General features: G+C 32.6%; 6 protein-coding genes and 1 pseudogene across 7 annotated transcripts; 6 read left to right on the top strand and 1 right to left on the bottom strand.

Moving 5' to 3' along the window:
- The first annotated feature begins 2,587 nt into the window (after positions 1 to 2,587).
- On the top strand, positions 2,588 to 6,587 carry HSL2 (HAESA-like 2). Its single transcript, XM_028059082.2, has 2 exons — positions 2,588 to 5,786; positions 5,864 to 6,587. Exons 1-2 carry the CDS (start codon positions 3,224 to 3,226, stop codon positions 6,226 to 6,228), a joined length of 2,928 nt encoding a protein of 975 aa, XP_027914883.2. The 5' UTR covers positions 2,588 to 3,223; the 3' UTR covers positions 6,229 to 6,587.
- Positions 6,588 to 8,817: 2,230 nt separating this feature from the next.
- On the top strand, positions 8,818 to 11,080 carry LOC114169430 (tubulin alpha-2 chain-like). Its single transcript, XM_028054573.2, has 4 exons — positions 8,818 to 9,092; positions 9,434 to 9,668; positions 9,782 to 10,152; positions 10,240 to 11,080. The coding sequence occupies exons 1-4, from the start codon at positions 9,000 to 9,002 to the stop codon at positions 10,894 to 10,896; spliced, it is 1,356 nt and encodes a 451-aa protein (XP_027910374.1). The 5' UTR covers positions 8,818 to 8,999; the 3' UTR covers positions 10,897 to 11,080.
- A 1,265-nt stretch (positions 11,081 to 12,345) lies between these two features.
- LOC114174117 (uncharacterized) lies at positions 12,346 to 15,310 on the top strand (annotated as a pseudogene). Its single transcript, XR_014992919.1, has 4 exons — positions 12,346 to 12,586; positions 13,023 to 13,446; positions 13,902 to 14,107; positions 14,207 to 15,310. The product of XR_014992919.1 is annotated as an uncharacterized LOC114174117 (transcript).
- A 2,438-nt stretch (positions 15,311 to 17,748) lies between these two features.
- Positions 17,749 to 19,192, top strand: LOC114171528 (uncharacterized). The gene has a single exon (XM_028056488.2). It carries the CDS (start codon positions 18,005 to 18,007, stop codon positions 18,971 to 18,973), a length of 969 nt encoding a protein of 322 aa, XP_027912289.1. The 5' UTR covers positions 17,749 to 18,004; the 3' UTR covers positions 18,974 to 19,192.
- Positions 19,193 to 27,077: 7,885 nt separating this feature from the next.
- NFS1 (nitrogen fixation S (NIFS)-like 1) lies at positions 27,078 to 29,174 on the top strand. Its single transcript, XM_028057919.2, has 2 exons — positions 27,078 to 28,653; positions 28,913 to 29,174. The coding sequence occupies exon 1, from the start codon at positions 27,254 to 27,256 to the stop codon at positions 28,619 to 28,621; it is 1,368 nt and encodes a 455-aa protein (XP_027913720.1). The 5' UTR covers positions 27,078 to 27,253; the 3' UTR covers positions 28,622 to 28,653; positions 28,913 to 29,174.
- A 7,536-nt stretch (positions 29,175 to 36,710) lies between these two features.
- Positions 36,711 to 37,793, bottom strand: LOC114174545 (EPIDERMAL PATTERNING FACTOR-like protein 2). Its single transcript, XM_028059381.2, has 3 exons — positions 37,290 to 37,793; positions 37,165 to 37,199; positions 36,711 to 37,064 (listed from the first exon to the last, which is right to left on the bottom strand). Exons 1-3 carry the CDS (start codon positions 37,399 to 37,401, stop codon positions 36,819 to 36,821), a joined length of 393 nt encoding a protein of 130 aa, XP_027915182.1. The 5' UTR covers positions 37,402 to 37,793; the 3' UTR covers positions 36,711 to 36,818.
- An 8,442-nt stretch (positions 37,794 to 46,235) lies between these two features.
- On the top strand, positions 46,236 to 47,936 carry XTH6 (xyloglucan endotransglucosylase/hydrolase 6). Its single transcript, XM_028055767.2, has 4 exons — positions 46,236 to 46,504; positions 46,605 to 46,705; positions 46,802 to 46,998; positions 47,082 to 47,936. Exons 1-4 carry the CDS (start codon positions 46,306 to 46,308, stop codon positions 47,470 to 47,472), a joined length of 888 nt encoding a protein of 295 aa, XP_027911568.1. The 5' UTR covers positions 46,236 to 46,305; the 3' UTR covers positions 47,473 to 47,936.
- The last annotated feature ends 13,012 nt before the right edge of the window (positions 47,937 to 60,948 follow it).

Here is a 60,948-nt window from a genome sequence, read left to right as displayed (position 1 = left end):
CTCGATCTGTAGCAAATTTATCAAAGCAAATCTTGCTGAAGCTTCCCTCGTGCTGCACAGATACTAACAAATATTTGAATAGCAGAACATAAATGCTTCAATAAAAGATCATTTCTTTTTTTAATTTGATTGTCGTTAATCTTAAAAGTTAACTCCAACCTTACGTTTTTATGTTCTTGTTAGAAATAAAAATCATTCTTGGGTTATTTCATCATGGTGTATGAGACATTCATAGCATCTTCAATGTTCACTTTGAAATGTTGAGCATCATAGAATACTTCATCTCAAATATCTTATGTATATCTTGAATAACGAGTGTATATCATCATAACAAATATGAATGAAGCGAATAATACTAGTGGTATGCCAAACGCGGTTTTCTTTATGCTTTATTTTATTTTCAAACCTGAAAATAATTTCCCTATGGTGTTCCTGTACAGTCAAAAGGTGCGGCATTTCCCTCTTTCAATATCCAACTTTTATTTTCGAAATAATATAATATACTCCATTGTAAAATCAATGAGAATGCAGTTTTGGTTAGAATTACGATAAAGTTTTGTTGTACATACGAGTACCTTATTTAATTACTTAGGATGTGAATTAATGCAGTTCACATGTTTTTTTTTTAACCTTCTCCGGCATCCAATTTGGGTTATGTAGTCCATCAAAATTGGTGTACCCGAGTGAGAAAACATTTTCAGTGAATATAGTTTGAAACGAATATTTAAGATTTGGGTATTTATGCGATTGAACAGAAGTCATTACAGGTCAACATGTGTAGCATTTGTTTCAACGTCGAAACATGACACACACAACACAGCTCTAGAAAAAGTTCAAGAGCTAAAAACCATTTCCAATTGGAGAGGTTAATTAAGGAACCCAATCCAATGACTAAGTGACAACAATATTCCCAATCTTCTTTAACCAAGTCAAAAAAGCTATACCATAAACACAAGATTAGCATGTCTTCTCTTGTCGCTTATGTGCATGATTCTATGTGGCAACAGGGAATCTCATAGCCAATGTCTCTAATTATAAACCACAATATGCTGAAGTAGCTCAACTAATTTGACCTTTTGTTTCGATTACAAGTTATTTTATACACAATTTAACATTAAATATGTCATTTGCTTACAAATGCAATTGCTAGTGCCTCCCTTCCATAGCCAGTAACTAAGAAGTCCATGACATTATGATATATGGCCATGAAACTACAGCTTCATGACGCGTAAATAGAGGTATCTTCTTTTTTTTTTCTAGTTCAATGACCAAATGATGTTTTATCACGACTCACAACTAATTCTTTTGCCAACTTGCAAAGGTCACTTTCACCTTATCAAGATTAATAGGGAATTGCACTGACAAGGTGACAATATTCAGCAGTACAACTGTGGAGTCAGCAAATGCATTTATTATACGGTTCATTATTTTGTGATGCTGTATTTGGTGCCAAAGGAACGAACCATCACGAGAACTGGTTAAGTTCTTATACATGCTTGTAGTAATTTATTGGCTAACAACAAGTAAACCGTGCCACATTTTGTTTGGATGAGACTATTAGTCATTACTTTTTTTTTGTCAGCACATTAGCCATTACGTTAAGTATAACTCGTCTAACTTAATTTAATTGATGCTATAAAAGCATAAAATAGTGCTATAATTCGAACTACTAATGAAGTGGAATGGGAAGAAGTGAGGTTCATTAAGTAGTAGTATTTCTTTATTTACAATGACTCTCGGGAATAATATTGTAAGGGGGAAGAAGGTGGGAGACAACTCCTGTCTTGTACCAAATAGCTGATTCTTCACGGCGACGCGGAGCCAGGAGCTACACATTCTTCCCAAACATTAACTTCTGTGTTTTAAAATTCCATTTTCAAATCTGTAATAGATCTTATGATGTTTCGAAATTTAACTACAATGCTTAATGTTTATAGTGTCATTTTCCCATCTCAGCATTGAGGCTTTACTTACTCTCACACCCAAGCCTGTGGTACTGTAGCTACCTACGTGCCAGATTATCAAGCAGTTCTATTCTTAATTAATTTGACTTGTTTGAGTGAAAGGTTATAGTGTTTTATTTCGTAACGTTTTGGTTGCTTCTAGTTTTTTTTTTTTATGTGACTGAGAACATACCTCAGAGGTTCAATGAACTAACTACTGATACATTCACGGCTCACAGTGATATCTTTATAGGTAAATAGATAGTTTATATCCTGGCTGTGTGGATGATTTTTTACATAGATTAAAACTTAATACGTTATCAAAGTCTGAGCATTTAAATAAATATGGTTTTCTAAAATGATAAATTGAGAATCGACTTGTAACAAAATAAATCAGAAGGAATTATTAATTAGTTTATCGTTTCCTTTGTTATCACTTTCTTCTGCGTACCTACTTCACCCCAATGAGGTGGATGTGTATAATTATTATTCCTGTTTCACTCACATTCGATTCTTTCCAAAGTAGTAGTTGTTCTTACAGTAGAATATAGGTGCCGGGTGGAACAAATTCAATTTCTGAATTTTGGAATGTCTGAGTTCTAGGATCAGAAACTCTTATAATTCGTATGGTGCCTTTTTAGTTGCAGTATTCCTGTAGAAGAAAGAGAAAAGAGAATAGGTGTCAAATTGAAATGATGTGATCCACACCAAACTAGTCCAAATAAAATCCAAAGTCTTAAAACACAGTTCTCTTTGGTGATACCAGGAACCTACAACAGTATCATTTATCTGGCTGGTGTCAAAGTGTCATCCACCAGAAAGCGATCCCAAAAGTGATTCTTCTTTCTGGAAGTATGGCTCTGTCCATTGGCAGTGTCCCATGTTCTCCGCTTCAGGTTCGGCGTGCACAGTAAAAGTAGTTCCTTTTTGCCACTTCTCTCACAACTTTGAAAATACGCCAACACGAATCACGTCTCTCATACACAAACGTCCCTTTCCCACTCCACATCCCCTTTCCCTCTCATAATCCTAAAAGATGATACCCTTTTAAATACTTCAACAAAGACACCCGCGTGAGCTCCCTTCAGTCATGTCCGCTTCCCACTTGTCACCATTTGCACGCATGCATGAAGAAGAAGATGAGCTATCACGGGGGGAGGAACCGGTGTGAGACTCGTACCCAACAACAAGGTCGCAAGGTTCCATCAAAAGTTAAGCATTTTCATTTGCTCAGAGCAAATTAAACTCTTCCTTGCTTCGCTCTCTTTGTATTGTTCAACATGCCTCAGCCATTGTTTCTGTTTTTACTTTTATGTACATTGTTCTCAAATGGTTTATCCCAAACGGTTTCCCTCCAAAGAGAGACTCGCATTTTACTTCGGGTTAAGAACACCCAGCTTGAAGACAACAACAAGAGTCTCCATGACTGGGTTCCAAACGCAGACCACAACCCCTGCAACTGGACCGGCATTACCTGCGACGCACAAAACCAATCACTTGTCTCTATTGACCTCTCAGAAATTGGAATCTACGGCGAGTTCCCCTTCGGTTTTTGTCGCATTCACACCCTCCAAAACCTCTCTCTCGGATCCAATTTTCTCTCCAACTCTGTCTCCCTCAACTCCCTGCTCCTCTGTTCCCACCTCCGTCTCTTGAACCTCTCCGACAATGTCTTCGTTGGAGACCTGCCGGAATTCCCGCCGGAGTTTACCGAACTTAGAGTGTTAGACCTTTCGACAAACAACTTCACTGGCAACATTCCGGAGAGTTTTGGACAGATTCCACGTCTGAGAGTGCTCAATTTATGCGGAAACCTTCTGAGCGGAACGATCCCTCCCTTTTTAGGCAACCTCAGTGAGTTAACTCGTTTGGAACTAGCTTATAACACCTTCAAACCAGGACCGTTGCCTCCCCAACTAGGAAACCTCTTTAGTCTTGAAACACTGTTCCTCGCTGGTGTTAACCTCGTAGGGGAAATTCCACCCACTATCGGGAACCTCACCTCGCTCAAAAACTTAGATTTATCTAAAAACGGGTTGTCTGGTAACATCCCAAACAGCATTTCAGGCCTGAAAAACGTTGAACAAATTGAACTATTTGAAAACCAGCTTTCCGGTGAATTACCCCAAGGTTTAGGAAACCTCAGTAGTTTAATGCTCTTGGACCTCTCTCAGAACGCTCTCACCGGGAAACTACCACATGCAATAGCATCTTTGCGTCTCTATTCTCTCAACCTGAATGACAACCTTCTTGGGGGGGAAATTCCTGAAAGTTTAGCTTCAAACCCCAACCTGCAAGAGCTGAAACTCTTCAACAACAGCTTCACCGGGAAACTTCCACAAGATCTGGGACAAAACTCCGACATACAGGAATTCGATGTCTCGACGAATGACTTCGTGGGAGAGTTGCCAAAGTACCTCTGCAAGAGAAACAAACTCGAGCGTCTCATCACGTTCGCGAATCGCTTCTCAGGAACGCTCCCTGAGCAATACGGGGAGTGCGATTCTCTTTATTATGTCAGAATCCAGAACAACCAGTTATCAGGCCAGGTGCCTCCCGCTTTTTGGACCCTTACTGGCCTTCAGTTTCTTGAAATGTCCAACAACAGGTTTGAAGGCTCTGTCTCTGCTTCCATCTCTACGGCACTCACCAAACTCATTTTGTCTGGTAACGATTTTTCTGGCAAATTCCCAACGCGAATATGTCAACTCCCTAACCTTCTGGAGATTGACGTCAGCAAGAACCGCTTCACCGGTGAAGTTCCCACGTGCATAACTGGGTTGAAAAAGTTACAGAAACTTAAGATGCAGGAGAACATGTTCACCGGGGAGATACCCAGTAACGTGGCCCTCTGGAACGACATGACAGAGTTGAACCTTTCGTTTAACCGATTCTCCGGTTCAATCCCGCGAGAACTTGGCAGTTTACAGGATTTGACAAACCTTGATCTCGCCAGTAATTCTTTAACGGGGGAGATTCCGGTGGAGTTGACGAACCTCAGATTCAACCAGTTCAACGTTTCTGACAACAATCTTTACGGGGAGGTTCCTTCAGGTTTCAACCGCCAAATGTACTTTTCCAGTCTAGAGGGAAACCCGGGTCTGTGCAGCGGCGTTATCAAAACCCTACCTCCTTGTTCGAAACGCAGGCCGTTTTCTCTGCTTGCGATTGTCGTTTTAGTTGCCTGCGCTTCGCTCCTGGTGGGGTCCATGTTGTGGTACCTGAAGAGCAAGACGCGCGGTAAATCCAAGCAATCGTATATGTCAACCTCGTTTCAGAGGGTTGGGTTCAACGAAGAAGAAATTATTTCAAACTTAACCCGGGAGAACGTGATTGGAGCAGGGAGTTCGGGTCGGGTATATAGGGTGAGGCTGAAGACGGGGCAGACGGTGGCAGTGAAGAAGCTGTTCGGCGGTGTGCATAAGTCTGACACCGAATTGGTGTTCAGGGCGGAGATTGAGACGTTGGGTAGGATTCGGCATGCCAATATCGTGAAACTGTTGTTTAGTTGCAGTGGTGATGAGTTTAGGGTATTGGTGTATGAGTACATGGAGAAGGGGAGCTTAGGGGATGCGTTGCATGGTGAGGAAATGTGTGGGGAGTTGAAGGAGTGGTCGAGAAGGTTTGCAATTGCGGTGGGTGCGGCTAAGGGGTTGGCTTATTTGCACCATGATTGTGTGCCGCCAATTGTTCACAGGGACGTGAAGAGTAATAACATTTTGCTGGACCACGAGTTTGTGCCAAGAGTCGCAGACTTTGGCCTCGCTAAGACATTGCAGCTTGAGACAACCCAGGATGCTGTTATGTCCAAGGTTGCTGGATCATATGGCTACATTGCTCCAGGTCAGTGTTATTTTGTTTTTCCCTATATGAACACAAGGTTTAAGAAACTATATCTCTAACTATCTGATCTTTTTTAGAGTATGGTTATACAATGAAAGTGAACGAGAAGAGCGATGTGTATAGTTTTGGCGTTGTGCTGATGGAATTGATCACCGGGAAGAGGCCAAATGACTGTTCATTTGGTGAGAACAAGGACCTAGTGAAATGGATGACTGAGATTGTTTTGTCACCGTCTTCTGAAAGAGGAAGTGGCAATGTGGGAGGTGGTAAAGATGCTATTATGACCAAGATTGTGGACCCAAGATTGAATCCAAGCACTTGTGACTATGGAGAGGTCGAGAAGGTTTTAAATGTGGCCCTACTCTGCACCTCGGCGTTTCCCATTAATAGACCGTCGATGAGAAGGGTGGTTGAATTGCTGAAGGACCATAAACTGCCATGATAGTGTGTTGAGCTTCACAGGCTCTGTCCACAAAAGGTCCTAACTTTTGCATTGGGTTTTGTCAATTGTCACCACAAGAATGAAAGCGATTGATGTCTCTGTATGCATGAAGTCTTATTTAGGAGGAAATTTTGAGCATATATATTTTTTAAGATTTAATGGCTAAGGAGTAATTTTTAGTTACTCGTTGAATGAAAATGTATATATTGTATTTTTTTTTGTCAAAAGTAAATCTTTTTGTGTATACGATGGCTCTGAATCCTTTCTTTGGTCAAAGTAAGAGGATGCAGGGAATTGGAGATTCAAGTCACAACCATAATGCCCTATAAAGAAATACCTTCGTGCACTCTTTAGCATCATATATTTGCTATGATCTTACTTTTTTCTGTATGCTTTATGAAAATACATCATATATTTAGGTATTATTATCACAAATAAATTTGGATCTTCAACTGTTATTCAAACTCATCCTAAAGAAATATTTTCATAGTAGTCTGCCTCCTAAATTTATTTGTTTAAACATTATTGTTTTGTTTGACAATTCAAAAAAACTTATTTTTACTTCTTTTTTTTTATTTGAAGAATTTTTTCTTGGACAAAATTTTTCATTATTTCTTAAGTTTTACTCTTTCAATATTTACTAAAAGTGTTTTTTTTTTCATAATCTTCATTGTATATTTTTTTAAGATTTACGTTTGAATATTTGTATTTTTTTTTTGTATTTTATTCGTCGTTGTTTATTTATTAACACATGAGAATGTCTTAATTTTAAATATTCAAACTCATAAACAATTTTTTTATTAAGAAATTAAAAAAAAATCTTTATAGTTCTTTTTAGTCTTTAATTTCGTTTTTCACGAAGAATTTTTATTTAGTTACTTTTTTTTTCTTATAATTCAATTCATTTAATATTTGTCAAGTTCAGTCAAATTAAATAATTAATAATGACTTTAGTGTACATACTATAAGTAAACATTTTAACGTAAATAATAATTAATAAATTTAATATAAATATAATATATTATTAATTTGATTTAGTGTAATTTTACGTGGTTTCACACTAATAATGAATTAATCCCTAATTCAAAAAACAATAGAAACTTATTACATATTTTCAATTTCAAATGTGTCTTTGTACCTTTTCTTAATTCTCTTTCCATTTCATGTATGAAATTTAGATATCAATTAAATTTAAGGCTATTACTGATATTATTCTTTATTGTATTATTATAACATTTGTTTATATCGTTCTTTGAAACATGAATATAGATGAGGAGTCTTTGCAAGAAAGATTCATTCAAGTCATTAAGATTAATTATTGTCTTTGATACTATTGACATGGTCTTTAAGAAGAGTTTATTAAGAAAATAAACAACACTAATCAGATATTAAATTTATGAGTTTTAATTCTTATAAAGTATTTAATTTTCTTATTTCTATTTAAGACTTAAACTCATAGATAAATTCCAATACCAACTATATTATTGTAAGTTTATATAAGTATAAGTTTGGATTTGAGTTTAAAGTAACTAGTGTATTTATAGTTATGTTTTTTTTTTTTTATTGTTGAAGCTCGAACAACTTTGGTTTCATGTTTATTTAAAATATTATTTAATATATATAGATCTTGTTTTTATGATTCTATAAATCACTTATACAATAGTGTCAAAATTTTATAAATATTTTTTTTATAAAAGTAAACTTACTCCAGATATTCTCAACAATATATATTATAGAAATTTTCTTACATAATTTTTTTAAATATTCTTTTAATTTAAATTAAATTTTAATTTAAAGATTTGTGTCTCTTCTCCATGAGAAAGTTTGTAAAAGAAACAAGTTCTGGTAATTAAAATTTATGTTTGAATATTTATTGAAGATAAGTACTAGATAAAGTTGAGAGTTGGAGTAGCTTATTGTTGGTGTGTTGGCAGGAAAATGTATATTTTGTTTTATAGGGCGAAATTGTTTTCCTATTTCCCTCCCTAAAAGGCCGAATCTTTCTTCCGCTTCTTTCCCTTTCCCTCAAGAAGGCTTGGTTTTCAAGCAAGGGTGATTCCAATACAAAAAGCTGCCCATCCAATTGCCCGAAAATAAAAATAAAAAGAAACTCTTTTACACATTTCACACCCTTGTAAGCCTACACTTTGTTATGGCTTTATAAAATTCTTTATGCTATAAATATCTGTATAATTATCTTATATCTTTATGTGTATCTCTCTTAAATTATTTTATTTAAACTTTTAATTAATTTGAAAGTTGCAACACTATTTGTCCGTTGGTTTTGTATTATATAAATACAAAAACATGATTGGATTTAAAAATTGACTCTGTTACAGTGACCATTATAGGTTACAACCCATTCAAATGGTATAACCCGAAATAAATAAATAGTAATAAAAGTGAGTCTTAATTTGGAAAGAAGGATACCTTACGTTGCACAGAAGGTATCCACGTGGAGGGTGATGAGTCACGGAGCGCGTGAACAGGAAGCAGGAGGGTAAAATCGGAAACAGAAAAGTTTGAGTTCACGTTCCCCACTGGGTGGCATAAAAAGAAACAACTTAACCGTGGTTAAAGTTTAAACCTCCACTTATCCTCTTGAGTTTAATAAAGTTCTAGACTTCAACATCTATAAAAGAGAGAAAAAAAACCCAAACCAGAAAAACGGATCATTCTGCCACAAACTAGAGGGAGTGGCGTCTTCATAAACGCTAACCTCTGCATTCTTCTCCTTCTTCTCGTACCTTCCATTTTCATCTCTGAGAAAAATGAGAGAGTGCATTTCCATCCACATTGGCCAGGCTGGCATTCAGGTCGGAAATGCTTGCTGGGAGCTCTATTGCCTCGAGCATGGCATTCAGGTAATCCAACTGCTTTTATCCTGTTTCGCCTTCCTCATAAATTCAAGATCCGTTTCGGATATTTCAAATCCAACAACACATTATAAAACGTTCCTTTTTTTAGTTATTTTGTAATTCGAATTCCTTGTTTATGACCAATTGCGTGTGGATCCACTTTGATCTTAACATTTTTCCATGCACGATCAATGGCAATAGCTAAGAAATCGTCTTAAAAAAAATTGAAATCTACGCATGTTCATTGTAGCCAATGTTGAATTTGTTGAGTGTGCAATATGCGAAGAAGTTATTTGGTTGGAATGGGTGGGTGTTGAGCGTTGTTGTGTGGTGTGGTGTTTTATTAGGCTGATGGGCATATGCCGAGCGATAAGACGAAAGGTGGAGGTGACGATGCTTTCAACACCTTCTTCAGCGAGACTGGTGCAGGAAAGCACGTGCCTCGTGCAGTTTTTGTAGATCTTGAGCCCACTGTCATTGATGAAGTTAGGACCGGCGCATACCGCCAATTGTTCCACCCTGAGCAGCTTATCAGTGGAAAGGAGGATGCAGCAAACAACTTCGCTCGTGGCCACTACACCAGTACTCTTTCTTTCCCCCTTTTTCGCGCATTTCACAATATATGCTGTGCATTCTCTTCCATTTTGTAATTACTAATAACATGTTATTTTTCTTACGGTAATCTCTTGAATCAGTTGGGAAAGAGATAGTTGATCTTTGCTTGGACCGCATCAGAAAGCTTGCGGACAACTGCACTGGTCTTCAGGGTTTTCTGGTTTTCAATGCTGTGGGTGGTGGCACTGGTTCTGGTCTTGGTTCCCTTCTCTTGGAACGACTTTCTGTGGATTACGGCAAGAAATCCAAGCTGGGTTTCACTGTCTATCCTTCTCCACAAGTTTCAACCTCTGTTGTTGAGCCTTACAACAGCGTCCTTTCCACGCATTCCCTTTTGGAGCACACCGATGTTGCTGTGCTACTTGACAATGAAGCCATTTACGATATTTGCAGGCGTTCCCTTGACATTGAGAAACCCACATACACTAACCTTAACCGTTTAGTTTCTCAGGTTTGTGTGCTGTTCAACACAAACATTTCAGTGGAAGTAAAAATTCTGATTTTATATCATTTTATATCATCATGATAATGTTTTCAGGTGATATCATCACTGACTGCATCTCTGAGATTTGATGGTGCTCTTAATGTGGATGTTACCGAGTTTCAGACTAACCTGGTACCATATCCCAGGATTCACTTCATGCTTTCATCCTATGCTCCTGTGATTTCAGCGGCAAAAGCATACCATGAGCAGCTTTCAGTTGCAGAGATCACAAACAGCGCGTTTGAGCCGTCCTCTATGATGGCCAAGTGCGACCCTCGACACGGCAAGTACATGGCCTGTTGTCTGATGTACAGAGGCGATGTGGTCCCTAAAGATGTGAATGCAGCTGTAGCTACTATTAAGACCAAGCGCACTATTCAATTTGTTGATTGGTGTCCCACTGGGTTCAAGTGCGGCATCAATTATCAGCCTCCAACTGTTGTTCCAGGGGGAGATCTTGCCCAGGTGCAGAGAGCAGTGTGCATGATCTCTAACTCCACCAGTGTTGCTGAGGTTTTCTCACGCATTGATCACAAATTTGACCTTATGTATGCTAAAAGGGCGTTTGTGCACTGGTACGTTGGTGAGGGCATGGAAGAGGGTGAGTTCTCCGAGGCTCGTGAAGATCTTGCTGCCCTTGAGAAGGATTACGAGGAGGTCGGTGCAGAGCCTGGGGAAGGCGAAGAAGGCGAGGAAGGGGATGAGTATTGATTACCAACTTTGTATGTCATTACTTTTTATTTATGTTTGTTTTCGTGCTTGGTTTCTTTTATGTACTTTCCTTAGTTTTGCTTTCTAAGTTGTTTGCATATGTTGTTTCCATGTGATTGTCCTTGCTCTGGTCCACCACAAAACAACTTCAATGATATGATCGTGGCTCTGTTAGAATTGAAAACTTCATTGGTATCGACGCAATCTTTTCTTCAATATGTTTAGTTTGGTATTATGTTTGGACGTCACTCATGATACTTTCTTTATCGACAAAGTGGAGATATATGTAAAATACTAAAATTTTATACACCAATTTGATACTACTTAGATTTTAACCTACAATTATATTAATTTAACTAAAATACTATACCGACTAACCAAAATGTTGTAGTTTTGCAAATAAAAATTGTATAATGTATTTCACATAATCAAAGTGATAATTGATTTTTTATGTTATCACGAGATCAATAATAATTATGGAAGTTTCCAAAATCTTTTTAATGATTGTAATGTTTGGGTGTGTTACATATATTTATTCAGATGTGAAATTAACCAAATAGGTATACTCCACATCCACGTGAAAAGGTATATTTGTCATTTTTCTTGTTTATATGGACTAAAAAATTGAGTTTACGGGCAACATTAAATATACTTTTCAAAGTTCCATTCTCTAGTTATTTACATCAAAGATCAAATTCCTTTTATTTAATATTTAAGTTTAATTAAAGTATATATATTTTTAATTAAATAAGTATTAATTTTTTTAATTATTAATTTTTTATATTTTTAATTGAATCTGTATTATTATTTTTTGTTAATTGAGTATCGTAAATTTTTATTTTTTTTAATTTAATCTGTATCTAAATATGAGAATCTAGTTCACCCCAATTATAGTCAAATTAAGTGTATGGATATTTCAAAAATTGAATCTTCAATAATGACTAATTAAAAATTGAGTTCAAATTCTGAATTTTTCGGTATTATTTCGACGCTAAACATTAAAAATATATTATATTAATATTTAAAAAAAATTCAAAATATTTTAAAATTTTAAAATCATTGACCATCAACTTATTTTAAAAATACAGCAAAAAAAACAATAAAAAAAAATCAGCAAAGAATATAAATTTTTAAAAATTATTGATGTTGAAGAGTTTTGCATTAAATCTTAACCGTGTAGAAGTAAAGTATGATATTTTTAATGACATTTATCATCATTATTTAAACTACAATATTTATTTTAAACTCATTTAATTAGTTTTAATTATTATACTTAAACAATGTCTTGAAAATAAACAGTAGTACAAATACAAATGCAATTGTGTGACATTGCAGGCCAGAAAGGGAGACAAAATTCGATCAACCCATGTATAGTCACAGTAAATTCTCCTCTTTTTTTTTTTTTACATGGTTTGGTAAATAAAAACTAGTCTTCAGTCAACCCAAGAACTGAGAGAGAGCAGAGAGAGAAAAAGGTGTGAAAACTCATGCGGGTTCTCCCAGGTAAGTAGTTCAAGAAAACTGAAGGTTTTCGTCTCCAAATCATATTTACAGCTTTAACCTAGGAAATCCTTGCATTGCCGGTTCTAGGTTATTATTTTTTTTATTAGAGCCTATGGATAAAAGAAAGAAGAACAAGACACTAGCTTTCGTTTGTAATCAAGAATCTCACACAAATGATGAAACTCAGGTATGGAACTCTCCTATCTCTCACTTCTACCAAACTAACCAATCTTTGCCTTTACAAAATCATCTTCTTGTGAACAATGTTTTATTTTTGTTCGTTTTTTTTTCTTCCTGCTCTGTATGGCTGAGTTCTTTGTTACTGCCGCCACAGAATAACAGACAAAAAATGAATGTCAGTCATACGTAGGGAAACTAATGAATTTTTAAGTAAAGGAATTAAAGATTAATTCTTTATTTTTAAATACTCACTTGAATTTTGTATGTTTGACAAAAGAAATTGTATTATCCACTTTTCTTCCATCTTGGGTATCTTAGGGTAATCATCTAGAGAAGGAACACGAATACCTCGTATGTGAAGAAATATAACATGTATGTATTTCGATTTTGTGTTGTTGAAATACTCCTGCTGAATTTATTTAGATGAATATGATTATTAACAGACCAAGCAACAGAATGCACAACCAAATGTGAATGTTGTTCCGAATGCCAAAATTAGCAGTTCCTCAACTTCACTGGAGAACACACCTAACTCAAATCAGCAACAACAGGCTTCAATTGTTCAACAGCCCCACACTCCTCAAAGTGCCACAGAACAGTTCTTTGCAATGCACTTCGCCACCCAAGCATCAGCACCTGGTGGTGCCCCAAATCAATGGCAGCAGTTTCCACACTTATTTGCCCAGTCAACGTCACCCTTTTGGCAATCTCATCCACCCACCGCCGTGGCTGGCCCATTACTTGGAGCAAATGCCCCTACCATCTATTACCCATTCACTGATCCTGGCATTCCAGCAGCATCTTCCTCAACAACACAGACACTACCTCCTAGTATGTGTTACAATTACCCATGTCCTGTCTTTCCATGTAAGTATGCAACTTTTACTCTTCACATGGCATGTAGTACTTTACACAACAGTTATTTTAGAGTTGAAACTGACACATATGTAAGTATATGAGCATGGTGAATTTTACTACTTGATAGTACACAGTCTTCTATATTATTGTCATCTAGAAAGCAAGAATATAACAAACTTAACAGGACTATAATATAATGGCATAAAACAATATAATGAAGAGCATGGGTCAATGTATACATCTAGACATTTCAAATACTATACTATAATTTGTATAATTATTGTGGTGTTCTCATTTGATTTGGTTTACAAGTTTAAAAGCTATATGGACAATTATTGAATTGTTCAACATGGATGAGTCCGGAACATGATCAGTATTTTGCTTTTGAAGTGTCTGCTTCCTTCATTGTCAATGCCAGGAACAGAATTTAAGCAAAAACATAAAGTTTGATACGATGTTTACAGGTTATTGGGGTCCATCTTCTTACATGACTCAGTTGTACCAAATGCAGCATCCTTATGCTCACAGTTTTCCTGGTGCACTTAACTTTTCTTCAGCAACACCGAAGGTGCCAAGTTGCTCAGCTTCTGGAGAGCATTCTTCTAAAATAGGAAATATCAAACCGCCTTCAGAAATTTCTCTGAAGTACCAACAACTTTGGGAAGCTGAGGTGAGTACTTCTCCCCATGTCACACTCAAATTGTGATCATTATGACTTCTAGTGCCTTGAGTCTCTTGACTACAGACATGAACAACTTCTTTCTCACAGAAAGCGGAGAATGCCAAGCTGCGGAGAGTGACAGATAAATTGCTAGCTGAAGTTTCTGGTTACAAGGATAAGCTAAAGAATCTTCAAGAAGAAGTCTCCTCATTCAAACAGAAAGCAGAACTGACCTTTAAACAAGTTATGGGAACAGTGTCTGCAGGAGCAACTCAACCTTTGAAGAAGAGAGGGAGACCTCCTAATCGATCGTTGGCCTCAGCCGATGCATTAAACGAGTCTTACCTCCCTGCTGGTGGTAAAAGGCCTTCAACGTGTAACTCTCTGTCTCAGAATAAATCACCCTTTGAAAAAGTTAAACCCATCTTTGAAAAAGTCATTCTTAAAAAGGTGGAAAACAAAGAAATAACTACTCGTTTCACGGCTACAATGGCACAGCAGGAAAACAATGTAAACATCTTAAATAGTGTAAAAGATGTGAGCTGCAACACCCAGATTAATCAGATTTACCCAACCAAGTCTACATGTCAAGGTCATGTTCATCAGGAATCTAAGGGAGTCCAGGCATGTGGAATTCGAGTACATGTTAAATTTGGAAAGGATAAAGACTTGAGACCCTCAGAACCAGATAAAGTGTTGAACCATGACAAGAGTGTTTCATCTAAAAAATCTATTGGAAATACAGGAAACGGGAATATTGGGTTGAATTCTGGCAAACATTTGGTAGACACTACAATGGATGTATTAGATGGCATTTTCATCCAACACGGACGGAACATAGCTCCTGGATGGAGTTTGAGTCCTTTGAGATTTGCAGAGGAGGAGGATGTTTCAGAATATATTGAAGGATCAGCTAAAGATGAAAATGAGATCATGGTGGATGACGCTAGCTCCTCTGCTGAAGAAATTGGTGGAACAAAAGACTTAGGTGGTTGGTTGCCCCATGAGTAAATGCCTTTGCAACTAGTCCAAAAGCTATGTTACCTTAACAGATGGCAATAGTGTTTTGTGAAGAAATGTCTTGCTTCTACTTCCTTAACAGTAGAGTTTTTTGATTATGCGATAACTCTGATCAATTGGGATAATCATCCAGTTAGGTGAAGAGTCACCAAATTGCCCAGATTTTTTGTATGAATTACAAAGCAGTATGTAGATTTTTTTTGTTAATATTTTGCCATTTCATTTCAGGGAATTACAAGTGGTTTATCCTTAATGAATCACTTGTTTATACGATTTTGGTAAAAGAAACATTGCAGTTATATTATAATATAATATATATGAAAGTTAATACAACACCAAAACTGAAATACATATGAAATATCATGTTATTTTATTCAAATAGCACCAGTCAAGACATATGCACCGTGTAATTTTTTTATGATAATTAAATAATAAAATAAATAATATATTTATTTTGTAGGAAATTTTTTAATTAAAAAATTATTAAGTTTAAAAAAACTGTCAAATTGAGAAAAACTGTTAAATTTTTTTAAAAAAACGGACATTTGAATGGTAAAATTGATAAAATAATAATTTTAATTTAAAAAAATTTTATTCAAAAAGTAAAATTAAAAAGAAAATGTCGACACTAGCAAGGGTGCATGTCAAATTAAATTTGCTTCCACCTTCCACCCCAATAAACGAAAAAAATATAAATAGTTTCTTTTCTTAATTTTTAATATTAGTAAATTGAATACAGATAAATATATTTTCATGTAAAATCTTTTGGCTGAGTTTTATTATGAGGACTTTTAGGAAAAGACTGCAAAAATTGAAATTAGTTTTTTTATAAATTATTTTGTAGAAATTCTTATATATATATATATATATATATATATATATATATTATAAATATGCTCTTATATATTTTAAAATAATTTCGCTGTTAAATGTTTAAACTTAAGCGCAAATTAAATAAGGACTTGCAGAATAAGGTTGGATTTTTATGCAAAACCGAAAGGTCAAAATTGTACTTTACATTAGTCCTGGGTTTTCTTTATAAATAAAAGTTTAAATTAAGCTCCTGTATTTTGTAAATGCAATATTTATGAGTTTAGTCAATTCATTTAATTTTTAAACCTGAAAAAATTTGACTCAGTCGGTAATGTTATTAGTTATGTAAATTGTCACTGTGCTTATTATTATGTCTAAATTAAAATTATTTATATCTGTTTATTGACGATGTTCTTGTTAATTGGATGGTAAATGGTCAAGCGGTTATGTTTTTGAAGTTGAAGAAATTGATTGAACATTTTATTAGTGATGGAAACAAGTTTAATAAAATAAACTAAAAAAAAAAAGTAACAGCCTGTACCAAATTAACTTCTTTATTTAATCAGATGCGTTTCCACTTTTATTAACAGTCTAAGAATATCATAACGTTTTTACTTCTTTTATTTTATGTTTTCTCATGAATTATAATAAAATATTATTTTATTGGTGATTGAGAATTTTAAAAATTTTCTGAATTACATTAAATAAGGAAACGCACCGTAGATCCACAAAAACTATAGAGCTTTGCTGTTGGCACCCCTGTAATACTTTTTAAACTCCCGACCAAAGTGAAAAGATAAAAATATACTTTTGGTATTTACTTAAAAACACCTCAAAAAACATGTTTTCATTATTAAATTTAACTGAAAAGAAATCGTCTTTATGTTTTTCTTTTTTTTTTTCAAAATCCTTTGATATAATGGAAATAAGTTTTTCTATATAATTTTCCTTACAAAAATAGAAAATTTTAACACAATAGAAATGTGTTTTTCTTTTTCCTTTGTGATTAAAAATAACACAAGTTTCAATATTTTAAAGTAGAAATAAAATAACACGGGAAAAATTGTAACTTGTACGTGGTGTTAAAAGAATATAGTCATCAATTACTTCATTGAGAATATGGTTAAATTGCAGTAATTCCACGCAAACAAACACACAAAAATTTATAAATAATCTTATATAAAAGAAAACACAAAGTTTTGCAATTACTCTAATTTTCTAAAAACTTTTAATGACATTTTTGTATTTAAAATTATTTACATTCAGGGCATAAAATCCGTGATCCGAACTCTATGGTAGAATGTGGGAGGTATTCAATTAAAACTTATGACTTTATTGTTGAAATTTATATAGCAGTTAGCAGAAAATAGGGATCGTGGGTCATCATAAAAGTAATTAAGCCAAACATGTGAATTAATTTCAATGCAATTAATTTAAGCAAGATACATAAAGTACATCAAAATCTTCTCCTATGCCCCAACCATATAGATTCATTCATCATCAAGAGGAGAACAATGATTCCTCATTTAATAATAAAAAAGTCATGAATGGACATTATATTTAATGGTTTATAATCCTTTCTATATAAGAATTCTTACCTTATGGTCAAATGTAGGGTTAACTCAGAAAAGAAAAATGATAGATATAAGCTAATAAGAATACACAGCAAAAAAAGGAACGCGGAGAGAAAAAAAGAAAATAATAAGAAAATATTAAATGGCAATAGAGAATTACACGTGGGTGAGTAGCAACATAACTACGTTACAGCTCCATACATATTCTGAGTCTGAGATGGATAGAGATAGAGTTCCCAATGCATCTATTTCCTCTGTAGGTTAACAGCAAGAACATAACACCGTGTATTTTTTATTTTAATTTTATTTTCAAAAACCTATAAAAGTCAAACAAACTTTCTCTCTCTGTATATTTCTCCGTGTAAAGACTTTATTCTAGTATTGGAAACAGAAAACAGAGTTTGATGACTAGGTAAAAGGAAGTATGTAACAAAATTGGTGATCCCCATTGTGTTTTGATTCCCCAAATTCTCGAACACCGGTTTTCGTAATCCGAAGAATGGCCACAGTTGAGGAGAAGGAGGAGGATGAGAAAGCGAAGCGGAAACCGCCGAGGCCGAAACGAATATGTTTCTCATTCGCGGCGTACGCCAGCACCCTCCTTAACAACCTAAAATCCTCAAACGTTGTAATCGACGAAGGATTGTCGGACCTAGAACTCCGAAACCTAGAATCCAAATTGAAATTCTCGTTCCCACCGGACCTTCGCGCGATCCTCCAACAGGGTCTTCCCATATCACAAGGCTTCCCCAATTGGCGTTCCTCTTCAACACAACAACTCCAAATTCTCCTCAACCTCCCCACCTCCCTGATTCTCCGTCGCGTCTCCAACACGCGCTTCTGGCACCCCTCGTGGGGCCCGAAGCCGCCCGACCCGACCCAGGTGCTTCGCCGGTTGTTAAATGATGCACCGCTCCTCGTCCCGATTTACCGGCATTGCTACATTCCCTCCTCCCCTGACGCCGCCGGGAACCCTGTTTTCTACGTGGATGACAGCGGGGATGTCTGTTTGCTGAGCTTCGACTTGTCGGGGTTTTTCCGGGAGCTTCTGGCGCAGGAAATGGATGAGCCGGTGTGGGCTGCGACGGCGGCTAGGAGGGTGAGGTTTTGGTCGGAGTTGGCGGAGGCTCGGTGCGGGAGGTGGTGGTGGTTTGGCATCGCGAAGGAGGAGCTCGGGGGATGCCTGGATAGGACGGTGTGGAAATTGAGAGAGGGAGGGTGGACGGAGGAGGAGATACGCGAGATGATGACGGTGGAAGAGAAGCCGAAGAGGCACGAGTTGAAATTGAATAACAAAGAGGCCATGGCGCGGCACGTGAGAGTCCTATCATTGGTTTTACTGCGTGCGGGGTGGAGCAGGGAAGATGTTGTGTATTCGCTTGGGGTGGTTGGTGATGAAGAAAAATCCCCCCTCGATTTCCATCAAGAATCGTTAGATCAACACAACGTCAACATCAACGGCTTCTAACCTTGTCGCTTCTCATCTCTCATCACTATTAGTCAACCTGTCGCATCCTACGACGCATTTTTCTTTTTTCTCCTTTTTAATGTTTTTTTAGTTAACATGTTAGGAGTATAATTAAAAATATATATAATACATACAAAAACAAGTTAGATTCCAGAACTATTTTTTTTTGTAAACAAAATAAGGGCGATGAAATTGCAATAGCAAGACCTAGTTTTAGTTTCTGAGTTTATGTGGACTCAGTTTTATTTCACCTAAAAATGAGTTAAAGTATGATTGAAGGAACTAACTAATCCCTCGTTTTGCTGCCATTAAAAAAAGGAACGAATTCATGGGAATTTACATGGAACATGACAACTGAATTGACTCGCCCTATGCGGTAGATGTGCTTCTGTTTCAAGCTTCGTTCCTGGACCACAATTCCGCAATACATATCTGGTATGCTATTTTTTGTGAACCCAAAAGCATTACGCATTTCTCAATTGTAGCGGTTTATTTTTTATTCTTTACTTGCGTGATGATGGGATTTTTTAAATTTTGATAAAAAGGAAGATTATGTAACTGATTGTCACGGGTGTAGCCGTGTAGAGAAAGGGTCATTGAGTTTAGGACAATTGGGCACACTGAAAATGGAATTGGGGAAAAAGTCCTCTCTCTACTTGTTTCTAGAAAACAGTTAAGCTGGGTGATTGCAGTGACGCGAAAGAGGGTGTTACCACCGGCCAAAGAAAAATGTTCCGTGGTTTTTTTTATGCAAGTGGCAACCCTTTTGGAATTTTTAGTTACACATTTTGGATCATTGGAAAATTTAAGCATGGCTACCTCAATGGCCTTCTTCACAATTAGTACAAATTCTACTTGTAGCTTTTTATTTGTTTCAATCACAGGACCAAACCACTTACGCAACACTCATAACTTTCTTAAGTTTTAGTTAGTTAGTCTAATAATTACTACCAATTAAGTGAGATTTATTTTATTGAAGAGTAGCAAAAAAAATAAATAGAAGTTGTAGTATACATATCTTGTTTGAGAGAAACTTAAATGGTATTTAATAATAAATTAAATTATTATTTTTGCGTAATTTAATTATTTTTTTAATGTACACTGCAAAGTTGGTTCTTTGCTTTGATAGTGTTGACTCGTCTCATGCATCAATTAGTTTCTTTCAACATTGAAAAGAATTACTTAATTTGACTTAATTATCGTTATACCCACCCCTTATTACATTGTCCGACCCCTCACTACTCATCAATTTTGTATTAAACAACCTCTTTTATTTATTTATTACTAAATTAAATAAACATTATTTATCACTTTTATATATTTAATGAATGCATTTTTTCCCTCGTTCTATACCTTGATCTGCTACACATGGCTGTGCAATCAAGGGTACATTAAGCTGAACCATAAAGGTGAAAGAGATGGTTACTCTTGCCAACAGTGCTTTCCCTTCAAACCCACGGTTTTAGTCGTAGACGGTAAGGTTGTGTTCGCTTGGCACGATAAATTTAAGTAAGAGTGTAAAAATGTATTTGTGTTAATTTGAGTGAATAAATATGTGTTTTTTTGAATAAATTTTGTGGGTAAAAAAAGCATAAATGTATTTGTATTAATTTGAGTAAATGAATATGTGTGTTTTTTGAATGAATTTAGAGGGTAAAAAGAATGGATTTGAAGATGAATTTTGTGAAAGTTAGTGAGTAATTTAATTGATTAAATAGATTAAAAAAAAGTTTTAATGGATAAAAATTTAAAAATTACTAAAATATCCTTATGGTAAAAATAAAATTAAATGATAATTAGATGAATTAAAAATATTAAAATTTAACAATATAGTAATTATCATTAATTAGTATACATGTTTATATATTTTATTATTATTATTATTATTATTATTATTATTTGCTTTTTAAAAACAAACATGGCCCAAAAGAAGGAAAATCATACTGTTATGGATGGAATCCACTCTGCAATGGATTTGGAAGACTCATTAGTTTAATAAAAAGTGTATTTGGGACTATTATGGATCGGTTCCAGTTGCCATGGATCAAATCCACTCTCACATTTTCTCATGGATTGGTTCCACCCTCATGAGATCAGATCCCTCTCCATCAACCGCACATGCACATGAAGAAAACATATTTAATTTGAGGCTAAAAATGTATTTAAACATGTGTCCCTCTCAAATAACCTCAACTTAATCGGAACTGTAAAATCAGTGAATTTCGCAAATCGTCACCTTTTCTTACTCTTAAATCCACCTAAATGAACGCATATATCACTCCTAATCCATCGTTGCCGCTCTCTATGAATAATTTGAAGTGAGCAGATCCTAAATCATTTTCTGGATTCACTTTTCTTTCCTTCCCTCTAATATTTTCTCTCTTATCCTGCCTTTTAAGGTTTTCAATAATGTTTTATAAAAAAAAAAAAACTCTCATACTTATTACAATAAATTGAGACATCTAAAGTCTTAAAATTAAGATGTAGATCTTAATAATAAAATTAAACATTTCGAGTTATTTTCTCTTAACAATAATATACAAAATATTCTTTTGTAAAATATTGAAGTGCAGATAAAAGAAAATTGTAGGAGTGTGGTCCAAAAATAGTAAGTTGTTTAAAATAGATATTATGAAACCTATTTAAAATAGAATAAAGCTTAATGTGAAATTCTAATAAAACCCTAATATTGTATGTATTCATGGTAGTTATAATTTTATATAAAAAATTCATTCATTTGTTTAATTTTGTAATTTTATATATTTTTATGTTAACATTCCTAAAATAGTGGTTGAAAGCTTGTTATTGAATGTGAATTATATGAGTTAAAAATGTTTCTCTTAATGGTTCAATATCGTTCTTCTTCAGATTCTACATTTCTACTCTCTTGAAATTCACAGTCATCTTAGGTAGATAACACCAACTAGAGTTGTCAAAATAGATAATCCGACTCGATCCACCAGAAGTTTGTCAGTTAGTGAGTCAACCCAACCCGACTCACTTATTAGCGAGCCAAAAAAATTAAAATATATTTATGATTAAAATCTAAATAAACTTCAATAGAATCCAAATACAATTCAAAAGGATGTTAAACTCTAACTACAAAACAAAATCACAAAAAATACCAATGTGTTGGCAAAAAAAAAAACCTAATTTGATCCAAATACAAAGTCACACACAATAAAAATGCTTGTGTGACCCTTTATTTTTGGGTTGGCTCACCAACCCGACTCACCATAGGTTCAACCCGGGTGAGTCGGGTTCTAGGTGTGTCGGGTCAAAAATGAACTCGTATTAAAATTTGTAAAAAAAAATTAACCCAACTCGGGCTGAATCCGTAATGGGTCGGGTTAACTCGCGAGTTCCAACCCATTTTCACAACTCTAACACCAACACATAAGAACAAATAGAGTAAGCTAGAGATGATTTAAAACTTATAAGTTTTAAATTGAAAGAGAATATTCTAACAATTTTGAATATAATGACACATCATACAATCACACCACGAACCTCCTACCAAGGTTCATCAAGTACAAACAAACATGAAGACACTGGCGGATCTTGACCAAGAGTTCTGGAGGGGCCAAAGTAATATAATGATTTGATCATTTGATTGGATCATTAGTATAACGCTTCAAAGAATTACGCTTCTATAAAAAAATGAAGAAGTATAATTTATCTTGTTTTCATTTTTCACATATAGTTTTTTTTATCTCGTGAGCCTTTTATAACTTTTGCAAAATGAATCTATTATCTTATTGTTCATCGATATACTTTTTTTAATATATTAAAAAATAATTTACCATAATCTAATAAAAGATTGGGAGACATAATTATTAGAGGAAAATATATTATAATCAAGTCACAATTAAAGATCGATTACAAAAAACACATAATACATTGTTTTTTGCTTCTATAATCATAAAAAATGAGTATACAAAAGGCTCATGAGATAAAAAATAATTTTAATAATTATTAAACTAATATTTCATCATCAAGTCAAACAAGAAAGACTTACATTTTTTTTTCTTCGAGAAATGAAGGAAACAAATGAGAAATGAGAACAAAAATAATGACTATCTGTTTGACTTCATTTCTTCTTCAAAAAAAAAAGTGAGAGTAAGAGATGAGTACAATTTTGTAAAAAATAAGAAGGCAATGGCAGAAAAAAATAAAAAAAAATTCTTAATAAATGTTTGGTTTAATTACTTGGTTAGTGTTTCTAACAATGTCAAGTTAGCCCTCCAGTTTTTTTAGTCTCAATTTAGTTCCAATTTTTTAGTCCAAATTTGAATTTTTAGACGAAAACAGAGACCAAAAGAGTAATTAAACCTAAATATTTTTATTTTTTATTAAATTTGATTTTATGTTTTATTATTTATTAACATTAAATGTTGTATTTTATAAAAGAACTAAAAAGAGATAATTTAATTTCTATCAATTTTTAAAATATACTATCTACAATTTTAATTTCAAAATTTTTAAAAATCTCAAAATAATATATATAGTTTTAAAAAAAATTAAAAAATATTGGGGGGGTCATAGCCCCTCCCTGCTAAACTAATGCTCTGCCACTGCATGAAGAACTACATACTCGATCTTCGGAGGACCAATGTATTGACTAGTGTTATGAGATTGTGCACCTGTCAATGCTCAATCGCTCTTGACTATCAAGAGCTATATTTATATTGTGGGTAGATAGTTTTTCCAACTCGACTGACCATGACATGATAAATTCAATATCTCCTCGGAATATGACTAATGCCATCACTCTAGATACGAATTTCCCTCAACTCTTACAACTAGTAATTGTTGCCTATTTGACTTCGATCATTAATAGAATTAAAATGATCTCACCTTTGTAGCTATCATCAATACACCCCACACCAAAATCAATTCATGGTAGGATTTCCTCTCTCAAAATAACTATTTTAATATTTCGTTCATATACATATTAATTTATAATAACACTACTAAGACAGAAGCATAATCACTAAAACAAATAACAAAATATAATATATCATGCATAGTTCATTCATCACAATCTCATAAAATCTTAGACTTTTAACCAAAGATCACAATTTTCTCAAAACTACTGAGACCCCAAACCGGATAAAAAAACATTTAGCTACGGTTCAATGTCCTCACTGTTTCATCGTTAATCATTCACTACATCATTTTGCAAAGAATTAGTTAAAGATTAGTTAAGGATTCTTTAATTGCAAATATGCAAATTTGTTGTAGTGTATATCTTTCTATGGTAGAAGATTGATCCAAATCAAGATGACGATCTTTCCTTCCTAACTTAAAATTCTCATTGTTGTCTTTGCAGCTTCTCCTTCGCAATATATTGTTTTCTTATAAGAATGTTGAGTTAAATAAACTATCCAAATACAAATGGCAAGCAAAACACGTATTTGAATGACACATTTCATTATACATCTTGAATTCCTATGTATAGATGATCTAAATATGTCAATTACTTTTTTTTTAAGAAAAATGATATTTTGACAAACTTTGATAAATAATGATAAAATAAAATCCTAAAACTTTATTATTTTATTTTTTAAAATTTCATAAAAATGTAAAAAAATACTTTATCTAATAATTTTGTCAAAAATTTATTTATCAAAAAATCATTTTTGTACTTTTTTATGGACCTCACATTACTCCTTTCCCTCTACACCTGTTGAGATGAAGACTAATAATATTTGTAAGCACTACCACATTGTCACTAATTGTAAAATAAAGATGACAAAAGTAGAAAAGGGTAAAAAAAATATTACTCCAATTTAACTTAAAAAAAGCATCTAAAAGGATAAATATTTTGTTCTCACTGTTTTATCCATGGAGCATGATTAAAAATAATCTAAACATTATCATTGAAGTATGAATTACTACTCTTCAGGAAATTATGTTGGGTAATAATTTATCAACTTCTAATTCAAATGATTTGCAAATAGTAATAAAAAGAGATTTTTTTTTTTCTGACAAAAAATTAAAAAGAGAAAGATATTCGTATTTTGTTATCAAAGAAATTTGAGATAAGGAAATAGCTCATCTGTTTTTTTAGTTATTTTATAATAAACAATTTTCTATTTATCTTAAGATACATATTCTATCCATTTTTAAATATATACTTTTTAAAATTAATTATTTCGAATTAAATAATTAAATGAACAAAATAGCAATGTATAACCATGTACAATGAGCTGCACCTGCTTGATCTGATGGTCAATATTAAAGATTTATAAAATAAAATAAATTAACGAAATCTTTCTTAAATTGAAAATGATTATTTTTTATTCGGCCTACTTAATTATAATCTACACAGATTTAGAATAAATTAGTATGTAAACTTAAGTGATGATAAATTCTTTTTATAAAATACTAAATACTAAATTAGTATGTAAACTTAAGAGTATATATATAATTTAAAATTAAAATTAAATTAATTAACATATTTTTAATTTTTAAAATCTCATACTTTTTCTAAAATCAAAGATAAAATAATCCATCGAACCCACTAAGTCAATAAAAAATTATCGATTGTCATTTGACACAATTCACCCATATATAACTTGTTTATGCAAACCAAAGTAAAAATAAAATAAAATTGCAGTTGCGTTGAAATTTAGAAAGTACATAGTGGATTTACTATAACAGGATTAGTCTATTTTGTTTTTAGTACACTAAAAAAAATATTATAAATTTTAATTTTATTTAAATTTAATTAATAATTGGAATAATTAAACCTGTAATTAATATTTAATAATAAACCATACAAAAATTAAAGCTGAATTTTCAAAATTAAAATAAAAGCAGCATTTATATTTAAGAAAAAGTTTAAATTTTCAAATAAAAAATAAATGATATAACTTTTTTTAAGAATAAATACATATTAACATTAGCATAACTTGCATACCAAATCCAAATTCTTACACAATTACCTCAAAAGTAAAAAAAAAAAAAACACTAACATTACAATTTTATACTTAAACATTTGTTGTTATTCTAAAAATAAAATATAATGAAACTGAATTATATAGAATATGAGTGTTATTTAACTAAATTTCAATATTAAATTGAATTTGAAATAGTGCTATCTATGGTTTTATTGGATTATAACCCAAATCAAACGGCTTGGACTAATTTAATTAAAAGCATTTTTTCTCTAAACCATAATTAAGCAATTCAGTTAATTTAATTTAATTTAAATATTTTCTACTTGAATTCAGAATCATCTCCATCACTTAATATATATATATATATATATATATATATATATATATATATATATATATATATATTAACTTTTTAACTTTACTGTTTAAAACTTTCATCTATCTTGGTTTCTACATTATATAATCACAAGATTTTGGAATTAACATTTTTAAGTCTATAGAAATATAATTGTTTTTTCCCCTGATTTTAAACACATTATTTTCATTAAGTTGAAGAAGAGTTAATTTCTACATATCACCACATATAGTTTAAAATAATTGTTGATACAATTTTTAAAATTATTATAAAATTTAATAAATTGATTACTTACAGAATCAATGCTTGACCATTAACTAATATATATATATATATATATATATATATATATATATATATATATATATATATATATATATATATATATATATACCAGATATAATATAATTATATTACTAAAGTACATCTAAAGAAAAAGTTATTAACCATTTTTTAAAAATTCATGTAACTTTACCAGGACGAAACTGGGTTAAGGCTTCATTCTTTCTGGAAGTAAACTTCAATGATTCTGGCTTTGATAGCTTCCTCGCTTACCTACCAACAGGTAATCAGATTTTAGCTGTGAAGAACAACTTTTTATGCTCAAACTGCAAATTGCAATGACATTTAAACTTAGAGACTCATGTTTATAGCACCCTAATGCTGTTTTATTCTAATAATTTTCATAATTCTGGTTTTAATTATATAGAAATAAGTCAAGTTGAGAAAATGTAAAACGACGCCATCCAATAGGAGAATTGGGTCCAGTGTAAAACCCTATCTACAAAATGTGATATCGTATCATAAATTACCTAAGTCGGTTACACTCAACTCACTCTCCACCGTTGGATTACCCACGAGTTGGGAGATAAAACCCTTTCTTCATGGTTATCTTCAATTTGGAAACCCCAACGATCAAATCAAATAATCGAAACAAAAATTAGGTCTTGTCTTACTTCTCTCTGCCTCATTTTCTCAGTAGCAGGTGGGACTAATAATCCCACAAACCTCACCGATCCAATGACCTCTAAGTTAATTGCTTCCAATCTCCGTCACCACCTCACAAAATCAGCCAAAATCCTTCGGCCCCAGTTTCTCTCCACGGCTGTGGAGGCGGCGGTGCCAGAACAAGATGGGGACAGCTCTTCGGGAATGACTATGAAGGGCGTTCGAATCTCCGGAAGACCCCTCTATCTGGACGTCCAGGCAACGTCTCCGATGGACCCGCGTGTAGTTGACGCCATGCTGCCTTTCTATCTCTCTCGTTTTGGAAACCCTCACTCTCGCACCCACTTCTACGGCTGGGAATCGGACGAGGCCGTGGAACACGCGCGCGCTCAGGTGGCGTCCCTCATAGGCGCGTCCCCTAAGGAGATAATCTTCACCTCCGGTGCGACAGAATCCAACAACATCTCCGTCAAGGGCGTCATGCATTTCTACAAGGACAAGAAACGGCACGTGATAACCACCCAGACGGAGCACAAGTGCGTGCTCGATTCCTGCCGCCACCTCCAGCAGGAAGGTTTCGATGTCACCTATCTTCCGGTTGAGTCTGACGGGTTGATTGATTTGGAGAAGCTTAGGGCTGCGATTAGGCCCGATACGGGGCTTGTTTCGGTGATGGCGGTGAACAATGAAATTGGAGTAGTTCAGCCGGTGGAGGAAATTGGTAGAATTTGCAAGGAGTTTAATGTGCCGTTTCACACTGATGCGGCTCAGGCGTTGGGGAAGATTCCGATTGATGTGGATAAGTGGAATGTGAGTTTGATGTCGTTGAGTGGGCATAAGGTTTATGGTCCTAAGGGAGTTGGGGCTTTGTATCTACGTCGGAGGCCAAGGATTCGGGTTGAGCCTCAGATGAACGGAGGTGGCCAAGAGAGGGGGATTCGGAGTGGTACTGTTCCCACTCCTTTGGTTGTGGGCATGGGTGCGGCGTGCGAGGTGGCTAAAAACGAGATGGAGTATGATGAGAAGAGGATTTCTAGTTTGCAACAAAGACTCCTTAATGGGATTAGAGAGAAGCTTGATGGGGTGGTGGTGAATGGGAGCTTGGAGAGGCGCTATGTGGGGAATTTAAATTTGTCTTTTGCGTATGTTGAAGGGGAGAGTTTGCTCATGGGGTTGAAGGAGGTGGCTGTGTCCAGTGGCAGTGCCTGCACTAGTGCTAGCCTGGAGCCTTCGTATGTTTTGAGGGCGTTGGGAGTGGAGGAGGACATGGCTCACACTTCTATTAGGTTTGGAATTGGGAGGTTCACTACCGAGGCTGAAATTGACAGAGCAGTGAAGCTCACTGTTCAGCAGGTTGAGAAATTGAGGGAAATGAGTCCGCTGTATGAAATGGTCAAGGAAGGGATCAACATCAAGGATATTCAATGGGCGCAGCACTGATCATTAAGCTTTCCAATTGCATTTCAGTACAGGTGATGGGGAAGGAACAGTGATTGGACTCCAAGTATAACTGTCACTGTTGCAATTGCCGGTTTTCAGAAATTTCTTATTATTTAGCAATATATTGTATCTCGAGGTTACATTGCAATTAAAAGTTTATCTGGTAGAGCTACTTATACACCATTATTTTCAATTATTGTTAGTTTAGCCTGCCACTAGTGTTTATGAAAAGGAAAACATGTATTAGTACTTTATGGACAAATTCCCATGTCGGCGTTATTATGGTTTCAGATGATCACAAGAACTTCTCCAACGCATCCTAGCTTTCCCCTCCCACAGCTTAAGGATTACCTGCCAAGTTTAGCACTATCTTTGTTCTTGGGTGGTGGATTAGGGGAGCAATCGCAGGTATCATTTTTTTTTGTTTTTTTTTTTAATGTTTTCTGTTAGTTTGTACTGTGGGCATTAAACTATCTAGTATTGAGGCAGAACCTCTTTCCTTGCCTTGGTAATGTCAATAAAGGTTGGTCCAATGGGGCTCATATCGTTTCAAGTCTTGAAATTTGAATACACATTTCAAATGCATTCACTGAAAGAATTAAAGATTCTTCTACTCAAGAGGTGCTAACATTACAAGAAGCACTCCCTAAGATAGGATGAGTTGAAGATGCACATAGTTTTCATTACTATATATGGAGTCAAATGTTCACAACTTTACCCATTCAATAGAAAATGCTTGAGACTAGAACTTGTCACTAACGAGAGGGTATTGAAATGGGAAGGGATGGGGAGGTGGTGAAAACAGGAGGGAGTTGGAGGTGTTCAAAGTATGGGTACGTAACTATAAACCTAAATCAACTCAATCCAAACATTCAAACACCATTTTTTGCAAATTGTGGAATGTTTATATAAATCCATCAAACCCTCTGACGTTTGGACGGAATATAGGGTTTTGTGTTGAACCTGCTTAATTAATGGCATATTTGAAATTTTAATTTATTATTTATATATATTTAGTGGTTTTGTAATGTGCACAGGTTGTTAATTGATGCTGTGACAATTTTTCTTTTGTTCATTTTGTATTTGGCCAGTCTTTTACTCTTTTAGTCCTTTTTATTTGTTGAGTAAATAGTGGTATATTTGGATTTTATTATAATAAGAGAAAAACTTATATTCCTAGTGCAATAATTTTAATTCCAAACTTCTTTAATGATTAAGAAATAAGAAGTTGATTTGCATTCATATTGTTGTATTGTAGGTAGGGGAAATTGTATATTCATTGAAGTTCATATTTATTCGTGAGCGAAATTTGTGTTTTGTTTTGATTCCGCTATAATGGGTTTATCTACATACGTCTATCTATTCATTCAAATATTTATGAAATATATAATTTTTAAATTTAAAAGAAATACATTTTTTATGTCAAATAATAATGAGAATTATAATTGTATAAATTTTGAAATGGTATACAAAATTACAGAGTCTTTATAATTTAAGTTCTGGACATGTATGAGAATAAGAATGGTTGAATGTGTAGATATTTATTTTTTTATGCTTAATTTAAAAAGCTAATTAATATTTATATTTGTACCTATGTTAATAATTTTTGTTAAATATTGAGATGAGTTTATATAATATCTAAAAATATACGTCTATTTGCTATTTCAATTCTAAAAATTGAATAAACCTACAGAGAAACAAAGTCTTATACGGTATAAATATTTGAAAAATAATGGAAAAACAGAATACTTGTACTACATTTCAACTATTTAAAAGTCTTGGTCGAAATGTAATTTGAAAACAATACAAAATTATCTCTTAACATTTAAAAAATGTGTAACTTTTTTAAACCCATGAATCATACCTAAACATTTTCTCTACTGAATTTTTTATTTGAATTTAATAGAAATATTAATTTAAACCCGTCCAAATTATTTTGATTAGCTTGGTTTACAAATATGATAAAAACACATCTTTAATCAACCCGTGAACAACTCTGGAGGGATTGTGATGAAATGCGAGGAATTGAACGATAAATGCTATTTGAGTACTCTATTTTTCGCAATGAAACATGAGTCCGAAGTTTCAAACGTCTAATTAAAACACAAAATGAGAAGAGGAAAATTAAAATTATTTTGGAAGATTTACATTGAAAAGAAAAGGAGAAAAAAAAGAGTCAGGAGTATATTTAGAAGATAGGATGATATTAAGTGTAACTGCCACGTGTTTTAGCAGTAGGGTTGTGATAGCTAGCTTTGAGTTCGTTATCTTCCGTAGGGCTGTATGTTGGAACTATGGTTTCGTGAATAATCTCATATCCATACTTATTTTCTTATTATTTCAATATTAATTTTAGTTAATTTTTATAAAATAATAAAAAATTATGATAAAGGAAACATAATATTATAAAATGTTAGAATGAATTATAATTTTGAAATATTTTGTTTCTTTAATATTAAATATTTTGAAATAAATTATAATTGTTTACATTTTATATTATAATACTAAATAAAATTTCATGAGAACTAAAATAATTATTTTTGTAAATGTTATGAACATAATTGATAAAATTAAAAAATATTTTTTAAAAAATATAAAAGAAAAACAAAAATTCAAATTAAAATATATTTTAAATGTTTGTTTACTTCAATCTTTTAAATTTTAATAAATCTCTTTTTTGTACACTAATAAAAGTTATAATACATCATTTGATTAAAATGATACAAAGAATAAATAATAATCATAATAAAAAATTTAAAATAAATTATAATTGTTTAGATTTTAGATTATAATACCAAATAAAATTTTATGAGAACCAACACATTTATTAAATTTACAAACATTAATGAAACCTAGTTGATAATATTCAAAAATATTTTTTTCTAAATATAAACGAAAAACAAATATTCAAATTAAAATATATTTTAAATATTTGTTTACTTCAATCTTTTAAATTCTAATGAATCTCTTTTTTATACACTAATAAAAGTTATAATACATCATTGGATCAAAATGATACAAAGAACAAATAATAATCATAATAAAAGTTTAAAATAAATTATATTTTTTTACATTTTAGATTATAATACCAAATAAAATTTTATGAGAACCAATACATTTATTAAATTTGCAAAAATTAATGAAACCTAATTGATAAAATTTAAAAATATTTTTAAGAAAATATAAAAGGAAAACAAATATTCAAATTAAAATATATTTTAAATGTTTGTTTACTTCAATCTTTTAAATTCTAATGAATCTCTGTTTTATACACTAATAAAAGTTATAATACATTACTTAATAAAAATGATATACAAAGAACAAATAATAATCATAATAATAAAATTTTAACATAGATATTATATCTTTTGAACTTCAATTATGTTGGATGGTGATAAAAAAATATTAATGACAATTACATTAAATTTTTATATTATAGTAAATAAAAGTTTTTTATACAATTATAGTTAAAAAATTACAGTATGATTGAAAATGAGTTAAAAAAATAAAAAATAAATAGATAAAATATATCGAAATAGTATTCTACATAATGAAAATAAACAAGAAATAAAAATATTAAAAAATTAACAAATGTTTACAAACAATTTGAGAGACTATTGAAATAAATCGCACAAAGGAAAACAAATGTATAATTAAGAGTATGATAAGTTGAAAAATATCCTAAAAATCTAAGAAAAATTTTCAAATATCAACATATATACTCAGTGGTTGAAAAATAACCAAACTTTTTTTAGTGAAATAAAAAAGTTATTCAAATGACAAAATTAGGAATATTTTAATAATTTAAAGGGGACGGGTAATATGGCGTGGATATGTACATCCCCATACCCAACCCCATACCCAATTGAAAAAGTCGGAGATTCCCCATACCCATACCCATACCTAGTCAATGTGGGAATTTCCCGTCAAAACGGAGACGGATTCGAACAATACCCACGAGGACGAGTTTATTTGCCATCTCTGACTATGGTTTCATTTCACCTAGATCTACATATGCTGCTTCTTTCTGTACCTCTCTATTTTTTCTTTTTGCACCTTTTTTTTATTGTCCAATTTGAAAGATATTTTTGAATTCAAAAATATTTTCTAAAATATACAATTTATACAATTTTAAATGTATTAAAAAATATTTTTTTAAATATGGATTTTGAAATATATTTTCAATTCAAAAATATCCTCTGAATTACATTATCCAAAATATATTTAAAAAATTGTATTTGAAAATATCCCACCGTTTGAAAATAGAATTTTAAATGTGTTTGAATGCTAGATTGTGTGCATAAAATCGAAACATATTGTATTACTTTTGTCATTCCAAAAATACCTTGCAAAGATAGTTCTAAAAAGTAACTTTTGAGATAGTTTCCAATTCGGATACTTTCGTAAAGTATGTTTCGGAATTGTTGTAATAAATAAAATTTATTCATTTTTAAAAAAAGAAAAAAAAAGAGAGAAAGGAGCTTTGGGATGAGTGAATTGTTTCTCAATGCTGATAAAGTGGGGACCGTTGTTGTTCATCCCCAATTACGAAAGAAAAAACTATAAGAAGGGGTGATAAAGGGTAAACGTTAAAACTATAATAGGAGAATGTATAAATGGAGCTATTTGAAAAAAAGAAAAAGGACATTAAGGTTAATGAGATAATTTGACATTCAAAAGAAGGAAAGGGGATGTAAATAGCAATTCCCTATGTGTTCCATTGTAAGTGGCCTATTTAATAACGAAGGAGGGGTATTGGAAGAAATATAAATGAAGAAAAAACTCTCCTTTTCTTATTCCTGCACCTCCCTTTATTGCATTCTGCACCCCATAAAATTTTATTCCCTTTTTAACCCTACACCAGGTGCAGCAAGAGATTCCCGTCTCCTTTTTTCTACAGCTTGGTTTGAGGCCCAATTCTTTCTCAGCGAACCAAGATTTATGTTGGGCCTTTCAAAGGTGAGCACATGATGTTTAGTTACGAGGTACACGAAAATTTAGGTCGGTATTTTTGTCTTAACGTGTCATGAGTGTGGTTAAAGTAAACGGTAAGAATTGAGTGTGGTTAAAGTAGCTTGTAAGGTGGCGAAACCAAAACAAAAGAGCCAAGTCATGTCATCCTTGAAAATGCATTTAGGTTAATGCCAAAAACGATGTGTGATAAGTGGCATTTTTGGGTGAATATATCCTGACAAAGGCGTTATAGAATAGAATAATAATAATAATAATAAATAACAATAAGAATCAGAATGAGAATGTGAGTGCTTTATCACTTACCACAGCTGCTGCTCCATCAGCATCAGATGGGAACTAAAGTATGACTGGTGTATGTATGCAGTACATTTTATTTGTCCACGCCACAGGGATGGGCCATCTTCAAAACCGTGTTGCTGATATTTACAGCACAAAAAACTTGAGAGAAAAAGGCTTCTATATATCATGTCATCTATGTAATATATGGGGGAATCGGAATCACTATTCCTTTTCTCATCGTGGTCCCCAACCCAACCTTTTCACTTGTCTCTGTCTTGACCTTTGCTTTGCACCAACATTCCCTTTCATTTTTCCTGCTTTTTTATACATACCATAACCACCATATCTTCATGGATTTCCTTGCTTAATTCCCTTTCCTTCATCTGCATTATTCACCTTCAAAAAATTATGCTTTTTCAATTCACGTCTCCAACTAAACAAATAACACAAAACCTTCTGTTCTTTCTATAGTCATATTTTCCTCCGCTCAGCTTTTTGTAATCAAAAACTAGTTTGCAATAATTTCTCTTGTTGTTAAGGAAACATTTCTCTGCATGCAATAAATGTAATGATTAATCAGAGTTCTGATATTTAATATGCTACAATTGGGTAGAATGATTAAATTTGCACTCATCTTCTGAACGAGAAATGCTACACGTGATGGCTACAAATATTCGGGAAACTAAATGAAAGTTAAAGCATTTGGCTTACTATCAGTACCAAAGAAATAATGGTACTAATAAAATCAATTTCCGTTATTAAATTTAGTTTCTTTGTGTCTCAGACTCGGACCCATTTATGGTTATACCTCGCATAACTTTTGGAAAGTTGCATAACCATTTAAATTAAGAGGTCAATGCATGTTCTTCGTTTTCGACAAGTTATGCTCACAGAATAGAAAATAGAAGTAATAATTATACGCATTGGGTTTAAATTTACTTCACGACAAATGGGTTTTCGAAGGGTACTACTGTTGCACCTTATTTTTATGCAAACGCAGTCGCGCAAATCCATCAATCATCTATTCAATCCACAGTGTGGAAGCCATTATTGTAGTGTCTGGATATTCGTAAAATAAGACGAATTGTCCAAACAACAAATGTACCAGTATTGCTGTTCAAGACAATGCAAGTTATACGCAGTTTGGTTCGAATTTTGTTAAAACTTCAGTTTATATTTGCATAGGCAAAGAAAATGATTTTACTAGTGCCATGAAAAAAACTAGTACATAGAAAGAGTATTTTTTAGACATCTACGAAAAGGACTCAAAATAACTAGGAAATAGAAAGAAGTTTATATAATACTCCACAGAGTTTGCTTTACTGAAAACAGCATCTGATCTGGTGCCTTCTAACTATTGATGCACCAATCAACATGTTCGAGATGGGAAGGGTGTTACATCATGTGACTTCTTATTGTGTTGTCATTTTGAACAGAAATCACAGTATGGGATTTCATTCCAACTAACCATCTCCCTCTGTTCATGTACTCAGCAGTTTACCACCAATTAATGGAAAAACTATGCCAATTTCTTAGGATACTAGGAAAATTTTAGCCCTGCATACCATTCTCTGCTTGCTTTCGGTGGCTAGTTATCAGTGCCAATTATCGTTTGACCACACAATATATATTGATTCTCGAATACTACAATTCACTGTAGAGTCAAACAGTGGCAATGCATTCATAATATATCTTCATTTTCTACAAGCATGAGTGATAACCAAAGTGCGACTTTGAACATGTTACATCACTACTTATTTTAGAACTTAGATATTCAGCAAAATTTTAGTTTTCTAACTGGTATGATTAGATGATAGGCTAACTAGAATTGCAGTATGTCTTAATTTTAGTTCTATTTATTGTCTTGTTTGTCTTTTGTTCATTTAAGTAAACAAAATCATATATCAGAAGCTGCTTGATATCATTTCTAAATTTTTGCTCTAGAAAAATTGCAGAATAGATTGATCACTCCAATTCAGTGGTGTGTGGGTCACAGTATTATGAGAAATCTAGTTTACAGCAACCTAATACTCGCTCAGGACAAGCAGTGAACAATTAATGTCTGTTCACGTTTTGGAATAATATTACAAGAAAAAGGAAATCAAGAGTACAATCAGAGGTTAGGTTGTCAATTTTTCTTTTTGTTGCTTTCTCATATTGCATGTAGCAGAGTTTGGCTCCGTCTAGAGAGTGCTACAGGATTGCTCAATAGAAAGAACACAAAAAGTAAAGCACAGTTCATGGTGCTGTTTTTTAAAAACTTAGAAAAGATTGATTGTATTCTTTGACCTCATGTTAGTGCAGGAATCTCAAGGGAAAACAAAAAGGAATTTCATTTTAACTTGTTATCAAATTTTCTGTAATATATCTATAAATCACTTGCATGTCAGTTATATTAGTTAGGAAAGTTGTTCCTTCCATTAATTTTACAAGCTTCACTATTGTACTGTCGTAAAATCACTCATATTATTTGGGAAGTTTACCAACGTGTTAGCCATGTCAATATTTATATATATATATATATATATACACACACACATTATAGAAAAATAAAAGAAATCAAAACAGAGAAATAGTCACCCCAAAAATGAACAGAAAAAAGCTGCTCTACGCAAACTAGCACTCAGTTTTAAGTTTTGGGCTCGCAGAATTTGCTTCTGAGAAGCAGAAGTGAGTGCTAAATCAACTTGCAAAATGCAATTTACATGTTGAACGAACCATAGCACCCGCAAAATGATACAACTAAACATTTCCTGCAAGGAAATGAGGGCAATTTACTATAGAAAAATAAAAGCTCACCTCAGAGAGAGGTCATTGAGAGGTAAAAACAAAAGACTAAAAAAACAAAAAGAATTACTTAGAAATGTATATTCATGTACAAAATTGGTAAATTAGTTGCTGTCATCCTTGATTATCTAACAACTAAATTGTGGAACAATTGGAATCAGGGGTTGAAAATACGGTTCCCACATTTGCACTTCCAACTCATGGGCTTGTAGTTGGACCCGCCTTCTCCCACTGGAAAAGCAATTGTTGACAGAGTTGAAGAGTTGATCCTCCCATTCTGCGCTTGAGGATTTGTAGGTACCTGAATGGCCTCACAGTGTCCACAAGACCTGCACCTTCTCTCACACCTTGGTGGTCTTGAGCCTATCTGTGCCCTCACCGTTGTTTTGTCATCATGTACTGTCTACACAAATCACCATGTTTGGGATCAGTAATGAATCAGTCGTGCTAATAATTTGCAGAGAATGAAGAACCAATTTAAAAGTAAGCTAGCTGGGTTGTACCTGATAAAATCCATTCTGTTTGGGAGTCTTTCTACCTGTTAGAACAAAGATAAGAAATTGTTAGTTGCAGGTGGTACTGGTGTCCATTTGGAAGCTTTGAAAACTTTTCTAATGCATGTATCTACCTTCAGTAACAAGTCCCAGCTGGGTCCAAGTTGAAATTATGAGAAAGCAAAGAGAAATGGTAACAAGTGAGAGTGTTCGGGCACGGATAAGATGGTGATGATCACGTCCCATTGTGGTGTATAAAGAGCAGAGAGTGAAGAGAGGTGATTGAGAAATGAAAGGTTGGAGAGGATGAAGCAAAGAGCAGAAAGTGAGTGAGTGAGTGAGTGAGTGAGTGTGTGAGTGACAGGGTGGAAGGAGGGAGGAATAAATATATTGCTAAAAAGACGTTTTCATGTTGAAGTGATGGAACATAGAAGGACAAATGAGAAAAATTCAGAGGGGCAAGAAAAGGAGGAGCCCCGAAAAGGGAAACACCTCTCCTTTGGTCGACGAGCCTCTGTCAAAACAAGAAACCAAAGATTGTATAATAATTGCTGCAACTGCAAGGGAGAAGCATAGACATTACATTACAATTACATCCCTGACTGAGAACTGAGAACCCCAAATACATGATAGTGGATAAGACAAGTAGAATATATAAACAGCAAAAGGTCACCAATTTTCACCAGATGTGAGGGAAAATCTCCCACTACAAGACATGCATTTACAGCTGTAGATTTTTGTTCTTTTTTCATTTATTTTACACATGCTTGCATGCATGTATGTGTACACTGTTTTTAATTCCTAACTTTAGTTTTTATGTGTGTTGTTTTTGGTTTGAGGTGTAGCATTGGTTCTGTGGTATATGTCAGGGGAGTAGTCCCACCATGGAATACATATACAACGGTAGTACTCTACTCTCTTTCTGTCTGAGTGTGAGAAAGAGAAAGAACATAATCTCTCTCTGGCTTCAACATTATGGTATTATCTTTTCACTCTATCATTATGCAATCACATAAGATCCTGGCAATCATTCTTCCTTTTCTCTGGTTGGGGTTTGGTAAATCTGATGGAATGATTCAGAACATGCATTCCTTCTGCTGTGTTTCATACTCACACTGCTAAGCTAGCGACTAATAACCAGCCTTCAGCCGCATACCAATGCTTACATAATAACATCTTTCCCACGCTCGCATCTCTTGTCGTTTTATCTACTTTTGTTCTTCCGTCAAGTACAAATACAACTAATTCATACTATACAAAACTTCTTATAAATTAACTTTATAAGGTTTAAGTTCATTGAATTATTATTGCATCTGCTATCAACTGTTTCACCTAATCATGTCAATTTAGATTAAAATGCAGAGAGTTTAAGTTTTTACTTATGGTAGATGTGGGTAAAATATGTTTTCTTCTGAACTTACTCAAACACGTTATGAAGCTCAGACGTTGATTGTACATATTGACAAATTTGGGCTTTCTAAACTCGAAACCTTTTTTTCTTGTTTGTGAAAAGATGACATGGCCCAATTTGTACCATGAATGATTCTCCACTCCTAGTGTGTAGTCCAATCAGATGTTAAAGGCTGAGCCAACCCACTTTCTGAGACAAAACAAAATACGAAGCAACCCACGCCCACTTGATTATGATCATAAAAAAAGATACACCTGCAACAAAAAGAAACATTTAAAAACTGTTTCCATTTTTTCTTTCTAAAATAATCAATACATCAACAAAGTATATCACAATGTTGCATAAGATTAAATGCTCTGTACAAAACTTTATTTCTATGCTAAACTTGTTAAAATGGGTTCAATAAAAGGTTTACTTAAAATGAGTAAAAGTAAGTGAGGTAAATTAAATTCACTTATTTTTAACTTGTGATATACTAATGTATATGAGTTTCGTATTAACTCAGTTTGACACTCTTATTCAACATTCATATTTAAGATATTTTTGTATTTATTACTTTTCTTCCATCGTTGTTTAAAATGAATGAGGTTTACATAAATTAAATTATTTCGTTTACTTTGATGATGAAATTTGTTAAGTAATGTTACTCAACTTTTTATCTTTATAAACAGTTTCATTGAAAGTGACCTTCATCTAACATTCACAACTATATATTTATTTATTGTTATCACAAATAAATTCATCTTTATGAGAAAAATATATCTATAGTTTGTTCGTGAAATATTTGACCTACGATAAAATATTCACAAGATAATAACTAAATTTATTATTTTTAAATAAATATGAACGTAAATACTTCATTGTATTTCATGTGAGTCCTATCTTAGAACCTACCGAAAGATCACTCATCTTAATAGTCAAAGTTTGGTTCAAAGAAAAAAAAAAGAAAAAAAAGTTGTTTTGATAAGAAAAAGTAAGCTAGAATTTGAGCTTGGAACGATGATATTATAACACTTCCATTTTTTGAATTTCATCTTTTATTCTCTGACGTGATTTAAGTTATTGATTCTTTCCAAAAAAAAATATAATGATACATTAATCAATGACTCACTCTAAGTCATGTTATAAAGTAAAAAATGAGAGTCAGAAAATAGAAGTCAAAGTATAATTTTTCTTTGAATTTTTATATGTTTTAATCTCATTCTTTATATATGACTCATCTATAACAATCTTTGTAACTAAAATTTTATTTTAAATATTTAACATAATTACATCAACAATAAAAAAATAAACATATAATAATTATTAAAGTAGATCGGTATATATAATTGTTACTTTCATAGTAATAAGATGACAAATAAATCAGCAAGTATTATTTGAATATCTTGTAGTTATGATTTGTAAATTTATACATCGATTAAGTGCAGGAATAATACCCAGCTCGGTATGAGGGTGAGATAAGTATGTATACATTCTCTTCGTCTCATTTTCATATTCGTCCCATTACTTTTGTTTTAAATCACTAAAAACATTTTTAATTTATTTAGCAAGTTATATAACAAAATTATATTAACTTTTTTTTTTGCCGTCCTTTAACACAATGACATTGAATACTTGGTAATGTCAAACATCTTTTTGTTGTAATTTATATTTTTTTTGAAAAACATATTTAATTAACATATAAAGTAGTGACAAATACGAGTATACAAATTCTCTGATGAAAATGTGACGAAAACTTTTTACTAAATGAGAATAAAAGTAATTTTCTAATTCAAAAACAAAGATTAAATAGTCAAATTTTACTTATTCACTCGCTTGTCATTTCTACACAAGAATGTAGAGTTTAAAGATAAAAGCAATTATTAATAAATAATAAATGAATATTTTTCAATGAAATGATTAAATTAAAACTATTGATAAAATAATTATTTATAATTTAATTATACTATTTATATATTTTTTAACTCTTGTTATATAATGAACAACACAAAAGTATGGAACCCTTCACTCCTGTTCACATTCAGGACAATCCCTTACACTTTCAACTTTAATCATCTTAAGTAGCCGGTCGGGTAATAAACGGACTTCAGTTTCTGCAAATTCAGATATTAGGTAGCAGCTACAATACTACAGAAAAATTTTCGTACCAAATAAAAAACAGTATCCAAAACTGTTTCTTTATTCCATGCTGGATCTATTATCCAGAATTATGGAAAAGCTTCGTTACTATCGAGCCAGATGATGATAAGTTGTAAACAACAATTATGCATGTGTGGCAATTTGATGTGTAGAAGTCCACATCCTAACAGAAAGCGTTCTCCATGCTACGAACAACAAATTATTAAGAATTTAAGTGTCATTCTAAGTTTTATATTGACTAAAAGTAAGAAAATAGAACATTATGTAAGAATAAAAATCCATTTTATTAAGATTTTGGGTTGACAATGGTATCAATACTTTATGTAGTTGAGTTTAGGTCTCATTGGTGTTGTATCTCTCCAATAATACTCTTCTATAAACGTAATACAAATATCCTAATGGTCTGTAACTATTTAGGACCATCAATTATTTCTTTCTTTCTTCAAGACCCAACCATGCAATGAAGTTATTTCAAGTGGGGTCTGTGTGTCGTTTCGCTGCATCAAGAGAACTACACAAATTCCATTTCAAATTCCATCAATGCTCACCGGCAATGACTCTGCACTGAAAGTGAACTCTGCATTCCAACCCTACACAAATTTCCAACCACACTTATCATATGCACACTACTCTTTTCTCTACTTTCTTGTCAAATTATACTTCTACTTCGATTTCCAACTAATATTCACAAAACACCCGTTACTCAACTCATCTCTTCTGTATGCACTAATTTAGTAATATAATACTGTTGTACAAAAACTTCAATTTGAAGTGCCACAATTCAACAAAGGATCGCATTGATTTGCCACAAAATTGTGTTCCGATTGCCCTAAATGATTGAACCAGCTAAAGTGACGGTGAAGTAGTGAACAGGTTGAGTTTTATGTGTTAGGTTATATATTCTTTTATATGTTTTGTTTATATATTGGTTATGGTTATAGTTATTGAAAGATTGTACTTTTATATGGTTATATGACATTAGTTTTACACATATAAAATATTTGGCACCATTTTAACTCAAAAACATTAAGTCAATGATGTTATAGATCGATCACCTTTACCCCAAAATCTTAAGACAATGATATTATGGGTCTTCATTTTTATATAGTATTTAACTTTGTCTATTTTATCTAATGTAAAACTTCTTCACTCATATTATATGGTGTCAGTAACGCTAAAATAAATAATTACCTCCTCCAAGTCAAAGTTGAATTTTTTTATATATTTTTCTTAATGTTTTCAAAATATATAAATGATCACTTATTTTAAAATTTTAAAATATATTGAATTTTTTGTTTTAAATATAGAGTAATGTTCTACAGAGAAAAACACAAAAAAAACTCCCATAAAGAACACCACAATAAAGTATATTTGTGAATTTTAGAACTTTGTGATCATTAGAAAATGACGAAGTCCACTACCACAGAAGGAACAAACTAAACATCACATGAAAATTGAAACACCAGAATTATTTTATCCCACCAAAGTTAAAGATTATTTGAGAATGATATAAGTGGTAAAGAAGCAGTCCAAGTTTCTGCCTTACTTGAATCATAATATAGTATTTGGCGTGAATTGCAATTCTTTGGTAAGTGATTGATAACTTTCCTAAAAAAAAAAGAAGATATAGCAGAGGGTGAGGAGCATAGACACAAGGTTGTGTAGCCGAGGAGGAGAAAAAAGTAATGCACTAAATAAAATAGTATTATTTGTATTTCATTTTCATAAGAAAATGTATTAATTGTATCTCATTTTATTATGAGAATATATTTGTGTAATATTTGTGACTTTTTCACCCTTGCCGACACTTCCCTACTGTTCTTGCGCCCAGGCTTTGTGGTTCACTCTGCGACGCTTACGAACCACAATTAAGTGCATTTAAAAACCAATCTCATCACAGCACCTACACCCAATAATTTCTTAATTAAACCTCAACCTAGCACAGATTTCAATTCTTCAACACTCCATTTCTTTGGTAATGAGTTATAGGACGGTGCCGTACTGTATCTTGTAGCACTTTCCTATTAGGAAATATTAACAGGAATAAAATTTACAAAATGAAATCTAATCTTAAATGAATTTTTGAGTTAATAAGAATAAAAAAATATTTTTTCTTATGAATATTATAATTAAATAAAATATTAATTACAGTATGGATATCAAGTAATAGTTGTAAAAAAAATCTTAAAAATGATAAAGTATGGTAGGACTAAAAAATAAAAAAACTAAAGCCTTACATAATAACTTTTGTAGTTAACATGATTTAAAAAAGATAGTATAAAATTATATTTATTGTCTTCTTTTCTGTATTAAAGGGAATTTTTTAAGTTTACAGAAAGAAACATTTTTCTTTTAATATAATTATTTTAATATCTTATATATATATATATATATATATATATATATATATATATGTAATCATGAAAGTAAAAGTTCATCTCTTTTATTTTCTTTTTATTGTTTTTTTTTCTATTATCATATTTCTTTATCTCTTTAATTCTCTCCAATTTTTCTCTACATTTGTTGTGATTCTGTTTGTCATTTATTTTGCAAACAAATCCCAACATTAATTACACTCCATCATAATTGGACCTAGAGTAAATTTTTTTATTTTTATTTTTTTTCTTTTAGTTGTTACGTGAGTAATTGGTATTTTTTTTTTGTTTTACTAAATAAGTTATTTTTTGAACTAGATCATTCGTTGGAAAGAATTTTGATTCGATCGGTAATATTTTTTAAGTTTCTATTTTTTGCAATTTTTTTAGCAATTACTTGGAACACAAGTAACTCAAAAGCAAGGAAATTATTTTGAGTTTGATTGAAATGGTTGGAATGCAATTGTTGTTAGATTTGTATTTAATGCGTTTGGTGTGAAATAATTGATTTTAAGTTTACATTAGTTTTTTAAAATTTGATATTTAGTTTCAATAGTCAAAATGACGTATATTGAGTATGTTAGGCACATAATGTGTTACAAGTACAAAATGAAGTTTGAAGTTTGTTAGTATACCTTGAATAGGAAAATTTTGATTTGAAGAAGTGTTATGAATTTTTGCAAAAACGGTGTTTCTATATGAGAAATAAGTTATTGTTCAAATGATAATTATTTTTGTTCAACTTATTTAAAAACTCGAGTGAGAGACTAATATCCAAGAATGATAACTCAAATAATAAAATATTGATGAGTTTGATAAGGTTTTGTTGAAATTTTTAAGTATCAAAGTGAAGCATATCACTTGGGTGATAAGTATTGATATGTTGCTTTATCAATTTAATCTAATGTTTAAACAACTTGTGGTAGCTTAAGAGATAAGGTATCTGAAAGAAAAATTTATTTTATTGGAGAATATTACTTCAAATAGATGATTTCGTTCAAGTAACATTCATTGATATCGAAAATATAATTTAACTTAGTTTAGAATGTTTTCATATTTAATAACTATAACTCATAATATATTTATACTATAATGTATAATTATAATGTTTTGTTGAAATGAAATATTGAATTATTATGTTTAGATATTGAAAATGATATAAAAGAATTGATTTTTTTAAGATATATTTATTACAACTACAAGAAATATGATGTATAAAATTACATTTGGAGAATTATTAAAGATGACGTATGTGTAAATTGTGTTAACTTATTTGTGTCTTATAAGTATTAAATTATGACCAACAAAGATAATCCTTCTTCATTTATTGTTTAAATTATTTAAATTAATACATTAGGTGATGAGAATCTTGAGAAAAGTTCTTACATGTACATTTGTAGGATGTTATAAATTTTGGTGCAATGAACTTGGCCTATTTTTAAAGTAGGATGTTATAAATTTGTGATCCACATGTACATTAAAGTTTTGGATCAAGTCAAATCCTATTTTTTGATTAGACTAATTTAATATAATTTTCGAGAGCAAGTCTAGTGGTTAAATGCTAATTTGAGTATTTTGAACTGAAACTTTTTATAGACCAACAATAGTAAAATTAAATAAACTAGTAGATGTAATTTAATTATGACTCCTGTCATTAAATTATATATAGATCTTGTTCTTAAGAGTGTAATTTTCTTCTTGTATTATTATGTAAATTTTCTTTTGCGATTATATTTGGTACATTAAAAATATTGAAAATAAAAAAATAAGTAGACATTTCATATATATATATATATATATATATATATATATATATATTTCTTGTCAATTAACTTGATGTAATAAAATATACCAAATAATTATATAAAAAAACATTTATATATATAAAGACACATACATAAAAGAAAAAAAAAAACTAAACTAACCATTGTAATTATATTATTTATAGATTTAACTTAGGAAAAATGCACACGCACTCTTCGAATTTTTCTTCAAACTTTAGTTCTCAAGGTTAATGGCAACATACCTTGCTTTCCCTTGTACCTGAATATGAAGGGGGAAAGTTGAAGAATAAAGTAGTTACAACTTAACTAATTTATTTGCTTTTACTTTATATTACTTTACATGACACCTTATTTTAAAAGAAAAAGAAAGTAAACATGAATGAAATGTTTGATAAAATAAATTATGTGGCATATCATTACTTTATTTTAACCTATTTATTATACATATTTTTTTTCACCATAGTGTAAGAATGTATGTTTCTACCGACTTTTATTCGAAGAAAACATTGACTTCCTTCCATCAAAAGTTTTATTTGCAATAGACAAGTGTTATAGGAAATATTTGTGTTTATTTTAAAATATCAAATAACCGCATAGCTATTGTTATTCAAATTTATTGTTTGTTATTTTTCTCGTTAAATCATTCATTTTTATTTTTTCTTATAACAGCTCAAACAAGAAGTGGATCCCGTAGCCTTAATTAAGGCTATCTATTCCAACCAAGGGAAAAAAATACGTCAGGGTAAAATTAAATAGTCATATTTTATTCTATTATTTGATAAAACGTCGTGTATTATGGTATCATTGTTGTCCGTCCAAGTTAGAATATGAGAGATGAAGTTGCCTTTTTGCATCAAAATTTTAATTTCTTTTAGCCATAGGAAGGTCGTTGAAAACTTGAATGAGACATGAAAAAACAAAATTGAAGCATGAATCGTTGAAAATAAAATGAGAATCTAAGTTTTACATTTGATAAAAATGAAAAAAATTAAAAAAACTTAATATATATCAAGTTAAAAGTGGTTATAATTATTGATGTGGATTAGAATGAAGTTATATACCTATAGAATGCATTTCTCGTAACAAAAGGGTGAGTATGTATATATTCCTTTGCTTTCAACGTAGAAAGGAGCAGCATTTGGGTTGAACATACAAGTGCCTTAAACATATATGTATGGTTCTCTGTCTTTTAACCATTAATATAGTTCACATTCACAGGGTTACATACAATGCACACGCTCAGAAAAATGATTAGGCAGCAGAGGACAAAAGGGGTGTGCCAAGAGTGAATAGTGTAGGCCATGCTCATTGTTTGTCAAAAGCTGGATCGAAAGCTATGCTGTTGTCACGCTTTTCAATTTCAATCTCAAACCCCCTATATAAATAACACTTCTCTCCCTCCACTTGCATTCCAATCTCACCTATATCTTTTCAGTTAAACATGTCCATGCCAATCATCAACACTTTTGGAAACATTGGTCTCTATGTTTTTTTACTGTCATGGTTTCTCGTATCTGCTGTGTGTGTTTGGGGACGACCAGCCACTTTTGTGCAAGACTTTCAAGTCGCGTGGTCAGAGTCTCATATCAAGCAAATTGATCAAGGCAGGGCCATACAACTCATTCTCGACCAAAACTCTGGTTAGCCACATAACCTTAACTTATACCTAACTCAAAGGCACACAAATTAATTACTTACTTTTTACCACACACACACACTCACTCTCTGCATCATTTACAGGTTGCGGTTTTGCTTCCAAGAGTAAGTACATGTTTGGCCGTGTTACCATGAAAATCAAACTTATACCTGGAGATTCTGCAGGAACTGTCACTGCATTTTACGTGAGTCCAAATCTCCTCATAACATCGTTTAAACAAGGTTTGAACTGAACAAGAACGCATTAATTAACATACTTGGTTGGTGAATTATCATTGTAGATGAACTCTGACACCGACACTGTACGTGACGAGCTGGATTTTGAGTTCTTGGGGAACCGTAGCGGTGAGCCTTACACAGTTCAGACAAATATCTACGCTCATGGAAAAGGGGATAGAGAGCAAAGGGTGAACCTCTGGTTTGATCCTTCCGCGGATTTTCACTCTTATACTATCATGTGGAACCATCACCATATTGTGTAAGATATGAGTTGTACTAGTACTAACAATAATAACGAATGAAGCAATTAGAATTTGACATTACAGACATGTTGGAATGCAGGTTCTACGTGGATGATTTTCCCATTAGAGTGTACAAGAACAATGAAGCGAAGGGAATCCCGTACCCAAAGATGCAGGCTATGGGAGTGTATTCGACGTTGTGGGAAGCTGATAACTGGGCAACAAGAGGGGGATTGGAGAAAATCGATTGGAGTAAGGCACCATTTTATGCGTATTACAAGGACTTTGACATTGAAGGGTGCCCAAGTCCAGGACCTGCAAACTGTGCCTCTAATCAGAGTAATTGGTGGGAAGGGGCTACATACCAAGCTCTTAACGCCATGGAAGCTCGAAGGTACAGGTGGGTTCGTCTTAACCATATGATCTATGATTACTGCCAAGATAAGCCAAGGTACACAGTGACCCCACCAGAGTGCCTTGCCGGCATTTAAACCCTAAATTCACCTCAATGCAATTCTCCATTGTCTACTGTAAAAAACTATATATAGTTGCTTCCATAGTTAATTTCAGTTCATCCCATGTGCCACGTCTCTCCAATTATTTCAAGTCTTCCGTGAAAACACGTGAAATAAATGTACAACAACAAAACTAAAGGTAAATCATTGGTCCCCATGCCCATGGATAAATTCAAATCAACACTTTCATTTTGTTGTTGTTTTGTTTTGGGGGAGAGGGCAAATGATTCCAGTGTCTGTGTCTGTGGGGGCGAGGGCTATGTTCGACCACAAGAGGATAAGTCAAAAGCCATTTCTGGATCCATTATGCAATTGTATTTTAGTGCGCATGATTGACGATGATATTTTTGGGTTTGTGATCTACCAGATTTCAGTGTGTAAGACTTTCTCTGTTTCTGTATAAGCAAGGACATCATAATTGCTCTACAACATTAACATTATCTATAAACTCTCACGCACCTGCTCCTCTCTACTCAACATTATCCTCCCTCTTTTATTGCTTTGTTTATATAAATTAAAAAAAAAGTTAAAATTTACGCGACGAATAATTTGATTTATCTCCGTTTTAAATTTAAATTGTTTTTATTGTGTAATACTTAATATTTCAAATAAAATTTATTATACAAATATAAATATTACAATAAAAATATAAATATAATATTTTTGCATGTGAGTTACATGACCAATTTGATATGTAACTCGAACCTGTCATGTAATGAGTTTCTGTTTCAGATTCAACTGCCTGGGTCTAGCTAAGTTTTATAGTTATGCTTGAGAATAATCCTTTACTTTTCAATTCTCAAGTTTAATTTCCAAAAACTCTAGCTACATATACCAGAAAGAGAGTTTGGTATATTACAAGGTGTTTCCAATTACAAAATCTGTTTTAAGTTTCTGGAAAATCCTGTTCTACCCATCTTTTTATAGTATTTATCATTAACTATAGTTAATTTAATACTAAAAATTAAAAAAAAAAAGTTGGTATAATTAAGACAGCAAAAAAAAGTTTAATATTAAAACAAAATATATGTAGAATGAAGTTTAAACAGAGGGAGCATATAGGGAATGCAGAAAGACACTGAATATCTCGTTAAGAAAACAGGACAGGCTATATGAATATATATATATATATATAGCTATCCGAAGTAACATAACATAACAGATAGTGATTTTTAAAACTGTAAAAACTGTCTTTGACTTAAATCTAACAATGTAAGAATATTTAAATGGACTTAAAAATGTATTTAAATCAGTACTGTTTATATATATTGATGCACAATTGAGCATTTAAATGTCAAGAAGTCTGGCTAATCTTAAGAGCATTACTAGAGATGTCTGAAACAAACTACAAAAACATTTAAACGTGAAGATCTAAGTAAACTAATCTGCTAAAACCTGTGCACCTATGCTCCAAAGTCCAAAACAAAGTAAAAATCTCTAATTCCAAGTAAATCCTACTATCAAGATTGAGTTTTCTTACATTTTTAAGAAGACACTTTACAAAACATTCACCTACCAAGTGTGCTAGATAGATCCATCACAATCATCAATCAAGAACAAGAAGGAGCGGTGGTAGAGCTTCAGAGCTTCAGAGGAGAGGGGACAAAAAAGACAAGATCTGAGGGAAAATTTCAAGGGTACAGAGTGTTTCTATAGATGGAGGATTTTAGGTAATTTTAACTCTGTAATAATATTACAATGACAAGAGATGGTTTATAACTGAGAAACATTTTACTGCTGTCAATTATAAACGTTAACAGTGCATCCACTTTCGCTTACATAAATATCTAAACTCCACCACCACGCGTGAAGTATTTATTGTTGAAGTATCCAAAGAAACATTCAGAACAATGAATGGCGATAGGATTGAAAACATGGTACAGTTCAAACACCTAAACCAGGAAGATGAAACAGTAACTCTCGTATCCTCCAAATAACGTCAGAATTTAGGATTCTCAATATACGTAGCCGACAGCAACAAATGCACTCTTAAAGAGGTGGCCTACAACAACAAATTCCAAATAAATAAGACTTGACTTGTTCAAAACAGAAATGCAACTTGTTCGAAGAAGAAAATATCAAATTACTAATTAAATTCTAACATTTCTAACTCTACTTTCCTAAGGAAGGACACATTACTTTCCATTTTTGTCAATTTAGCGGAGACACTTGTGGCCAGCAAGAGGTCTGAAATTGAAGCAACAAGATAAGAAGATGGTGAATAAGCTCTTCCGAGCCCCTACATGCTCAAAATCTAGTGGTTAGATTAGACATATATAGTTGTTGCAATCACCAAAATCAATTCTATGCATTAACAAAGTAAACTCTTTCTATCTATAGACGTAATAGCTCCTGACGACGCTGTTTTCTTCACTTCTTGTTTTGAAGTAGGAGGTTGGCACGTACCTTTCCATCCTTCTGTTCTTCATGTCTTTTCAATGTCACTTAATTCTTCACCCTCGCTTCATGCATTATGCAAAGGAAAAAAAACAGTGACTTTACTGCTATTAGTGAGGATGAAACTTTCTGTTACTAATCCTTCAATTTCACAAAAATGTGCTCTCAATACCAATTCAATATGTTGATTTGTTGATGGTACGAAAATTGTAATGCTACTGTAACCACATGAATAGCCAACATGTGTGATTTTTCTTGTGCAACCGTCTAATAGAAAAAGAAAGTAATTTAGACCAATAATGAAGTAGGAGAACAAAAGAACGTCTGATTCATGAAATGGCCAGAGATAGTTTCCAATTTTCAGTGTGACATCCAGTTGCAGCAGGATTTCTGATGCCAGACCGCCCGAGTCATTCATGTATTTCTTTAACTAAAATGGCCTCAAAAAATTGAATTTGATTCTCTTTGTCCTTAATCAGCATCATTGGCACCGATCGAGAAAACAATAATGGTTGGATACGTTGGAAACAATGTTTTATGTACCTTGGGTATCATATAGAACAATAAATCCAAGACAGAAGGCACGGATCCACTCATCTCCCGTGCTACGGGTATTTTTGTGACTCTGCCAACGCTACCTACCACTCCTCTACATCCATCTCAAATCATAAAAGCATTTTTTAGGAAGAAGAAAAAGAAGTTACATAAATTTATCGCGACTTTTAAGTTCACCGATTTTTCTTTAAAAGATACTTGGGAGGATGGAGACGAAAGGAGGATATTTAAATTGTTTTAGATCACAATGATGTGAGACTATTAGTTGAATTAAAACATTATACTATATTATATTATATTATATTATATTATATTATATTATATTATATTATATTATATATATATATATAAAAATATATATATATATATATATATATATATTTTTTCTGATCTGATCTAAGTCCGGCAACGTTGATAAGAATAATTACCGTGTTCTCAGACGTTTTGTAACATAAAGTTTCGTCACGATTTTATCTTTAAATTATCATAGACCTTATCTTTAAGTGATGTAAAACTATATCCAAACGCTATTTATATTTATGTAGGTAGTGATGAACACACACAGTATCTTGAATAACTTTTTATCATTAAAGGGGAGATCCGCAGCTTTAAAGCTCTTGTTACTGTGGGTCTTGAGAAGAATCAAGCACCTTATGAATCTATGGTATCAGCCTTACTTTGCATATTGTAAGACACTAATATAGCAGCAACTAAGGAACATGTAACTTCATCAAAATGGAAGCAACTCTCACTAGTTCTGAAATCATGATACAGCAGCAATGCTTTGACATCATCTTTGATGAAGTACTAAAACCAGTCCTATTTTCACGAGATGTTTCAACGCTTATTGCATGCGTGCATGGATAGATTCAAAATCCAGGAACAAACGTTGGATGATGCGCATCTCGAAGATCTGATTGGATAACAAGAGTTTCATTGATTGCACCTCATAATAAAGCTTCATTAGCTGCATTGATACAAGTAGAGAAATGATTGAAACGAATTCTTGAACCCTCCCTGATTTTATCCCCATGCGCATTGAATAAGTACAGATTTAAGGGAGAGGGGAATCATTTAAAAGAAATTATTAGACCTGTGTGTATTGTGATTCATCATGTCTTTGTCTTGGGTGTTGGGTGTTGGGTTTTTGTTTTCTATATAAAAATAAAGTAGAGTTAAACATAGATAATATAAAAAAACAATGACAAAATACCTATTTGAATGCTGATTCCCCTCATAAGAGACAAACGACTGACTCTTATATTCTGTACTGGTTCATACAAAAATATCCATTCTGCACACGCGTTTGTCTGCAACTTTATTTAGTGAAGACATTTTGAAATTTCACTTCACTCTTCTCTTACATGTGTTGTCCAGTACTACTACCTCTTTATTTTAATTTTGTTCATTTATTGAAACTTTAAGTGTAATAAAGCAAGAAAAGAATAAAAGAAGTAGTTTATGCGTTGGTGGGAAGGGTAGAAGAAAATGAGGAGAGGAAAATGTTGGTGTTAGCTGCAGAAGAAGAACAAGAAAAATAGGACAAGAACAGAGAACATGTACACGACCCCAAGCCGAAAAGGGTAGGCACAGAACCATCCTTTCTGCTACACAACAAAACGAAACTAACTGCACGTACCAAGATTCTCTTCTTTTTTTTCTTACCTCTTCCACTTCACCATATTATCTAAAACTAAAAATCTCCAAACTCATTCCTTTTCAACACTCTCACAACCCTGCAAAACACAATTTCAACACTTTTTTTTTTGTATAATTATTGGTGCAAAAAGAATGCCAAATTAAATAGTTTTGTAATTTATTAATAAATAAATCCTTTTATGGGTACTAGCTATTATTTTGATGCCCACCAAACTTGTTGATTAGCTTTTAAAAAAAATAATTAAGCTTAGTTCGGATGTATATGTTAGTTTAAATATTTTATAAAAAAGTTTAACCGTTATTTTCTTTGTACCGTTCCAGTCAGATATCCCTGTAACTTGTAACGGCTTGTAGTTACACAATGATAATGTAAATAATTGTTTCTTGTTGATTCAAAATCTAATAATAATATAGGTTTTTTAAATAATAAAAAATTAACCAAAAACGGTATTATTTAATACGCGACAAAAAAAAATACGGTATATTTTTCATTGCACTATTACAATGTTTACTTTCTCGTAGCTAATTGCCTAAATTTACAGTTTTTATTTTAAAACATAGGAAAAAACTATCCAAAATCAAGTCCCGGAGATGTTTTTTTCCTTCTTAAGCCAAAATAAGTTGAAAGGCTCTTTTGAAATTTAAAAGAGGTGTGAGCTCGGCCCACGTTCTTTTTCTTTTTCTTTTTCCAAAAAGGAATTGTAAAGTATTCACGATACATATAACACGTAATATAAAATTTATTTTGTATTTTAAAAAACACTACGTGAAAAGTTACTGAAAAAACTTTTGGAAGAGTATACTCAACATTAATTTTCAACTTTACAAGTACACCCCTTAAAATATATTTAATATTATTTATTAATAACAAATATGCATAATTTTTTTATTAAGAAAAAAGCTAATACTTTTTATAAATTGTATTTAATATTTACTAATATAACCTAACTTTGAAAAAGTGTACTAATATTTTAATAAAGCACGGGTTATTCATGAGTTATTACAGCCAAAACCTTTTAAAGTTTTAGTTTAATTTATTTAAATAATTAAACTTAATCAAAGGCTTAGATTTTTGTATTTAGCTTAAACAAATAGTTAACAAATCGAAGCCGTGTAATTCACAGATATTAGTAATGGGTAACGAAACAAAATTAGCATCTATTGGAGATGGAAAAGAGATTTAAGAAGAGTTAAAAAGAAGAATTAATTATGACAGAGGCATGCAAAGCAAGGAAGAGATCCATTAGGTGTTACTAAACGAAGGGACAGCTCATGTATAAACATGTCAGATGAGAACAGAAAAAAGAATGAATATTTTAGGCAATTCTTATATGCAGGATACTTCTTCCATGTTTCAGAAACAAAAACATCCAAACAGGAACAAAGGGAATAGCAGATTCCTTTAGCCCTTTCTGTCCTCCTTCTTCTAAAACCAATACCCTTTCATCATCACTTTCTGCGCGTGGCCCCACTTTCCACCATCTTCTCTCTACCGATTATGCAGAGGATTAGCTCCCGATGGCACGCCTCTCTTCTCTTCCAACTCCGCTTTCCCATTCCCAGACACATTCTTCCGCGGCCTTGTGAAATTCAACAAACCACCGCCCACACTCACAAACCCACTGTTGCAGAATATCAGTAGTAGAACCAGCAGCACCGAAAGAGCACCCATTTCACTCGTTAGCATAACAACACGCGAACCCACTTGTTTTTTACACGATTTTGCGAGAAATTGCAGATAAATGTGAATGATGTGATCACAAAGGCGATTGCTTTAGGATAGATTGCTTTCGAAAGCGATGTCTGTTAGCAGAAGCAGCTTCCAGCAAGGGAAAGAAGTTAAAGTATGGTAAAAGTTGATGTTTGGAGAAAAGGGTATATGGATTGAAGTGAGAAGAGGGAAGGTGATGGTATGAAAAAGAGTGGGAGAAGTTGTGATTAGAGTGAGTGAAGGCATGCAGAGGAAAATGGCAATGCGCAGTATCTTATATGAATAATGGTAGTGATGGGCATGTTGGAAGTTGGCGGCAACCTTTTTAAGAGAAAAGCCTCTGAATCACACGCCAGGGAGAGACCTTGTCCAGCATGACAACAGTTTTGATACTTTCTATTTGTTTTCTTCTCTTCTTTTCGGAGGGAGGACACTATCATGTCTTATAATATCATCACTCGCACCTGCTTTTCTAACCACTTTCTTTTTCTATTTCTTTATTACTAACATACAACCAATACCTCCCAAATCAAACTAAGCTAATAACAACGTTTGTTTCTTCAGTAGCTCCCGGGAAACCGTGCATTTTCTTTATCTTGTTTACTTTTTCTTTTTTAATTCTCATGCCTCAGGCTTCTAAGAATTTAAGCAAAACTCTTGTTAGGGGCTAGCATTTTTCAGCATGGGGAATTGCTGGCGTGTTCAAGAGGTAGAGCAAAACGTCAATGTTTGAAAAATTGCAGAAAAAGAAGCAGCCGAGGCGCATCACCATTGATCACAAAACACGTTCAACGTAAGGGTAAATAATGGTAGGTATCGTGGTCGTGATCCCCAATGTTGGGCTTTCTGGTTAGCACAATTTTGACAAGTGACGAAAAAACTTGCATCACACTCATTTGGAATTGAAGAAAAAGACTAGATGTTTCTTTCGTAGTAGTGTGATTGATTGGTTTTCCAAGGCTTAGATCAATAGCTTCCCGTTTAGACCATAATTTATTGTATTTAGCTTCTGCTTTTTTTGGGGGTCCTAACTATAACTTGAATATATAAAAAAAGGACAAAGCAGATCATGATAGCAGGGCATGGGGTTCCAAATTCCAATACCCATACGAATAATGTATTGGGCCCAATCATTAGTGTTTGCAGACAACAAAACAATTTCCAATCGGGACTTAGTTTACCCAAACGGAAAAAAAAAATTGCAATAGTGACATGAAATTGACCCTTTCTTCGATTATTAGGATCCGTCCAAGTTGAGTTTTGGGCCACCCTTGTATGAGCACTTGGGCTGTTTCGGCTCCAAATAAATGAAGAATAACTTCTCCTGTTCTGAATCTCACTCTCACCACAAAAATATTAACATGCCATGTGACATGTCATGTGAATGTGGTGAGTTAGTCCGTGAGACACGGCAATGAATCGAGTTAATAATGGGTCATTCAATCTTCTTCAACTTTATTTTTCATTTTCAATGGATCAGTATTCAACGCACATAATTTCTTCTAACTAATCTGATACAACCCCTCTCAATTCATTAAATTTACAAACAAAAGATATTTTACCTAAATTTTAAATATGATAAGGAATTTGTAGTATTGACCCCATTTTTCCCATACGTGACCAAACACTTTCTTTTTCTAGAACAAATAATATATACATTTCTATATGGCCTTTAGCATTACTCAATTTTTATCTAACACCTCGTTTCTTGTTGTGTAACACCTTGATTTTACATTTGACTCACTATACAAGAAATATTTCTATCACCGTTACTAAAATTCTCACACAAAGATAAAAATAAGTCAATCCTAAATCTTTTATACAAATTATTTTTTTTAATTAAGAAAAAATCTCCATTTCATTTACTCAAACCAGACACACGCGATAATAGAATTCAAAAAAACTATGACTATCTTTTACTAAAATATCATAAAATAATTATAAAAAATTATCATTAAATGTCAAAAATTATCTAATATAAAATAAATCATATCATAAAATAATCATAAAAAATTGTTATTAAATTTTAAAAATTACCTAAGATAAAATAAATTAAAATATTTAAAATAATCTCCAACTTAATATATAAATTTAATATAATAATATACAAATATAATTTTAAAATATATATAAAAAATAAAATGAGAAAAATGTTGGGAGAGACGTGGTTCCTCTTTATCATGTCTAACATCTGTCCTCGTCTCTGGGCCTATTCTCGTAAATATCACTTTTATAAATTACTTTTTACTTGTAGTGTCAAGCATGAAGTCAATTATATTTTATTTTTTAAATAATATTACTCATGGCGTCGTCTAGCGATGTTTAGTATTTATTTTTTTTAAATTATATCATTGGTAGAGTCATTTTATGGTGGAGCTCCAAAGGTGCATGAAGAGCTCCATGTGCAGCAGAAATGGATGAAGGAATGGAGGCAAGTTGGAAGGCATTTGCAAGCAATGGAAGGTGAAAGAGGTGATAGGATTTCCTAATCTATGCTAGCCTAAGAAAGGTGGCTAGAGGTAGAGAGAAGAAATCTTTAGAAAGTGATGACTCTCAAAAGGCAATAGAGGGAGAAGTGCTCTCAACTCAAGTTGCATCTATTGCATAAAATTTCAAGAGTGTCTACAAATGAGTGAAATTTTGGCTTTTATATGAAGTCATTTACACATGAGAAAGGAGAGTCATTAGATGGAGTGGGCCTTGATCTTGGCCCTTAGATCAAGCTTGGAGAAGGAGGCTTGATCTTGGCCATTGGATGATGCCTTGGAAAAGGAGGAAGCATTCCTAACCCTTGGATGCTTTGGATCCATAAGGTTTAGGAAGAAGTGTTGACTTCCACTCAGTCCACCTTGGCTATTTTGATAGCTCATGGTCCAAACTCTTATTGGGCTTAGTCAAGCCCAATTTTATCAATTGAACTATTCATTGTTTGACTTATTATTCTAGAAAGCAAAGCCTAAACAATGGGCCAATATTATTGCTATTCTATTGCTCTTTGAGACACCTATTCAAATCTTCACATCTTCTTTGGGCCTCTTGATGGGCTTGGGCCATCTTGAATGAAGCCCAATTGGATCTTTTTGAGCATGCTCCTTGTTATTGGGCCTCTTGATAGGCTTGGGCTTGAAGGTGCATGTGGGCCATGTATTGGGTCTTAAGCATGATTTGGACCTAGGCGTTGACCCAAGCTATAAGTCTTGTTGGGATCACATCATTTTAGCTAATTCTTATTGTATATTTTTCTTGAAAAGAAAATTACCTGTTGTTGAGTTTAAGGCTTAGAAAACTCTGAAGGTGGATCAAAATTGAATTCAAAACATCCAACAATCTAGAATAAAATCAAATTAATTACAAAAGAAAGAACATTCAATCAAAAAGGCTATAAAATTTTAATCAACAACGCAAAAACAAACAAAATCCTCTCACACCACAACCCAAACTTCTTATGCATCATAATACTATTTTTAGTTTACGTGGGATTTTTGGTAATTACAATAATTAATCATTACTTGGTTTAATCAAATCATGTTTTTACCAATATAATATTTAATTTAATTTTATAAGTGGTGATTTGTAAATTTATCGAAATTTGTATGGTGAATCTAAGATCTCAAGTCAGTAAAAACAATTAAAAATTATTTGAGTCTAATTAAACAACCTTTTAAAGTAAAAAATAATAGACTAAGAAGCATATAATTGGAAAGAAAAAACATATAAGATTAGAGAGATAAAATAATTTTTTATATATTTAATAATTATTTTAACAAAATGGGAAAGAAATGAGACATTCGCCCACACTCAACTACATGTTGCTCTACCACTTTCTATGTCAATTACGAAAACATAACCTTGTTTGTAAATATTTTACTAATGGCAACTTTTTGACCGAGTTTAAATAAACGGGGAAACTTTGAATATTTTGTTCTCATAAATACATTTTAATCCTCTCTCCTTCATTGAATTTGTATTTTGCCATCATCCTACAGTGAAATGCATGCAACTTGGTATTTTATATATTTGAATTTAAATATGCATGGCATGATTTGAAATGCTGTTGCAAAACTCCTTGTAAGCATTTATGACATCCTCAACAATGTATTAAATGCACTAAAGATAATTTGATTACTACTCATGCTAGGAGGCACGAAATTGTTGAACGTAGCCACGCATACCCTCAAATAAAATTCGTAAGAAATCGTGTTATATGTATTTAGAGGTGTATCTTTAAAAAATATTTTAGGAGTGTAAATTTTTTTATATAAATGTATAGAAATGTTTAGAGATGTCTAAAAATATATTAAATTGTTTTAAAATACAATTTAAATATATATATATATATATATATATATATATATATATATATGGGGACCAAGGTTCTATGTCACACCCAAGGACCGCCCATATATGTATCAATATTATCATTAAAATCACGATTTAAATTATAAAATGGTAAGATTCTACAATCTTACACATTATTTTTTTATTTAGACTTCACATATAATGGTGACACATTAAAATAATTATAATAATGGCTTAAATACCTTTTTGTCCTCATTTTCGTAGTGTTTGTTGCGGATGGTCTTCATTTTCACAGAATGTTTAAAATGGTCTTCATTTTTACCGAATGTTTATAATGGTCCTTATTTTCGCAATTCGTGTTTTATTTGGTCCTTTTCTATAACGCCGTTTAAATCATTAACGGAACATTGTACAGGTGGCACGGTTTGTATTAGGGTGTGTTACGTGTATTGTACAGGTGGCTAATTAACCTTAATTTTTCAATTTAGGGGAAATTTTGCAATTAGGGAAATTTCTTTATCTTCGTCTTTGCTGATTTGTGTGTTATCCTTTCTCAACTCCCACTCTTCCAACCTTCTTTTTTTTCTTGGGTCTTCTTGATAAGATTCTCTTATGTGGTGGATGGACGTCAGGGTAGGGAGTTCTTTCCCATAAGACTTCACCATTGACTGGAAAGATGATGGATTGAAATATTTTTTCATAGGTGGATCTCCTGAAACAGATTGGTATGAAGTCCTCAGCATTGACATTGATGAAATTCATTGTTGCAATAGCATGGCAGCAAGGGATAGCAGTCAGAAGCCATTTCCTACAGCTGCAATGTTGAGCATCCACATTCACTGTGTACTTATCTCCAACCATGGATATGTGCCTCACTTCAAATATCTTTTCTCCTGACCAGCTGCAAATATCATTACACATATCAGTACACGAATAAGTTAATTGTGTTAAAAAAAGACAAAAACCTAACCTTGGATCCAATATTTGGTTAACTCCTTTTCCTTATGTAGTCTGTCAAGTATCTCTGGGCAAATGTTTTCTTCAAAAGTTGTAACATTTTTTCTCTTGGTGACCCACATTTCCATTAAATAAACTCTGATTTCCTCGAGCATGGTGATTATGGGTTTGCCTCTTGCATCCACTATGACACTATTAAAAGCTTCACTCATATTGTTGACAATTGTGTCGCATATGGCTCGACCACTAAATCTAGACTTGGACCAGAACCTGCATAAATAATAGCATCAGTATTGATATCAGGTATTTGTACAGAAATCAGGTATTTGTATAGAAATCAGGTATTTGTACAGTAGAGATACCTTGGAGGTATATCAATAAGGTATCTGTAAGCATCAATATTTAACTCTTTAATTGTTAACATCACTCTTTCCCAAACTGCTGGGTGTGTGCTCCTAGCAGCCTATCTTTAATTTTTGGCCAGAGAATCTTTTTCTGAAATTTGCATACACATGCCTCATGCAAAACCTGTGCTCAGCAGTGGGTAATAGGTCCTGAATGGCAGACACTAATCCCTGTGCAATGATAAGATTATTAGTACTTACAACATTAAAAAAAATTAATAAATTGAACATATATTAAACATACCTTTTGTTGGTCAGACATAAGGTCATTGTCCTACACACGTCAATACCTCCAAGATCACCAATAAGCAATTCCAAGAACCATGTCCAAGTTTCTTTATTTTCAACTTCCACAACAGCATACGCTAAGGGCAGTAACTGATCATTAGCATCTCTACCCACAACACTCAACAACTCACCTCCGTACTTTCCTTTTAAAAAACAACCATCCAAACCTATGATAGGTCTACAGAAGACAAAGGAATTTATACATGCTTTTAAACAGGAGTAAAACCTCTGAAAAATTGCTTCATCATTATCATTTTCCACTTTGATTTTTATAGTTGATCCAGGATTACATTTTAGTAATTCATGTGCATAGTCTTAGATTCTTTTATATTGCTCTTTAAATGACCCATCTACTATATCTGCAGTCATTGCCCTTGCTTTACGAGCTGTTGATATTGACACATGTGTATTCCATTTTCTTAAAGCCCTTTGTCTTACGTCATTTATCTTTAGCTTTGGATTCTCTATTAGAGTTTGGTCCAAGGTTTCACTAAGCCACTTTACTTTAATGATATTAATCTTGAACTCCCTGCTACAAGAATGAACATCAAGTAGTTTCCTCAATTGCCAAATCTTACGACTACGAACATAGGAACAATATACGGACCATTGACATTTATTTTGTGCACCGAAACAACCAACCCTAACTCGGTTACTATCATTTTTCAAGAATTTCAGATTTCTCCCTGCATGAATAGCATAAGCCCTAGTGGCATCCTTGAAGTGGTTGTTGTCTAGAAAAGCAGTTCCTACTTCCCATTTGTAATCCGCCATACTTTTTGGCATTACAAATGTCTGGAATGGACCACATCCTGTCCTTTCATCATTGTTTTCTTCATCCTCAGTTGTTTCACTCTCGCTATCTGTCCCACTAAGTAATTCTTCTGAATGCCATTCATCATTAGATAACTCGATTAAATGACGTGCTCTATTTTCAAATTTACCTCTGCAAGAATAATCACTTTCAGGCATAGTTTCCATTTCAATTTCACCTTCCACTTCAACATCACTATTCAGACCATTGGCATCCCCAATCTCTACTTCAGCAGCCTCTTCATGGGCCTCTACTTCACCATCGTGGTGGACAATAACATTGAACCTATCATCACTCATTGCCCTAAAGTAAATTAAACAGATAAAAAAGATGTATTATTAAGCCTACTTTAACGCAATGGGAGACCA

Source organism: Vigna unguiculata, chromosome 2 (genome assembly GCF_037176805.1).
Source record: "Vigna unguiculata cultivar grain cowpea cultivar isolate G323 ecotype 2 chromosome 2, ASM3717680v1, whole genome shotgun sequence".
Classification (NCBI taxonomy): Eukaryota; Viridiplantae; Streptophyta; class Magnoliopsida; order Fabales; family Fabaceae; genus Vigna; species Vigna unguiculata.
The sequence above is the reverse complement of the archived record's forward strand: the minus strand, read 5'-3'. Positions and strand labels throughout refer to the sequence as shown.

Excerpts from the sequence above, each read along its gene's own strand:
- HSL2 (XM_028059082.2), top strand. The coding sequence starts at position 3,224 with ATGCCTCAGCCATTGTTTCTGTTTTTACTTTTATGTACATTGTTCTCA. Across the intron at positions 5,787-5,863 it reads ATATGGCTACATTGCTCCAG|AGTATGGTTATACAATGAAA; the intron begins GTCAGTGTTATT and ends GATCTTTTTTAG.
- LOC114169430 (XM_028054573.2), top strand. The coding sequence starts at position 9,000 with ATGAGAGAGTGCATTTCCATCCACATTGGCCAGGCTGGCATTCAGGTC. Across the intron at positions 9,669-9,781 it reads CGCTCGTGGCCACTACACCA|TTGGGAAAGAGATAGTTGAT; the intron begins GTACTCTTTCTT and ends CTCTTGAATCAG. Across the intron at positions 10,153-10,239 it reads TTAACCGTTTAGTTTCTCAG|GTGATATCATCACTGACTGC; the intron begins GTTTGTGTGCTG and ends TAATGTTTTCAG.
- LOC114171528 (XM_028056488.2), top strand. The coding sequence starts at position 18,005 with ATGGCCACAGTTGAGGAGAAGGAGGAGGATGAGAAAGCGAAGCGGAAA.
- NFS1 (XM_028057919.2), top strand. The coding sequence starts at position 27,254 with ATGACCTCTAAGTTAATTGCTTCCAATCTCCGTCACCACCTCACAAAA.
- LOC114174545 (XM_028059381.2), bottom strand. The coding sequence starts at position 37,401 with ATGGGACGTGATCATCACCATCTTATCCGTGCCCGAACACTCTCACTT. Across the intron at positions 37,200-37,289 it reads GCTGGGACTTGTTACTGAAG|GTAGAAAGACTCCCAAACAG; the intron begins GTAGATACATGC and ends TTGTTCTAACAG. Across the intron at positions 37,065-37,164 it reads AACAGAATGGATTTTATCAG|ACAGTACATGATGACAAAAC; the intron begins GTACAACCCAGC and ends TGATTTGTGTAG.
- XTH6 (XM_028055767.2), top strand. The coding sequence starts at position 46,306 with ATGTCCATGCCAATCATCAACACTTTTGGAAACATTGGTCTCTATGTT. Across the intron at positions 46,706-46,801 it reads GAACTGTCACTGCATTTTAC|ATGAACTCTGACACCGACAC; the intron begins GTGAGTCCAAAT and ends TTATCATTGTAG. Across the intron at positions 46,999-47,081 it reads TGGAACCATCACCATATTGT|GTTCTACGTGGATGATTTTC; the intron begins GTAAGATATGAG and ends GTTGGAATGCAG.